Source organism: Castor canadensis, chromosome 2, assembly GCF_047511655.1.
Source record: "Castor canadensis chromosome 2, mCasCan1.hap1v2, whole genome shotgun sequence".
NCBI classification, from domain to species: domain Eukaryota; kingdom Metazoa; phylum Chordata; class Mammalia; order Rodentia; family Castoridae; genus Castor; species Castor canadensis.
Window position 1 is genome coordinate 58444525 of NC_133387.1, and position 72089 is coordinate 58516613.

At 35.0% G+C, this 72089-nt stretch overlaps 1 pseudogene; it reads right to left on the bottom strand.

Moving 5' to 3' along the window:
* Window positions 1–8085: 8085 nt before the first annotated feature.
* Window positions 8086–36183, bottom strand: LOC109677193 (large ribosomal subunit protein eL31-like; annotated as a pseudogene).
* Window positions 36184–72089: the final 35906 nt, after the last annotated feature.

Here is a 72089-nt window from a genome sequence, read left to right on the forward strand (position 1 = left end):
CCTTCACATGCACAGTCTCCCCTCAGTGTGACCTGTGTCCAATAATATTACTACATTCATTTTAGGCCTATAATTCACATATGAGGGAGAATGTGTGAATTTTGGCCTTCTGAGACTGACTGACTTTGTTTAAGTTGATGTTCACCAGTTCCATCCATTTTCCTGTGAATGACAAAATTTCATTCTTCTTTGTGACCGAATAAAATTCCATTGTGTATAAATACCACATTTTTTCATGCATTTGTTAGTAGAAGGGCATCTTGTCTATATCCATAACTTGGCTATTGTGAATAGTGCTGCAATAAACATAGGTGTGCAGGTGCCTTTGTAGAAATCTGAGTCACATTCCTTTAGGTCTATCCCTAGGAGTGGTATTGTGGGATCATATGGCAGGTCTATTTTTAGTTTTTTAAGAAGCCTCCATAATGTTTTCCATAGTAGTTGTCAAGCTTACATTCCCACCAGCAGTGAAAGGGGGTTCCTTTTTCCCCTGCATCCTTGCCACATTTGTTGTCATTGGTATTATTGATGGTAGTTCTAACAGGAGTGAGGTGGAATATTACTGTAGTTTTGATTTGCATTTCTTTATGGCCAAGAATGGTGAGCATTTTTTCATGTGTTTTTTAGCCATTTGAATTTCTTCCTTTGAAAAAGTTCTGTTTAGTTCAGTTGCCCATTCCTTTATAGGGCCTTTGATATGGGGGAATTTAGTTTTTTGAGTTCCCTATACATTTTGGTTATCAATACCATGTCTATTATATAGCTAGCAAAGATTTTTCTCCCATTCTATGGGTGGCCTCTACAATTTAGAGGCTATTTCTTTTGTTGTGAAGAAGCTTTTTAATTTCATGTAGTCCTATTTATCAATCCTTTCTTTTAGTTGCTGAGCTGCTTGAGTTCTACTGAGGAAGTCCTTTCCTATGCCAACTACATTCAGTGTATTCCCTGCTCTTTCGTGTGCTTCAGGGTTTCACATCTCATATTAAGGTCCTTAATCCACTTTGAGTTGCTACAACAACAGGGTGAAGGCATGGATCTTGTTTCAGTTTTCCACAGGCAGATAATCAGTTTTCTCAACAATATTTGTTGAAGAGGCTGTCTTATCTCCATCGTTTGTTATTGGTACCTTTGTCAAAACTTAGGTGAGTGTGGCTGTGTGGATTCATATCCAGGAATGAATATCCAGGAAGCTGAACAACACATTGCTCAATGATCAGTGGGTCATTGATGAAATAAAAGAGGAAATTAAAAGGTTCCTGGAAGTTAATGAAAATGAAAACACAACCTACCAGAACCTATGGGACACAGCAAAGGCAGTCTTAACAGGAAAGTTTATAGCCATGACTGCATATATTAAAAGGACAGAAAGGTCTGAAATCAATGAACTAATACTACATTTCCAACTCCTAGAAAAACAAGAACAAGCAAAACCCAAAACAAGCAGAAGGAGAGAAATAATAAAACTAAGGCCAGAAATTAATGAAATAGAAACAAAAAAAATGACAAAGAGTCAATGAATCAAAAAGCTGGTTCTTTGAAAAAATAAACAAGATTGAAAGGCCCTAGCAAATCTGACTAAAATGTGGGCAGAAAAAACCCAAATCAGTAAAATCAAAAATGCAAAAAAGAGCAATAGCAACAAACACCAATGGAAATCCAGGAAATCATCAGAGACTACTTTGAAAATCTATATTCCATTAAATTTGAAAATCTTGAAGAAATGGATAAAAATCTAGATACTTATCACCATACAAAATTGAACCAAGAGGATATCAATCACCTGAATAGAACTATAATGTAAAATGCAATTGAAGCAGCACTACAGAGTCTCATAAAAAAGAAAAGTCTAGGACCTGATGGATTCTCTGCTGAATTCTATCAGACTTTTAAAGAAGAATTAATATTCACCCTCTTTAAACTTTTCCATGAAAACTCATTTAAAATTTTCTACGAAATAGAAAGGGAAGGAACACTGTCTAACTTATTTTGAACAAGATAAGTATTACACTTATCCCAAAAGCAGACAAAGACACCGCCAAAAAGGAGAACTATAGTCAATCTTCCTAATGAACATCAGTGCAAAAATCCTCAGTAAAATAATGGCAAACTGAATCCAACAATATATCAGAAGGATCATTCACCACAACCAAGTCAGCTTCATCTCAAGGATGCAGGGGTGGTTGAACAAATGCAAATCTATAAATGTAATACAGTACATTAATATAAGCAAGACAAAAACCACTTGATCATTTCAATAGATGTAGAAAAAGCCTTCAATAAGATCCAACAAAACTTCATGATAAAACCTCTAAGAAAACTAGGAATAGAAGGAAAGTACCTCAACATTGTAAAAGCTATATATGACAAACCTATAACCAACATCACACTTCATGGAGAAAAACTGAAACCATTCTCCCTAAAATCAGGAATGAGACAAGTGTGCCCACTATCACCACTCCTATTCAACATAGTCCTGGAATTCCTAGCCAGAGCAATTAGGCAAGAAGAAGAAATAAAAGGAATACAAATAGGTAACAAAACTGTCAAAATATCCCTATTTACAGATGACATGACCTTACATCTTATAGACCCAAAAAACTCTGCCAAAAATCTCCTAGACACCATAAACAGCTGCAGCAAGGTGGCAGGATACAAACATCAACTTTAAAAAATCATTAGCTTTTCTATACGACAACAATGAACAAACTGAGAAAGAATATATGGAAACAAGTCCATTTACAATAGCCTCAAAAAAATCAAATACCTAGGAATAAACTTTACAAAGGGTGAGAAAAATCTCTACAAGGAGAATGACAAACCCTTGAAGAAAGAAACTGAGGAAGACTACAGAAGGTGGAAAGATCTCCCATGATCATGGATTGGCAGGCTCAACATAGTAAAAATGGCTACACTACTGAAAGCAATCTACATGTTCAATGCAATTCCCATCAAAATTCCAATGACAATTCATCACAGAGAATGAAAAATTTACCCTAAAGTTCATTTGGATGCACAAGAGACCATGAATATCAAGGCAATACTCAGCAAAAAGAGCAATGTTGGAGGTTTCACAATACCTGACTTCAAACTATATTACAAGGCAAAAGCAATAAAAACAGTATGATACTGGCACAAAACAGACATGGAGACCAGTGGAACAGAATTAAGGCCCTGGATATGAATCCACAAAAGCTATCCCCACCTTATTTTAACAAAGGTGCCAAAAACATATGATGGAGAAAAGACAGCCTCTTCAACAAATATTGCTGGGAAAAGTGGTTATCTGCCTGGAAAAAAGTGAAACTAGATCCATGTTTATCACCCTGTACTAGTGTCAACTGAAAGTGGATCAAGGCCCTTAATATCAGACCTAAACTCTGAAGTTAGTACAGGAGAGAGCAGGAAATACTGCAAGGACTTCCTCAATAGAACCCCAGAAGCTTAGGAACTAAGAGAAAGGATAGACGAATGGGACTACATAAAATGTGAAACTTCTGCATAACAAAGGAAATGGTCTCTAAACTTAAGAGACCACTCACAGAGTGGGAGAATATATTTGTCAACTATACATCAGACAAAGGACTGATAACCAGAACATACAGGGAGCTCAAAAAACTAAAATCTCCCAAAATTAATGGACCAATAAAGAAATGGGCAACTGAATTAAACAGAACTTTTTCAAAAGAAGAAATTCAAATGGCCAAAAAACACATGAAAAAATGCTCACCATCTCTGGCCATAAAGGAAATGCAAATCAAAACTACACTAAGATTCCACCTCACCCCTGTTAGAATAGCCATCATCAAAAACACCAACAACAACAGGTGCTGGCAAAGATGTGGGAAAAACAGAACCTTGTACACTGCTGTTGGGAATGCAAGCTGGTGCAACCATTCTGGAAAAAATATGGAGGTTTCTTAAAAAACTAAACATAGACCTGCCATAAGATACAGCAATTCCACTCCTGGGGATATACCCAAAGGAATGCTACTTAGGTTACTCTGGAGGCACCTACACACCCATGTTTATTGCACCACATTCACAATAGCCAAGCTATGGAAACAGCCAAGATGCCCCACTACAGACTGCCCGTGACCTGCTTGGGTATGCTGCATGAACCTAAGAGCTGTGGGGAATGAGAAATAAGACACACACAGACATATAGACATAAAACATAATACAGAAAGCTGGGATTGGGAGGACTGCATGTCCGTGATGGGAAATGTGAGCGCCTACCTGAGCCAGTGTGTTTATTTTATAGGTCAGTACAAGGAAAAGACTTAGGTAAAAATCAAGCTTTAACAATTCTTGGTGCAAGGTAAAAAGGATGAGGTTTGGTGGGCTAATTTTCCTAAGCCTAATGAAGCTTAGTCACAACACATCAGTTCTGGAATCAAGGCTAGCAGGACACCTTATCTAAGGTATTGATTAATCTGGCATCAGGGAGTCTCCTAACAGTTCTGGTACTTTATCTAGTTTTGCATCAGGGGGCTGGTATGTGGACACAGCAAGTTGTATTCTTCAAGGAGATACAAGAACAAAGGTCAAGACACCAGGTACTGGGAAAAAGATGGTAGAAGAGTCTGTGCAAACTTCTACCATGGAGAGGCTGTGCAAACTCCATTATATCCCAGTCCAGGGTTCATGCCTAGTCCCAAACAATTGACAAATGGATTAAGAAAATGTGGTATTTATACACAGTGGAATTTTACTCAGCCATGAAGAAGAATAAAACCTTATTATTTGCAAGTAAATGGATGGAACTAGAGAACATCATCCTGAACGAGGTTAGTCAGGCTCAGAAGACCAAAAATCGTAAGTTCTCTCTCATATGCGGACTTTAGATCTAGGGCAAATGCAGTAATGTTGTAGGATTTGGGTCACACACTAAGGGGAGAGCACATACCGGAGGTATGTGGATAGGTAGGAAACCCAAAACATGAAAGGTTTGATGTCCCCACAGCAGAGGAGCTAATATAGTAACCTTAAAACAACAGAGGCCAATATGGGAAGGTGACTGGGAAGTAGTGAAGAGGTCAGGTAGAGATGAATCAATTCGGGTTGTAATACACTTGTAAATGGAAGCAATGCTAGGATTCTCTCTGTATAGCTATCCTTATCTCAACTAGCAAAAACTCTAGGTCTTTCTTATTATTGCTCATGTCTTCTCCAGGTTCTGCCTGGAAGTGAGGGCTGTTGTGGGGAGAGGAAGGGGGAAGGAGGCAGGTGGGAGAAATGGCCCAAAAAATGTATGCATATATGAATAAATGAATAAAGAAAAAAAGTCTTCCACTACCACTGTGTTGGAGTTTATATGTGGTCTTAAATCCTTTAGTGTATATTTAATGAAGTTGGGTGCTTATAGGTTTATAATTGCTATTTCCTTTTGATGTATTGCTCCTTTTATTAGCATGAAGTGACCTTCTTTGTCTCACTTGAATAATATAAGTTTGAAGTCTACTTTGTCTGATATAAGTATTGCTACTCCTGCTTGTTTTGGGGGGCCATTAGCTTGATAAATCTTCTTCCAGCCTTTCACCCTAAGCCAGTGTTTATTTCTGTCAATAAGATGGGTCTCTTGTAAATAATAGATTGTCAGATCTTCCATTTTAATCCATTTTTTGCCAAATGGTGCCTTTTGATGGGGGAGTTGAGTTCATTGACATTCAGTGTTAAAACTGATGTTTTTGTATTGAATCCTGCCATTTAGTTGTTTAAGAATTTGAATGTGTGCAGCCAAATCAATGTTCTGCTGTGATTACTTGTCTTTTCTTCTGAAGTTTAATACTTTCCATCCTCTCATGATTTTGTTTGTTTTCATCTTCTGTGTGTAGAATTCCTTGCAGAATCTTCTGTAGTGGTGGCTTGGTGGTCATATATTGCTTTAGAATCTATTTATCATGGAAGACTCTTATTCCTTCATCAGTTTTGAATGATAGTTTTGCTGAGTAGAGTATCCTAGGACTGAAATTGTATGCCTCATTCCATGCTCTTCTTCTTTTTAAGGTTTCTGTTGAGAAATCTTCATTTTGATGGGTTTACTTTTATATATTATTAATTTTTCTTTCTTTCTGTTTTCAATATTCTTTCTCTGTCCTCTGTGCTAGCTGCTTTAACAATAATATGCTGTGGAGTGGTTCTATCTTGGACATCTGTTTGGTGTCCTGGAGGCTTCCTATACCTGAATGGGCACTCTTTCTCAAGATTTGGGAAATTTTCTGCTCTAATTTTGTTGATTATATTACATATCCGTTTGGCTTGCACCTCTCCTCCTTCTTCAATGCCCATGATTCTCAAGTTAGGTCTTTTGGTAGTGTCACAGCTCTTCTGTTGTTTTGACTATGAGTTTTTATGCTTTTTTTCCTTAATATCTATTTTGTATTTGAGCTCTGAGATTCTGTCTTCCACTTGTTCTAGTCTGCTGTAGTGAACTTCTACTGTATTTTTTATTTGACTAAAGGGAATTTTTATTTCCAGGATTTCTGTTTGATTCTTTTTTCTGAGTTTTCCCATATGTTTGTTCAACTCTTCTTTCATATCTTGTGTTGTCTTCTTTATTTCATATTTCTCTTTTTTTGTAGTCTCCTTCGGTTGACTTTGGAGTTTGTTGAAGTCCTCTGAGTTCAGTAAGTTGTTTCTGTATCTTCTCAAGTTTTTTATTTGTGGTGTCTTGATATTTTTTGAGTGTATCTTGTACATTCTAGTTAACCATATCTTAAAGCTTTCCCATGAGTTTCTCATTGATCTCGTCCATGATTTCCACTTTCCAGATTTTTTTGTGGGCATCACTGAGCTCATTAATGATATTTATCATTGTTTTGTTGGAGTGAGGAACTGGGTATCATTTTCTTCATTTCCCACTAAATCCTCTATTAAATTGTTTTTTTGAGGAGTGCATTTTCCTTGCCTTCTTCTCCCCATTGTTCTAAGTGGGGCTGTGCAACTGTTCTTTCCCTTGATTTAATTTTTGTGTTGTGAATGGCTTAGTTATTACCTAGGTTGATGTGTTATTTCTGTCCCTGGCCTTGAAGTGTAAATTAGCAATAACAAATTCACAGGTCATACCAGCTCTTTACATATTGTACAGCAAACACCTTTGTTATAATATCTATAGACAATGGGAGTTGGGGAAAAAATGGTTGTTTGGCTAGAGAGAAAAACTTGGGTAATTGGTAAAGGTGGTGCTTATATGGGGGACAGAAAGGGATGGTAAGTGGGGAAAGAGGATAGGGGAGTGCTGGGTTTGGGGCCCATGTGTTTGGGTGTATTTCCACTGTTGTAGTGGAGGATGCTTGCATCAGGGATTGCAGAGGACTGGGCTTGTGTAGGTTTCTACAATAGGCTAGTCAGTGGATGATAAATGTGTAAGAGGGAGGGGTCATGTGGTGACAGTTTGGGGAGGCTGAGGAGGGTTAGGCAAAGACAGAGGAGGAGAATGGATGAGATAGGGCAGAAATAATAGTTTGGGGGAAGAACAATGATTGTAGCACAAGAAATGGAGTAAATATGAACAGGGTAAGAATAGGAATAAGAAACTAGCAGTGGTAAAATTAATAATGCTAAAAAAAATTAAATAAAAGCCAGCTACAACAGCAACAAAAAGTTCAGTCAGTTCAGCAAGTGTTCTGGACTTGTTTCTTTGGCATCCAATCCTGGTATTGGAGCTTGATATTCTGGGCTATGTGGGGAAGGGTGCTGCCCCTCTTATTGGACAGCTTCAGGGGGAGTCAGCTGTAGGTTTTTTCCCCCCCCACTTTCCTTGGTCTTATGAGCCATCTGTTATAAGCAGGAGCTCTGAAATAGTCTCAGCAGATGGCTGGCTGATGAGCAATATTTGGTTCCTTCTGTCCACAGTGCAGTTTGCAATTGGGACCTGTGGTAGCTCACTATGTGTTTGTGCAAGGTGGTCCTATCTTCTGTTGTTTTCACCAGGTGGCAGCTGTATTGCACTACCACTGAAACTGTCTGGTCAGCTCCTTCCCCAGCATGATGGGGCAATTCAGTTTTTTTGTTTTTTTTAGGTTTTTGGGTTTTTTTTTTTTTGTAGTTTTATAACTTTATTTCCACTCAGCTGTTAGTTCTCATTCACATTGACTGCAAATTTTTGAATGTGGTAACAGGAACATAGGTCACCAAAGTATAGAGCTTGTTTGGTGAGTCTTCATCCTCATTACCTTTTTCTGGATAACCACATACAGATAGGATATGGGACATTACTTATTCCTTTGGCCCAGACAGTTTTGTTGAGCCTGGTATCAATGTGCACATCTGGAGTCCCCATCTCCTTCACAGCAAATTTCCAGATCTCTTTGAGTGCCCAAGGGGCACGCTTCTTTTTTTTTTTTTTTCATTTTTCTTTTATTATTTATATGTGCATACAAGGCTTGGTTCATTTCTCCCCCCTGCCCCCACCCCCTCCCTTACCACCCACTCTGCCCCCTCCCTCTCCCCCCCCTCAATACCCAGCAGAAACTATTTTGCCCTTATCTCTAATTTTGTTGTAGAGAGAGTATAAGCAATAATAGGAAGGAACAAGGGGTTTTGCTGGTTGAGATAAGGATAGCTATACAGGGCATTGACTCACATTGATTTCCTGTGCGTGGGTGTTACCTTCTAGGTTAATTCTTTTTGATCTAACCTTTTCTCTAGTACCTGTTCCCCTTTTCCTATTGGCCTCAGTTGCTTTAAGGTATCTGCTTTAGTTTCTCTGCGTTAAGGGCAACAAATGCTAGCTAGTTTTTTAGGTGTCTTACCTATCCTCACCCCTCCCTTGTGTGCTCTCACTTTTATCATGTGCTCATAGTCCAATCCCCTTGTTGTGTTTGCCTTTGATCTAATGTCCACATATGAGGGAGAACATACGATTTTTGGTCTTTTGGGCCAGGCTAACCTCACTCAGAATGATGTTCTCCAATTCCATCCATTTACCAGAGAATGATAACATTTCGTTCTTCTTCATGGCTGCATAAAATTCCATTGTGTATAGATACCACATTTTCTTAATCCATTCGTCAGTGCTGGGGCATCTTGGCTGTTTCCATAACTTGGCTATTGTGAATAGTGAGGGGCACGCTTCTTAAAGCCCACTCCATGGATCCGCTTGCATTCTTGGGTCACCACTTCCTTGATGGCAGAACGGCCCTTCTTCTTCTCTCCACCTTTCTTTGCAGGAGCCAGTCTGCAGGTCCCAAGATGGAAAGGACAATTCAGTTTTGAGTACCACCCTCAGTTGGCATGAAACTAGCTCAGGGATCCTCCATGCTCCCACTTTGGGAGGTTGGCTTGTCTTTCCACCCCCACTCTCAGTGGTTGTTCTTGCCCCATCTCCACTTGCTGAGAATGTGGCTCATTGCCCCACCCTTGATCTCCAAGGTTGGTTCAGAGCTGCACCCCAACCCCCCACTGTCAGTGGTAGATTACAATTCACTGCTTTTGTTTCTCAGTTTTGTTTGGAGGGGGGGTTCGATCTGCCCAGGGTTTGCAGTGGATTATGTTCCCCGAGAGTGTGGTTCTCACCTGTTGGGTCTTTAGATTTATTCAGGCAGCTTTTAAACCAACTGGTGGAAGAAATGGTGTGGCACTTTTCTCAAGACACTTACTGGGACTGGGTTCAACCCAGTGGGATCTAAGTAGGCTTCCATGCGTTAGGGGTCCTGTATATCACAGGGTTCTGTTCTGTTTGATGCTCTATCGTCTGCTTTTTAAAAAAAAAGAAAGAAAGAAAGAAAAGGGAGAAATGGCCAGGGGAATTTTTCCCAGGCAGACATACTCTATTAACTGTTCCATGATGGGATTTTTCTGGCTGTTAGGTGTAATTAAAAGTTTTAAGAATTATTCCTTAAATTTTATATGCACCTAATGTGTTGGCAGTTGTTATTTTGGTGAGAAACAATTAGAATTACCCAAGTGTAGTTCCCACATTTTGAGGTGGTTTCTGAAATCACAGAGCTCAAGAATTCTGATTCCTTATCCTATCTGACATTTTGGATACCCACATGATTTTTATAAAGACCTAATCTTTTAAAATAAGTGAAGACATAACAATAGATCTATAAATTATAATGCTGAAAATACTGATGAATAACAAGTAGAAGTATTTTTATTCAGCATTCACATATAGTAATACTTTCCTAGATTTGATTAAAATACATTATAAAGTTAGCAAAAAGGGGATTGAATTATTTTAATAATTCTGCCTTTCAGTGTTAATACATATTTTATCCAGTTACATTTAAAATATTTAGTGAATAATAATTTACATGTAATAACTGAGAGTTAACACCCTTATACATAAGTTCCCAACATGCATCATCAAGAACTAAATGAGTTTGCGTGGCTGGTATGTGGGGGGAGTGGGGAGAAGAGTGGAAAAGAGAACTTAAAGATGAAGATAAACAAAAGTCATTTTAATAGGAAAATTTCATCTCATTTCCCTTGCAAAGTTCATTATGTTACCCAAGAAAATATCAAGAAAAGAAATTGAGATTGCATAAGAAGAATGAGTAGGAAATCTGTGCATTTGCCAGAAATGGCAATGAACTGCATTACATTTTAGGCACAACCTATTCCTATGTATCTTGTGACATTTCTTCTGGGGGATTCTTTGATTTTTGTCAAAAGCTGTTCCATCATAGTTTTTCCTCTAGTTAAACTCCTAAATCTCTAACATTGGTCATTTAATTTTCCTTCTATTTAGAGCATGTCATATATTCTTTCAACTACTAATTTCATTACATATTAAATTCTGAAAATTTACTGCAGATGAGACATTGGGGATACAATGATGAACAAGAACTTTTGATGTGTGGCTTTACAGTTTGAGTTGGGAGGAAAAGAATATAGTCCTAAGAGACATAATACCAAATGTAATAAAGTCTTCATAGAATTTACTACATTTTTACTGCCTAGCATAGAAGTTCTGGTAGTTTTTAACCAAGCAGTCTGACTTAGTCTGATGCATCAAGACTTCCTCAGCATGGATCATTATGCTGAATCCTGACTAAGAAGAATATGTTAATCAAAAGTAACTCATGATGAGCATGAAGAGGGGAGAATGTATCGAGAACTTGGGAGGAGAAAAAATCAGTATGCTCAACAAAATGAAACTCTTAATGGCCAGAGCAAAGAAGAGGAAGAAAGTGGATATTGTGAAATAAGTAAGGACAGATATAGAGGCAGAACTTGAAAAAATGAGGAACATTGCAAGTTTTGCTAAGAATCCAGCTAAAAGACATCAGCAAGCAATCATACCAAGTTTTTAAGTAAGAAACTACTATGATCAGGTATACATATTTAACAAATAATTCTCAACACAATGAGAGAACTGAATGGACTGGATAGAAGAGGCAGATTCAGGGAGACCAGTTAAGTGGCTGCTAGTAGTTTAAGAAGAGTTTTGTGGCTTGAACAAGGTCTGTGGTAATGAAGACACAAGGAAGAGAATAGATATGTGATACATTTACAAGCCAAATAGATGAAATTAAAAGAAAGAGTCCAGGAATGTTCAGATGCAGCAATGCTGAGTTTTATATACTTGTGAAACTGAGTATGTTTTATGGACATTTGAATGTGTATTCTGAAGCTCAGGAAATAGAATTGGGGAAAAGACAGATTAATTTGAGATAAATGTTCCAGAGATGTTAATGGAAGTATCTGAAGTGAGTAAGAACTTCTAGAATAAGAAGAGAAAAAGCATAAGAGCCATGATGGACTTTGCTATATAAGGGTTGGCTATAAGAAGAAAAGCTAAGAAAAGAGTGCAAAAAGGGAGAAGTAAGAGAAAAGTCAAGCTTGTACTATCATGCAAGAGGCAACTTAGAAGGGCTTGTGGAATGGTTCAATTGGTAGAACACCTGCCTGAGAAGCATGAGGCCCTGAGTTCAAACCCCCAAACTACCAAAAAAAAACAAAAACAAAAAGAGGTAACTTAGAGAAGAAAACAATAGCAAACAGCATTATAAAATTGACAAATAATAACACTTTTAAATATTCCACACTGTATTCTGTGCTGCCCCAAGTATTCATGTCATGTCACACATTGCAGGGGATAATATTTGTGTGGCACACTTCACCAAAAAAAATCAGACTAGGCACAGCAAGGTTTGAGTGAGAAGGCAAAGGAACTTTTGATTCCTGCATATCACCGAGGAATTCAGTGTTCCACCACACTTTGCCACCAAGTGAGATTTGTTCTTCATTGGTGCTAACTGAAAACAGGGCAAAAATCTGTATTCCTGTTTGATCTTCAGAAAAATCTAATACAGCACCCTGTTTCAATTGCCTCCTTGTGGAGGCAATCTTTATGTGATAGACAAATTTCCATCTTTGGGTTATGGGGTAGATGAACACATGACACACACCCCAGGATAAATGAGGGTGACAATAGTTTATCAGTCCTGCATGCTCATCTGCTGGAGAAAGTAGATCCACGTACTATTCAGGGACACATGTGAATTTTACCAGGAGCTGCAGGAGAGAGGCTTTATAGTATCAAGAGTGAGGTGACACTTGATTCCCACAGGAGAATGTTCTTGGCTTGTTTGAAGAGTTTGGTGATCTGGCAGGGAAACTAAAGACCATACTCAGAGATAAACAGGAGCTGACCTTGGTCCTTGTGATCAGGAGGGTTATTTAGGTAGACCCAATCCACAGCAGCAGTGTAAGGAAGGGAATATATGGTCAGGCCACTCAAGTGCCTCCCAGTTTTTCCCATATACCAAGGAATACATAACAACAGGCCCAATTTGTAGGCCTTTTATTACACTCCTAGTAAAACTCCAAGAAGAAAACTTTAACAACAAGGATTTGATCTCTGAATATTCTCTCTGATTTATTGCTCAATCAATCACCAATTCCTGTGACCGTAAGAGTCCCTTCAAGCACCTCACAGCCACTTACCAATGAGAAAAAAAAGTCTTAGGATTAATTGTATATTTTCCATAATACGGAAGGATGTTTTGAGCTGGACCTTATAGGCTTGATTCTTAACATGCTGAAAGAGAAGATAGATTTAGAAAATCCTCTCTGGAGATGGACATCTGTCTTAATGGTTTTTGATCTAGATGAAGAGGTCAAGTGCCCATCAGCCCTTGCTCTGGGAATGCAAGCACCTCAATTTATACTGGAATGAGGACTTGGCAGAACAGACTTTGGTGAGGATTAGAGTACATTTATTTAATATTTGTCAGTTTATCATCTCATATATCTTATCTTAAGAGTCTCTAATCTATCCATAAGGTTTGAATACTCTACATACAAAAACAATATGCACTTTTATATAGCAAAACAATGGCTTTTAAAAAAGATTTCTGTAGTCTTGGACTTTTTTTCCCTTTGATTTATTTTCAAGATTTGTACTTAACTGACTGTGATAATAGCTGTGCTACCTTCAGAATTAAATAGTGTAAGAAAGGTAGAAAAGTGAATGCTGGGGAGTGGTAGGATGTCAGGCGAGATGCAGATGTGGAGAAAAGGAATTCAGATTGGGGCATAGCCATAGTGAAGTGCTATGAGACAGTAAAGAAATGGCCCTGTCTGTAGTTCAGAGAAGGGAAAAGGTTTCAAAGCCAACAGTAGTGGATAGTAGTAAAACTCACATGAACAAACAAGATTTCTCTTGAGAACACACACAAGAAGAAAGTCCAAAGCCTTAAGAACATGAGAGTTGATTCCTTTAGCCTGTGCAAATACTTTAATATTAACATTGAGATTTTCCAGGGAAAATCTGAGAAGGTAATCTTCTTGGTCTCTGGAGTCATGTGGTTTGTCCATGTGTCCTTGCTGTGATGTTAGATCTCTGTCACCATCAGTCTGGAGCTTACTGGAGAAAACTTTGTATTTTATTGTATGTCTCCAACCTAGTATGTTAACAACCTTCCCATAGGGTTCTTCTCTGGCTACACAATCCATTGCCTCTCACCCAAATCATATCTCTACTTTGAGATTGAATTGTGGGTGAAAGTAGGGATATATTTCCAGGATATTCATTTTAAAAGTTTTACTTAGTACTGATATCTATAGTCTCAAGAATCTGTCTATCTCCCAGACACATATGAAGAGTATCTGGGATAGTTTTGCTTCCAAGTTGAGTATTTTATGCCTCCATGGTCTACAGGAAAGTCTAACTGTTAATTATACGTTTAAAATCACAAGGGAGAGAAATATGTTCTTTCTCAGTGTCTTAAAAAATGTGCACTGCCAACTGGAGTATTAAAATGACATTTTCCAATTTTGTTCTCTACTTCATATTTGTAATATTTGCACAGAACTTCAAACATTCTGTAGTTCTAAGATCCAATTTATAATGGCACTGCAGAAATTCATGGGTAGTCCCATGTGACTCATAAAGGAAAGGGAACAAGCAATAGTTTCACTATGTGCTTTGTTTTGAACATGTTAACTAAACATTACAAGAGCAGATTAGAAAAGCAATCACTCTATTTAGTTGAGTAATTACGTATTTGAATCCCTAAAGATCAGTTATTGTAACATGAACCAAATTTCCACTGAGAGCCTTAAATGAGTCAATAAAAGGTCATGTTTATATATGTTAGAAACACTTGAAAGAATAATATTAACACTGACTCCTGGGCTGTGCCCACATTTACCCAGTGGAAGGTATTTCCCTAGGGAATATGCTGCTTTCGACATTGGTGTTCTCCTAAACATAGAGCAGATTTGGCTATTGAAAATCTCTTTCGATATATTTGGATTACATAGTATTAAAGAGAAACCAGTGTTAAATTCATGATGCAGAAGGAGGTGTGTTTGGTGTCATGCTGTTGATATTGACTATTAAACTCCTAATGCCTCCAAAGCCTGTTATTGCTGACATACGTTTCCTGATTTTTTTACTTTTTTTTTTTAATCTGGCAAAGTAGAGATTAACAAGAGAGAAGATTACTCACAATTCTTTTCAGTCCATTCTTAGCTGATAATTGATTCATGAAGTTATGCAAAATTACTATGCACTTTGAGATTATTAAAGAATAAGGAGATTAATTTCTTAGGAATATTCTAGATCACTATGTAAATTATGATCTATATTAAGACTAGATTCAAAAGTTTTCATAATCTCAGAATACGTCTAAGTTAATAATGAAAAGGTATGTCACATGAGTTAAGCATTTTAAAAGTCAAAAGTGAAAATAGAAAAGAAAAATAAAGCCCTCCACTTAAAAATATGATATAAAACCTGTACCTTTTCATTTTTAATAAGCATCTGATAACATATCCAAAAAATTAATGTGTCTGTTGTGGAACTCTCAGGATTATTAAAACTTTTCCCATCATTGTTTTTTTAAGAAGCACTAAAGACTTTACTTATTTGAAATTATTTATTTCAGAGTTATGTTTTATCATTAAAAAAATTAAGTCACAGAGCTCTTTGCTTTGTACCTATCAGATTTGGGGAGTGATTTCTAGGATTTAGGACGTAAGATTAAATGACCATTTTTAAATCTAAGATGACAATACACTTTTACTATGATTTCCAACATTTGAAAAAATGTTTTGGATATATTTGTGTATGCAAAACATATAATATATACATATATATTCATAAATATAGGTCAAAATAATGTCATCACACTCTAGAAATAACTTTAAAAAGCCAAAGAAAACCTTTTTTGATTAACACTAAAGTCGAAGTTGCCAGATTGGTGAAAAATATTATGTTTGAGACCAGATTATGCCAACTAGGAAGGAAAAAAATACAAATTATGACTCCATAGATTAAAGATTTCTAAAATACAGTCTTGTAAAACCAAACTGCAAATTATCTTTCAAGCCAATCTGCAATAATTCGGCTATATATTCAGACCCCTTTGGGAAAGAGAAGCACCATTGTACTAGTTCAAATTCTCTGACTTATTTCAGCAGTAGAAATCTGATTCCCTGGGTACATGACTAAAATCTTGCAAGTAGGCAGGCTTTGGCACTTCTGGCACAGAGGAATTGATACCAGCATATTTGAAAAATTATTGGGACATCATTCCAGAGCCAAAATTGACAAATCTGAGTATTGTTGAAAATACACAACAAAAACTAGACAGCTTGAAAAGGTTTAGGGCCAGAATGATGCCCTATTTCTATGCACAGCTTGAAGGTTCTGCACATGTGACCTTTGCTATCCTATGGAGTTGAACAGGATTCATCTCTCATAGTCATAATTATGATTTATCAGTAGCTCATTGCCTGTCATTTCCCAGACCTCAGAGCTGAATGGGAGTGAGGAAAATCCCAAACACCATCCTTAAATGATACTCCCGTATTCCTCCAAACTTCAGTGTCTCTATGTTGTCTAGCACTTGCTTTGGTTTTGGCAAATTGATATAATCTGTAATTGCTGTTATTGCTATTATAAAATTACTAATTTCCTATAATAAAGAAAAAAAGACCAAGAGGTTAAAGAATCTACTCTTGGACAGGAATGTTTTCTCTGTAGGAATTTTTCTACTTGCAAAATGCAAAAGAATTATTTAGGCAATAAGGCCAAGTAAACATACAGAATGATATGCTGAATGAGAGGAGTAAAAAGAAATGAAAACTGATGCCTCTGGGAAAAATGTAAGTTTCTTTTTTAGGAAATCGGAAAAGAATGATATTACTTTGATAAAAAAATATATGAGGCATAAGGAGGACTTATTTTAAAAACTGACTAGATAATCTGCAATAAAAGTATCAATGTATTTTTATTGAAAAATAAGAATAGGAAATATGTTCTGCATGCTGTCTAAATGCTCATCAAATTCTCTTTCTGAAAACACAGAATGACTCCACATTCTTGAAGCTGGATTGAATTCATGTTTCTTGCTTCTAGCTAATGGAAATGGTTAAAAATAAAATATATACTTTCTAGCCTTGTCCCCTCCCTCTTTGATCCACTTTAGGAACCTTAAGTTTAATGTTAGTATTGCAAGGTGAACCAAGACTGCATTTCTGAGCGCTTGCTTGAAAGTAAACTGTCATAATCAGTTCAAGCTGATCTAACAAAATGCCATACTGAGTCTAAATAACAGTCTATAAACAGTCTAATGCCATAGACTGTTTGTAAGCAACATAGACTGAGTTGCTTATAAACAGAAATTTATTTTTCATAGTTTTTGATACTGGAAGTCTGAGATTAAGATATCAGCATCATAGTTTTAGGAAGTCTTCTTTCAGTTGGAGACTACCAATACCTCTTTTGTATCCTTACATGGTAGAGAAGGAGCATGATCTCTGATCTCTTAAGGGCACTGATCTCATGCCTGAGGTCTCCACTGACATGACCCAATTACCACCCAATGGCCTCACTTCCAGACACCATCACAGTAGTTGATTTATAATAAATTAGTATACTTTGCATTGACTACATTTACCAAGGTATTGTCATCAAAGAAAGGCGCTCAGGGGGAAAAAAGGCCATTTTGAAACCAGAAATAAAATGTAAATTAAGAGTACTGAAGTTCTGCTTTCCCGACTTGGAAGAAAAACAATTACAACTTAGTACAGGTATCTCCTACCTCTCATGCATATGATTGGAGACCTTCATAGTGTCTTCCAAGTGGGATTTAAGAATGGCAGTTGTCATGTATTCACTGGATATCTTCTATTCTCTTTCTGAATAGGAATTTTTATCATTTCTTTTCCACCATTGGGCATAGCGTGTGTGTGAGTGTGTGTGTGTGTGTTGTATGTATTGCAAGTGTGTTTGTGTTAAAGAATAAATAGCAGTTACATCCTCCTTCCCCTCTGACACAACTAGAGCACATTGTAGATTTATGATAATTGTTAGTAGAGAACTGAATTGTTAGTCTAAACTGCATTCACAGTCAAATCACATCATTAAATTTTATAGAAAACATTGGGCTTGGAATTATGGACCCATATCTATTTTTGTCTTATTCTCCAGGAAAATTAAAAATTGACATTTCATTAGGTTTTTAAGTGTTTTGAATTAAACTGTAAAAATTAACTTCTTCCTCCTCATTAAAGCACTGAGATGAGATCAAAACATTTATAAAAGCCTGCTTTCCCAGCAAATAAGGTCTCTTGCAAGAAAGAAATTTAGAACAAACTCATTTTCTGACTTAGAACTGAATTTTATAACAAGGTATCACTCTTCAAAAACCAGAAATGATTTTATGCTAACACTATATTTATTTCTTTGGCAATGTCAGAGACTTTCCTTGAGCATATTACAATATGACTCAGTATTCATAGCAATGACAGTTGAAGTCAAAGTTTTCCTTCACATTTTCTCTAATTTTTTCAAGTTCTAAGATATTTGCCACCAAACACATTTAAAGGTTTTCTAGGATGAATCAACAAACACAAACTGTGAACCTACAATATAAGGCACTATGCTAAAAGCTCACAGGAAACAAAGAGCTGTAAGTCAGCAAATTCACAAACCAGCTACCACTGTAGAATTTTTTAGTTTAATTAAAGATAAAATAACAAAACAAGCTAATGCACTGGAAGTGTAAATGAGAGCTAATAATAAAAAAACTGAGCTTGCATCATTTTTAAAGTTTCTTTACTTGCATATATATTTTAGCATCTTCATTAAAACTATACAACGTAGACTTACTACTCGGTCCTCCTCTTTTTACAGATTTATCTCTATTTTAATTCTATATAGGAGTGTTTACTTATTGTCTTGGTTCAGGGAGAAAAATTAAACTGACTTTATTTGTTAATTACTTGAGTGAAAAGTTTGGAGACAGACTTTCCTTTCCATACACTTAGGGAGTTCAAAGTTCACTTTCTGATTTTCTGAGAATTACAGCTGCATTGAAACAGTACATGGATTAGCTACATGAAGATAAATCTTGTGGAAGACTGAGCAAAGTCAGAAAAGATACCATGCTGAGAAGCAATCACTTGTGCTGAAGCGTCATCAAGGAATGTGCTATGCAGGTGATAGGGGATGCTCTTTCAACACCAGGGGAAAAGCACAGTGTGGACTTCAGCCCAAGGGAAGCACAGTGCTCACTAGTTCACAACCTTCAAAAGACTCCCTGCTGCTACCTATGTGAACATCCCCTTAAATGGAGCCGGATGCCCTCCATCCTCTTCTATAACTGGCCCCTTGTGTCATCCAAGAACTCATCAAGTGCTCTCTATGACTCACTCCCCTTCCAGGTACTTCTCAACTTTGCATGGCATATTCCCAACCCCACTTGTAATGCCAGATTGACCAGCTGAACTCTGTCATACTGCATTAACAGTCCTCTGGTTGGTTTCTCTCCACTGCATCCCTTCACTCCACAAATCCCACATTACCACAAATCTGATGTCAACTTTATCAAATAACAGGCTTCTGAGCTCAGAATTCTACCTATCTGACAATCTTTATGTCTCTCCTCCCCACTAGCCCCCATATTTATTCATCTATTCTTCTGTAGTGCTGTATATATCATCAAGAACCCAGAATATTGCTATTTGTCTGAGGAACTACAATGGTAGTAGATAAGAATAGTAGCTCTGGGGACAGATAAGTTAGAGTAAAAAATTATGATCCAACCATGCACTGATTTTGAACATGGGAGAATTAGAAACTTTATTAAGATTTAGTTTCCTGGAAAAACTAATCATATTAGTGTTTAAATTCAGAGATTGTTTTGTATGTTGTATATATTAAATTTTATATTATAAAATATTCAACAAAGTTGAAGGGACTAACAAATGTTCAATAAGTGATGTAATTAGTATATGATTTCCACCAATTTCCAGTAAGAATATTGGGGAATCCAGTAAGAATATTGGGGAATATTCCCAATCCTTAGTAATCCTGGCATTTCCAAGGTTTCCTGTGGGGACATGGCTACACTGAGTCTGTTGTATTTGACAAGGCTATAGAAATGATAATTATAGTTGAAAATCACTATACTAGATTTAAAACATCTTAAAATCAAGGACTCTACACTAAATATATCACAGCTTTATAGATAAGAATTTCTGTGTTAGGTACAATGACTCACACTTGTAATTCCACCTACTTGGGAGGTAGAGTTAGGAAGAATTTTGGTTCAAGGCAAGCCTTTGCAAAAAGTTAGTGAACCCCAACTCAACAAATAAGCTGAACATGGTGATTAATAACTAATTCCAGTTATGAGTTGAGTCATAGGTAATCGCATCATTTGTCCCAGGCCAGACCTGGGTCAAAACATGAGACTACATGAAGAATAACTAAAGCAAAAAGGGCTGAGGGCATGGCTCAAGTGGCAGAGCACCTGCATTAACAAGCATGAGGCCCTGAGTTCAAACTAGAGTACCATGAAAACAAAATTAAAGTAAATAAATAATAAATAATGTTTTGCTTTTTAATTCAAACAGTAAATGTCTCATGTGGACCTGAGTTGGAAATTTGAACTTGTAAATTATTCTAGTTTTCATTTGAAACTAGATTATAGGGTAATTCCAATAACTTCCAAAAAATTGTTTTTTAAAAAAAAATTGGCTAATAATGAAAGAGTTTCAATTGACACTGTGAAATAATAACCCAATCTTTTAAGAGTAAAATGAATAATAAATGGAATCTGAACTTTTGATCGTGGAGAGCAATATTTGGGGAAGAATATTTGTTCTGCAGGGTTGGTAGGATTTGGGAGCATTTCATCATAATAAAATGAGTCATAAATCAAGTCAATCAGACTGGTACTTAGAAACAATATCTATGAAAATAACTCAGTATAATTTTTCTCCCCTTGACTACTCAAGGAATATAACATACCCTTCAACCAAAACTAAGTCTAAAGACCATCATTTTGATAATCATGAAGTAGAAGGAAAAAAATAAAGAAAAACCACAGTTTTTAATGATAATCTGATCTCCAAAACATGGATTGGAAAAAAACTGAGCATTTTAAAATAATTTTAAACTAAAATTGATATGAAAATGCTCGTCTCTTTGGGGGTAAAATGGTAATTTTTTTTCTGTTTCAGGGAAAAAAATTATGTCATAGGATTCTTAGACATTTCTTTTTCTGGAAAAAAATTGATGGAAAACAAATTGAACTGATAGAAAATGTATAGATTTAATTTTAAAGAAAATGATCATCTTAAATTCACAGTTTTTTAATTTTAAGTATCTGGGTTTTTTGTTTTTGTTTTTTTTTTTACTTTTAGTGTTTGATTTGGCTCAGTTCATCATTGATTATCCTAGAGTCAAACCTTCATTTTTATTTAACTATTAAGTTGTTTCATACAAAATGAATTGGTAGGATGGTATTTATATAATTTTAGGGTTTCATTTTCATAATGGCCATAAATGTAATTTATATTTGCCTTTCAATATTTTGACAAAATTGGTGATTTGTGCTTACAAAGTAGATACCAAATAATATACATGGACTACATTTCCAATATGTGATTCCAGTATTTTTGTGGGCCAGAACATGAATTATATTTCCAGTATCACCTCATAAATTTGTAAACTAGAACTTGTTCTTTTATGAGACTCTCTCTTTCTACATGAAGAAATTTACTAACGATATGCTTCTTTTAGTGTGCATCTTTAAAATTTTGGTACTGTAGTCTTTCTCAAAATATTCTGAATGTAATTGACTAATGATATAAGCATTTTTAATATAAAAGCCAGCACCCTTTAAAAATATTTCTGGAAAAAACCTAACTAAAATTGGAAATAAGCATTCATTCTCCAAAGTAAACTCTAAATATCAACAACCAAAATTTAACATACTCTCATTCAAAAATTTAAAAATTAGTAGAATCTCTGCCATGTAAAAGTAATTTAGCCCAATCAATTGTTTAATATGTCCCTATTTAATCTTCTCCTCAACTACTAAAATACTGATACATGTATTTTATGTTTCAAATGTTCATATTCATACATATATCTCTCTAAATATATCAATTTTCCCAGAGAAAAACATGATATTTAGTGAAATAAATATTAACATTTGAGGTTAAAAACTACTCTTAAAAATTTGAGAAATTCATGACAGATTGCCTTGCAGAACTATCACCCAATTAAAATATCTTGAACTGTATCTAAGAGGAGCTATTTTTAGTGTATCTTCAGTCAATTAGAACAGCATAAAATTTTAAATCATTTCAATCTAAAAAATATTCATTGTGTCATTAATTTACAATTACTTTATTATTACTACATATTAATAGTTGTTTCTCCTATTCATATACGTTTTTTCTTTTTTGTCTTCTGTCTTTTGGTATATACATTTAATGACATTCCTTTAGTATCCAGCATCCAGTTCACTTTCAAGAGCAGGCCAAAGACACAATGAGTAATAGAAGACAGACTATACAGCTGTAAGACAGCAACAATTCCCTTATATAGTAGTGTAGAACCCAGGGTGCTGATATGCCTCTTTCATCAAGCTAAAGGTATAATTTTGGCAATGGACATGAAATTCACAGTCCCTCTAACTGGAAGATTGCCACACATGAAACATCATGTACAAAACTTCAAGTATGCCTCTAAAAGGAACGAAGGAGGCATGAGGTAGCTCCTTTCATTCTTTGAATGAAGATTTCTTCCCTCATTTTGTTATAGATGAAAGTGAAGAAAATTTCTACTAAGTTGTCAGATGTGTCCACATTCATTTGTTGTCTGGACTAGCACTCATTTTTCTGTGAATAAAACTTCTGTTTTCTTTGAGAAATTAGCAGTCTTCCTGCTATATTCAGTGCACTTGACTAAGGTGAACTGATGTCACACAAAAGAGTTATGTGATCAAGTTTTAATCACTGAGAGAACCCACCTTCTGCAGATGGTCCAGGATGAGTACATGGCCCAGTCCGAACAAATTAAAGCTTATCTCTGATTTTGCTAGTGAGAATCCCTGCTTCTTTTGGGATAGTTGGGAAGGTAGAAAGCATCACTGAAAGTGCCTGCAGTTCCTGTGCCACCATGAGAAAAGGCTTGCCAGAAGGTGAAATCTACTTATGGGGAAGCAGAAGTAAGAGATAAAGAGTTCAGATATTATAGTTTTTTTAAATTATTATTGGGGTATATTCATTGTACAAGGTAAGGAGTTTAATTGTGATAATTCCATACATTCATATAATGTTCATATCCACTGTTACATCTCTTATCCCTCTCTTAGTTTTAGAATCTTAGTAGGTTCCATTGATTTTTATCTGTGTACACAATGTACTTTGAATATGCCATAGTTGAAAAAGTTAAATCCAGCTATACATAACTTTTCCAGTTAAATGAACAAATACATCTCCTTTTCTATTCAAGCTAATTTGTTTTGAGTTTTTTAATATTAATACTGATTGTCTGCTAATGTAATCATTCACATTACTTCTTTTTCTTTCTGAGTGCATTTTTTTTCATTTATTTCATTTATAAATACTCTCCTTTGAAAATCTGAATATTTTTTAAACACTTTTTTCATACTAATGCTTTTCTTTTAATTAAGTCTATAGTATTTTTGTCATACATTATGTTTATGGAGTTTTTGTCATACAGTTTTGATGATTTTCCATTTTTATGTAGTTGAGTCTGTCCTTTATGGTTTCTTCCTTGGGAAGCTATGGGTTTATAGAAGTCATACTATACTTCTCATTTCACCCATTGTTAAAAAAAAAAACAAAAAAAAAACTTTCCTATTTTTATGGTTCTTTCTTCTTTATTTCATTGCTTTCTCTACTTTGTCTTTTAATATGATGCCAAACTTAATTTATTTTCATCTTTGACATATTTTGATGTCATTTTTTTTCTTTTTTCCGGTTTCCCCTCCAACCCTGATTGTGGAGAGCCAAGTATGAGAAGCCTATGAGAACTTGACATGAGCACAGCCATGTCAAATAATCTTCCGGCTAGGATCGGCACAGCCCCCAGCTGCAGAACGAAGCCAGAGCAAAATGCAGCACAGCTGCTTTGAATAACAACAAGGATGTTTACACCACGCCCTTCAGACAGGAGCTGCACCAGTGCATGCAGAAAGTATCGATCCAGGTTCCCTGTTCTGGTAACTACAATGTCACGCCCCCAAGAACTGTTGCTCTACTTCCTTGTTTGCCTCTGTATATAAATTCATTGGAGGTGGACGAGGCTGTGGTGTGTCTCCACCAGAACACCAAGCCCACCTGATCCCAGCTTTTTGCATGTTTGTCTTTTGTCCTTTCTCAATCTCCCGTTGCTCCCAGTTAGGTTGGTAGGGTGAGCTGGTGCAGGCCAGGAGTCTTGATGTCATTGTTTTGTGTCTCTTCATAATTTTCCTTGCTGTTCTTTCATCTTTATTATCTCAATAGTTTGAATCATTTTATCATGTTCCCTAAAATAATAGTTGTATTTCATTGAAATTTATTAAATATGAAAATCAATGATGATTTCTATTTTATAATGAATTTTGCCACTTAAGAATAAATCATATCTCATCCATTATTTCCGTATTCCCAAGTGATATTTAGAATATTTCACAAAGAGGCTATGCATGTTTTTTTTTTTGCCTCAGGCAACTCTACATAGTATTTTCTTTTTAAAATTCTTATTACTTTAAATTAATACATAATAAGTGTGAATATTTATAGGATGCAGTATGATGCTTAGTACACATGTGTAATATGTAATGATCTGATCAGGGTGATTGGTATATCCATCACCTCAAGCATTTTGTGTTTCTTCCTATTAGAAAAATTCAAAGTCCTCTCCCTTAGCTCTATGAACTATTTGATTAATCATTGTCAACCACACTTACCTTCTGTGCTATAGAACATTAGAAGCTATTCATCTTATCCGACTGAACTCTAGAACCCATTAACCATTTTGTCTCCATTCCCCTTCTTCCCTACCTTTTCTAGCATATTTTCTTTTATAAAATTAGTTTATTTCTTGTTCATTCTATGTGGCTATCATAGGTTGCCTGAGACTCTGCTCCTTGTCTGCTACGTGTCATTGTCATTCCAACCCAATTGCATTGCAGTAGGGAGGAAAGAAAAATGTAGCAAATCTCAAATAGTTCTTAAAGCCAAAATAAGTCAATAACATTTTACATTCCAAAGCAGTCCTAGTGCTAAGACTAATGTCTCTGAAGAAGGGACCCATAACATTTTCACAGGATAGGGTAGAAAATGGCAGCTAACTGAAATTATAGTGACTGATTTGTAAGGTATATGAGTACAAGGGGACAAAAAAACTTGATAGCAGAAGGATTTGGCTTGTGGATCACCATGTTAAAAACTTTATTCCATGCTCTGTAGTTCTAAATTTAAATTCTAAAATCATATGCTTCATGGTCTCCAGTGGCTGAACCGAAAAAATACAGTTGATTATAGCTATAAACCTTCTAATATCCTTTGGGAAACAAGAGAAGCAGAACTCCACAACAGCCATTGGTGGCCTTCTGGCAGACTCATTGAACCATAAATCTTAAGTGATAATTTGGAAAAAACTAGAATTAAAATTCTTTCTGAATGTCGACAAGCACACACTCTTATCTTTTTATACTACAACATTTCTAAATTTGTTTAAAAATCCACATCACTAGGCATATGGGATATATTTATTTCTAGCAGTTATATAGAACAGATACATTAATTTCAAAAGCTGTTTCCCTAATCAAATGATGGCCTTTAAAACAACAAGCACATTTTAAGAAAAAAAAGTCTATTAATTTATCACCTGTCAGCATTTCTTGTTAAATCTTATCCTACCTTGCATCTGAAAGTGTTTCTTGAAACAGTATACTTTAAAAAAAAAAAGATTAAATAAGCCATCACAATGGACAGAGAAGTTCCACTTATTTTAATTGATCCATAAAGCACAAAATTTTACGTTAATGTGTTATCATGTAATGTTTTTATATATGACTGTATTAAATCAAGTTAACCATAATTATATACTCAAGCATTCACCATTTCTTAATGGTGAAATTTTTCAAAACCTTTTCTACTAGGTTTTGGAAAGGTATACTACATCGTAATCTGTAGTTACCCTACTGTGCAATAGCACACCAGAACTTCTTGTTCCTGTGTAACTGTAACTCAGTGTCCACTGATTAGTACTCATACTCTCCCCAGCTTTTGCTAATGGCTATTCTATTTTCAACATTTATGGGATCAACCTTCTTAGATTACACCAATGAATGAAATTATGTGGTAGTTATCTTTCTTTGCCTCGCTTATTTCACTTAACAGAATGATTTCCATTTCCATTCATATTGTTGCAAATGACAAGATTTCATTCTTTTTATGGCCGTATAATACTTCCTTGTGCATGTGTACCACATTCTTTTATCTGTCCATCAGCTGATAGACATGTAAGATGTTTCAATTTCTTGCTATTGTGACTAGTGCTGCAATGGACATGAGAGTGCAAATATCTCTTTTATATACTGACTTCATTTCTTGTGGATATATACCTAGTAGTAAAATTGCTGGGTCATATGATAGTTCATGTTCTTAAATTTTGTGCAACCTCAACATGGATTTCCATAATGACTACACTAATTTATACTCCTACAAACAATATGCAAGTGTTCCCTTTTTTATCTTCACCAGTGCTTCTTTATCTTTAGTCTTTTTTTCTATTTTTAAAATTTTTCTTTCAGCTTCCATAAAATTGCTATTTTTGTCTATTTTCTTTTGTAGCAATTGGTGTGATTCTTCATGAATTTCCAAACTAAAATTAATGGATTTTTTTTCAAATTAATTACACTCTTTCTATTAATATACCATTATCCACAAAATATATACAAGAGTTTTAATGCCAAAGACACAAAAAAGGGATAATATGCTGTGTGATAATGCTGCCAATTTGGATAGAAAATACATGGTAGAATCCTGTCAGACTAATTTAAAAGATACAGTTTTTGTTTTAAAATTATAAGGTACAAATAATTAAAAGAAAATATTACTGAATATTTTTGTCAGTGTTCCCTCAGCTCATTATAAAAAGTCAGAATTTTTACCTTCCATAATTTCCATTTGGTTTCTAAAATAGTCAATCTGAAATATTTATGAGAATTTCATGGGAATGGAACTAGAAATTGGCTTCATTGCATACTCTGTTTTTTGTTCTTTGCACTGCTTAAAATTAAACCATTATTTAAAATTTTATAATTCAGTCACAAATCATCCTGCCTTAGCAATATGTGTGTGTGTAGATAGAAAAATAGATATTCAGATTTACATATATATATGTATATATGTGATAGGTATAAGAATATATTATTCAAATTATATATAGGTTTATTTTTCCAAATCATTTTAATTCTATTAATTTTATATTGCCTGCAAACTATTATTGTTTAACACTTATTAAGAGTAGTAGTGACATTACATCATAATGTTTTTCACCAAATATTTAATGGTCAGACACATTTTCTAAAATATAATTAAATCATTTATAAATTGAGGAGAAATGAAGTTGATTCCTTTAATAATTCCACAGCAAATTACTTTTAGGAATTGAGAAGTTAATTCATCTAGAAATAAACTTACTAATTCTGAGAAAGTTATTAAATCCCATTATCCATGAAACAATGGAATAGGGAAGAAAGACACACAGGAAAGAAAATAAGCTTTGGAAACAGCCACAGCAGGATTTTTTTCCATTAATTTTTTTACTAGGATGTATTCATTGTACAGGAGGGATTTATTGCAAGTATTCCAAATAGGCTTATGTTGTACATTGGTTAGATCACTCCCACCATTTTTCCCCATCTATCCCCTCCCCGCCCCACATAAAACTATTCCAAGAGGTTTCTTTGTACTATTTTATATAAGTATATGAAGTCCAGCAACCATATTCCCTCATCTTAATCTCCTTTGTTCACCCTCCCCCCTTCCACAAGTACCCCTACACATGCACAATAAATAGGTACATTACTAATATCTAAGTCAGTGTTCAAAGGGGTTTTTCAATGTGTCCCTGCACAGCAGGAATTGAATGTTACGAGCTTTTAAACCTTGTGAAGTTTTCTATTTCTTAGCTGCCATTCTTGTATTAGGAAAATGGGGATTAATACAAAACCAACCAGAAAGCCGTTCAGTTTCCTAACACATCCTCTTGGACATTTGTTGGTTTGTCTGCCTTTCCTTCCTTTCACATTTGTTTAGGCAGGTGCTCTACCACCACCAGCCCTAATAAATAAACAAATAAAGCCAAAAAGGGCAGGGAGTGACTCAAGTGGTAAAGTACCTTGAGGTCCCTAAGGTACTGAGTTCAAACCCCAGTACTACCAAAAATTAGTAAAAGGAATTCTGTGTTAGAATATTTTAATTCAAATGTAGTTCTGATACTTAACAGCTATAATAACTAGCAAAACATCTTCTACCTCTCTGTGTGTCAGTTTCCTCATGTGCAAATAGGGTAAAAATATTAACCTTACTTCAGAGGATTTTCCAAACTAAAAATGAGCTAAAACATTAATGAGTAATGCTTAATACATAAAAAGGGTCCTAAATTTTAGATATTCTTAATGCCTACAAACAGACGGTGGTATTTCCCAATAATATTTTCCAAAGCATCTATTTTCTATACCTGTCGTGGGTTGGCTAGTCCTCATCCCTAATTCATGTCAACTAAGGGTCTGAAAATATTATCTTGGTTGAATATAGGATAATTGTTGATGCAATCAAGGCAAGAATGGAAATCAGTTCATACTTGATTGAAGTAGATCCTAAATCCAATCGATGTGTTCTTATATAAGACCTAAAAGGTCTATGGGGACACCGAGAAGAAAGCAATGAAAACATGGTGGCAGGGACTGGAATGATGGCTCTGCAAGCCAGGGAATACTAAGGACAGCAGGCAATGATCACAAGGCAGAAGAGAGGCAAGGTGCAGTTTCTCCCTGGAGCCTTCAAACAAAATCCATGTGGCTAGCACCTTAGTTTTGGCCTTACAGTCTCCTGAATTACGAAAGAATACATTTCCATTTTTCCAAGGTACCTAGTTTGTGGTAATTTGTTCAATGGCTGTAGGAAATTAATATAATATTGTATCTTGTTTGCTACATAGAATAAACCTAGGATGTGTGTATTACTTGAGAATTTATATTCATTCAGTGTAAGAAGATCAAGCTCTTGGAACATCTATTTGCTTATTTCCTTAAAAACTGAAAAGCAGTGTTAAAAAAGGATCAGCTTCAAAGCAGTAATCAGGTTCTGTTGTAAGGAATTATAAATATTGCTGTTCAATGCATTGACCAGGATGACCATTTCATTTAGGAGTCAGAAATCTGGGCACACACCCACTTAGAAGAGTTGGAATGAATGTACTAAAAGGAAAAAGCTGACCACTTTGTTCACAGTATTATAAATAATTGGAACCTCTTAAAAAGATACTTTCTTGAATCATATGTGATTCAAGACACGAGTCAACACATTAATTTTGTATAATATTACTTTATGTGTGCAATTAAAGCACCAATGTTATTTTTATATATCCTTTAGTGTCATGGAAAGGTCTTCATTTAAATTAATACCTGGGTACAGACTAGGTATCACATTTTTACCAATAAATACATGCAAATTAGACTAGAAAGTTTGCTGGATCACATATATGAATAAATCATGAATCTAAAGCTGAATATGAAATTTATTATTCATTTCAGTGTCTCCATCTTTCACAAAGGTGAAGGTTGGTATTTATTTGCCTGCTTTATGCACCAAGTACCTAAATCCTAAAACAGATTAAACAATATTTTTTAAATACATTTTATTTATTTTTTTCTTGATGAGCACTCTTTACTTAAACTTGGCTTTTTTTTTCTTTATTCATTTATTCACATATGCATACATTATTTTGGCCATTTCTCTCCCTGGTACAGAAAGATTCCTACACTGCTTCCATGCACAAGTGTATTACAATCCAAATTGATTCATCTGTACCTGACCTCTTCACTACTTCCCAGTTACCTTCCCATATTGACCTCTGTTGTTTTAAGGTTACTGTTTTAGCTCCTCTGCAATGGGGGCATCAAACGCTTTCAAGTTTTGGGTTTCCTACCATTGCTTATTCCTTCTGTATGTGTTCTCCCCTTAGCATGTTAAATACATTTTAAAAATACTTTTTCATGTCCATTATAGAAATAAAGTACTGTTAAGAAATTTTTGCTTTAAAAGAAAATGACATAAAGGAAATTATAATCTTCAAAATATTTTAAAATGATCAAAAAAGAGCTATATTTTAATATCATGGAACATAACTAATTTCAAAATGAAATTTATGATTTTCAAAAGTTTATAGCAAAAAACCCAGAAAAGTCAAAGAAACAAATTAACCAAAGGCCTTTTGGAAAAGGAGTCATACAAATAAGAAAACAGGAAATGGTAGTAAACAAATAAGCAAAGATTAAGACCAAGGTGGGAGTAATAATGAAGCAGGAAGATTATGAGCTCCAGGCTACCCTGGAGCTCCCTAAGTTCAAGGCCATCCTGGCACAGCAAGAATGTCTAAAAAAAGAGAGAGAAAGAAGGAGCAAAAGACATACAGAAAACAAGTCTTTTGAAAAAATAAATAAAATATATAAACATAAAATATAAGACAATGACAGTAAAATTCAGATATTATCTAAAGCTAGACATAGCATGACAAATGGGGAATATAGCAATAAAATTCAGAGTATAGAGCTATTATATGCTAATAAATTCAAGAATGTGTATAATATAAATAAAATTGAAGAAAATATGAAGTTTCAGTATTGGCACATTAAGAAGCAGGAAACTTAAGTAGAAAAATACCCTTTTAAAAAAATGAAAGTGAACTCAACCTCAACCTAAAGATATTTCCCCAAAAGCCCTTGTTTTACAAGAGTTTTATCAAATATTTAACAAGCAAATTATCTCTAGCACATTAATTATTTTATGAAAAAAATAGAAAAAAGAAAGCTACTTAACTTTTTTTTTTTAATTTTTTATTCACTTATTCACATGTGCATACATTGTTTGGGTCATTTCTCTCCCCCTGCCCCCATCCTCTCCCTCTCCCCCCAAACCCCCCTTCCTTCCAAGCAGAACCTGTTCTACCCTTATCTCTAATTATATTGAAGAAAAGACATAAGCAATAATAAGAAAGACAAAGTGGTTTTGCTAGTTGAGATAAGGATTGCTATACAGAGAGAGTCCTAGCATTGCTTCCATGCACAAGTGTATTACAGCCCAAATTGATTCATCTCTACATGACCTCTTCACTACTTCCTACTCACCTTCCCATAGTGACCTCTGTCACTTTAAGTTTACTGTATTAACTCCTGTGCAGTGGGGACATCAAACACTTTCATGTTTTGGGTTTCCTACCTATCCCCATTCCTCCTATATGTGCTCTCCCCTTAGCGTGTGACCCAAGTCCAACAACATTGCTGCATTTGCCCTAGATCTAAAGTCCACATATGAGGGAGAACATATGATTTTTGGTCTTCTGAGCCTGGCTAACATTGCTCAGAATAATGTTCTCCAGTACCGCCCATTTACTTGAGAATAATAAGATTTCATTCTTTTTCATGACTGAGTAAAACTCCCTTGTGTATAAGTACCACATTGTCTTAATCCATTCATCTGTAGTGGGGCATCTTGGCTGTTTACATAACTTGGCTATTGTGAATAGTGCTGCAATAAACATGGGTGTGCAGGTGTCTCTGGAGTAACCTGTGTCGCATTCCTTTGGGTATATCCCCAGGGGTGGGGATATGGATCATATAGCAGATTTATGTATAGATTTTTAAGAAGCCTCCAGATTATATTCCAGAGTGGTTGCACTAGCTTGTATTCCCACCAGCAATATACAAGGGTTCCTTTTTCCCCACATCCTTGCCAACACCAGTTGTAGGTAGTGTTTTTGATGATAACTATTCTAACAGGGGTGAGGTAGAATCTTAATGTAGTTTTGATTTGCATTTCCTTTATGGCTAGAGATGGTGAGCATTTTTTCATGTGTTTTCTGGCCATTTGAATTCCTTCTTTTGAGAAAGTTCTGTTTAGCTCAGTTGCCCATTTCTTTATTGGTTCATGGATTTGTGGAGAATTTTGTTTTTTAAGTTCCCTGTATATTCTGGATGTCAGTCCTTTGTCTGATATATAGCTGGCAAATATTTTCTCCCACTCTGTAAGTGGTCTCTTCAGTTTAGAGACCATTTCTTTTGTTCTGCAGAAGCTTTTTAATTTTATGAAGTCCCATTTGTCCATCTTTTCTCTTAGTTGCTGAGCTGCTGGGGTTCTATTGAGGAAGTCCTTGCCTATACCTATTACTTCCAGAGTGTTTCCTGCTACTTCCTGTACTAACTTCAGAGTTTCAAGTCTGATATTAAGGTTCTTGATCCATTTTGAGTTGATACTAGTACAGGGTGATAGACATGGATCTAGTTTCATTTTTTCTCAGATGAATAATCACTTTTCCCAGCAACATTTGTTGAAGAGGCTGTCTTTTCACCATCATATATTTTTGGCACCTTTGTCAAAAATAAGGTAGGCATAGCTGTGTGGATTCATATCCCAATCCTCTTATTCTGTTCCACTTGTCTTCATGTCTGTTTTTGTGCCAGTACCATGCTGTTTTTATTCTATTGCTTTGTAATATAGTTTGAAGTTGGGTATTTAATACCTCCAGCATTGCTCTTTTTGCTGAGTATTGTCTTAGCTATTCATGGTCTCCTGTATTTCTAAATGAACTTAAGGGTAGATTTTTCAATCTCTGTGATGAAAGTCATTGGGATTTTGATGGGAATTGCATTAAACATGTAGATTGCTTTTGGTAGTATAGCCATTTTTACTATGTTGATTCTACCAATCCATGAGCATGGGAGATCTTTCCATCTTCTGTAGTCTTCCTCCATCTCTTTCTTTGGGGGTTTGTAATTCTCCTTATAGAGGTCATTCACATCCTTTAAGTTTACTCCTAGGTATTTGATTTTTTTGGAGGCTGTTGTAAATGGAATTGTTTCAATATATTCTTTCTCAGTTTGTTCATTATTGGTGTACAGAAAAGCTAATGATTTTTATAAGTTGATTTTGTATCCTGCCACCTTGCTATACCTGTTTATGGTGTCTAAGAGTTTTTGGGTAGAGTTTTTGGGTCTTTAAGGTATAGGATCATATCATCTGCAAATAGGAACATTTTGATAGTTTCTTTACCTATTTGTATTCCTTTTATTCCTTCTTCATGCCTAATTGCTCTGGCTAGGAATTCCAGTACTTTGATGAATAGGAGTGGAGATAGTGGGCACTCTTGTCTCGTTCCTGATTTTAGGGGAAATGGTTTCAGTTTTTCGCAGTTAAGTATGATGTTGGCTGTAGGTTTGTCAGATAGAGACTTTATTATGTTGAGGTACATTCCTTCTATTCCTAGTTTTCTTAGAGCTTTTATCATGAAGTGGTGTTGGATCTTGTCGAAGGCTTTTCTTCCATCTATTGAGATGATCAAGTGATTTTTGTCTCTGCTTCTGTTAATGTGGTGTATTACATTTATAGATTTGAGTATGTTGAACCACCCCTGCATCCCTGGGATGAAGCTGATGTGGTCATGGTGAATGATCTTTCTGATATGTTGTTGGATTCAGTTTGTCATTATTTTATTGAGGATTTTTGCATCAATGTTCATTAAGGAGATTGGCCTACAGTTCTCCTTTTTGGAGGTGTCTTTGTCTAGTTTTTGGAGAGAGTAATATTGGCTTCATAAAATGAGTTAGGCAGTGTTCTTTCCCTTTCTCTTTCATGGAAGTGTTTAAGGAGGGTTGGTATTAGTTCTTTTTTAAAGGTCTGATAGAATTCAGCAGAGAATCCATCAGGTCCTGGACTTTTCATTTTTGGGAAACTCTTTATTGCTGCTTCAAATTCATTTTGTGTTATTGATCTATTCGGGTGATTAATGTCCTCTTGGTTCAATTTTGTCATAACTACCTAGAAATCTGTCCATTTCTTCAAGATTTTCAAATATATTAGAATATAGGCTCTCAAAGTAGTCTCTGATGATTTTCTAGATTTCCGTGGTGTTTGTTGTTATCTCCCCTCTTGCATTTCTGATTTTATGGTTTGGGTTTTTTCTCTCCTCATTTTAGTCAGGTTTGCCAGGGGTCTGTCAATTTATTTATTTTTTCAAAGAACCAGGTTTATGTTTCATTGATTCTTTGCATGGTTTTTTTTGTTTGTTTGTTTGTTTGTTTCTATTTCATTGATTTTGGCCCTTATCCTTATTATTTCTGTCCTTCTGCTTGCTTTGGGATTTGCTTATTCTTGTTTTTCTAGGAGTTTGAGATGTAGCATTAGGTCATTGATTTGAGAGCTTTCTGTCCTTTTAGTCATGAATCTGCACTCATGACTATCAACTTTCCTCTTAGGACTGCCTTTGCTGTGTCCCATAGGTTCTGGTAGGTAGTATTTTCATTTTCATGTTTCATGTTGAAGAAAATATGAGGTTTCAGTGTTGGCACATTAAGAAGCAGGAAATTTAAGTAGAAAAATACCCTTCTAAAAAATTGAAAGTGAAATCAATCTCAACCTAAAAATACTTCCCCAAATGCCCTTGTTTTACAAGAGTTTTATCAAATATTTAATGAGTGCACTATCTCTAGCATATTCATTATTTTATGAAAAAATAGAAAAAAGAAAGCTACTTAACATATTTTTGAGCCTAATTTAACTCTGATTCAAAAATATAAAAGAAGGTAAAAGATGATGGGTCCCTTTCATTTATGACTACAGGTACAAAGTTCTTTTGGCAGGGAAGTCTAAAATTGCTCAGGTACATACTTTCTATATTAAGTACTAGCTAACTGAGTTGAATGAGTTTCCTAAGAAACAATGCACAATCTTCAAGTGGGTGGGGCTTTTTCTATAAGTGCAAATATTTTCAACACCAGTTAAAATCCTTTTGATGTACTTTATCACATTAATAACTAAGTGGGTAGAAGCAGTTGATAAACCTCAACACCTAATTTTACCTTAAAAAAAATCCTATGGAAATATAAGGCAACTAATTTAACTTATAACAGTCATTATATTTAGTGGAACAAGCTTTGAATCATTCATATTAAATTCAGGAACTGAGTAACTGTGCTACTTTTTAACATGCTATTAGAGTTTTATATTTATGTCTCAGCACAAGAAAACAGCAGGTACATGGATTGGAAGGGAGAAATAATAATGTCAATATTATGGTAAATTTCACCTACATGGAAATGATTCTCTTTATAAATAATTAATGAGTGTCAACAAATGTTGACCAATACCAGACCAACTTACTAAAATTTTCCTCTATTCTAGCAATATAAAATATATGATTATAATATCAAAAGTAGATTCAAAAATTTTTAGCTATCAATAATTTAGGAACCAGCCTAAGAACAAATAGAGAAAGTCTTTATATTGTCACAAAAAGAATACCAATATTTAGAGATATAATAATACTGATAGCAAGAATTTATGGGGTATTTAACAAAATTAGGTGTGGATACTCAATAAACAAATGCTCCCTGCCTTAGATAGATGGTAGATAGATAGATAGATAGATAGATAGATACATAGATAGATAGATAGATGATAGGTAGACAGATAGATGAAATATATATAAACACATATGTATATACCTCACATAGGTATGAGATTTCAGCTAGGTTGTGCTCTGGTAAGAAAAGTCTTCAAAATTTCAGTATCTTGGTGACATAACAGACTTATTTTTATTCACACTGCATTTCTATCATGGGTTTTGTGGAGGGCTTTCTGAATATTTTCCTCACATATGCACACAGATTATCAAATATGATCTGTAATATTATTGGTAACTGTGGCAGATGCAAAGAGTGTCCTGAGGTTCTCACATTAACAATCTGATAGCTGAGCCAGAAGTGACAGATGTTATCTTTGTCACATAGTCCCATGCCATCATTTTCCCAAAATGTAGAGAGCTAGAGATGTATGGTGAGAGGTAGTAATGATAACCACAGTTTACCTCTCTGGTCATTTGGCTCACTCATTCTCCTGTAGGCAGGCTACACTCTGTCCAAATATCTCACTGCTCAGTGTAACAAGCTCAAAGCCTAGTATTTCTGTATGATACATGGTATTCACTGTATCAGGTTCAGATGTGTTTCCTTTCAAATCAGAAACATAAAAACAACATAACTGTGATCTGTCCCCCACACTGTCAATATACCCTAGTGGAACAAAGCCAGAAGAATCACAATTGGTATCCTCTTCACAAAGGTTCCCACCTTTGTGAATGAGAAATACAGAGCAGTGATTGGCCCATTGGAGTTCTGCAATATACATGGTGAGTAAATTATCACATGGTTTCCCATAGGGACTTATGGAGGTTGTTGTGACAATGCTTAGGACTATGGAAGTTGTAAGCACCTACAGGAAATTACTGGGGAAATATAAAAGTAAAACATGGCAGATGAATGTTATAAAATACAATGATGTATAAGGAGCTAAATACATGGCAGGAACACAAGTATATCTCAAAAACTCTTCAGTGAATAAGGAAGGAAAACATTTATGTAAATTATTTATTTTTTAAAATTATTCATTTATTCACATGTGCATACATTGTTTGGGTCATTTCTCCCCCCATCCCCCTCCCCCCTTCTCCCCCCTCATTTCCAGGCAGAACCTGTTCTGCCCTTATCTTTAATTTTGTTGAAGAGAAGATATAAACATAATAAGGAAGACAAAGTGTTTTTACTAATTGAGTTAAGCATAGCTATACAGAAATATTCCTAGCATTGCTTTCATGTACACATGTGTTACAACCCATGTTGATTCATTGCTAACTGATCTTTACACTGGTTCTTGATCCCCTTATCACGTTAACCTCTGTTACTTTAAGGTTTCTGTATTAGTTCCACTGGAGGGGGACATCAAATGCTTTCATGTTTCGGGTTTTCGACCTATTCCTATATCTCCCGTATGTGCTCTCCCTTTGTCATGTGATCCAAGTTCAACCACATTGCTGCATTTGCCCTAGATCTAAAGTCCGCATATGAGGGAGAACATATGTTTTTTGTCTTCTGAGCCTGGCTAACATCACTCAGAATGATGTTCTCCAGTTCTGCCCATTTACCTGCACGTGATAAGATTTCATTCTTCTTCATTGCTGAGTAAAATTCCATTGTGTACAAGTACCACATTTTCTTGATCCATCGATAGTGGGGCATCTTGGTTGTTTCCATAACTTGGCTATTGTGAATAGTGCTGCAATAAACATGGGTGTGCAGTTACCTCTGGAGTAACCTGTGTTGCATTCTTTTGGGTATATCCCCAGGAGTGGGATTGCTGGATCATACGGCAGGTCTATGTTTAGATTACTAAGGTGCCTCCAAATTTTTTGCAGAGTGGTTGCACCAGCTTGTATTCCCAACAGCAGTGTATCAGGGTGCCTTTTTCCCCACATCTTCATCAACACCTGTTGTTTGTGGTGTTTTTGATGATAGTTATTCTAACAGGGGTGAGGTGAAATCTTAGTGTGGTTTTGATTTGCATTTCCTTTATGGCCAGAGATGGTGAGCATTTTTTTCTTGTGTTTTTTGGTCATTTGTATTCCTTCTTTTGAGAAAGTTCTGTTTAGTTCAGTTGCCCATTCCTTAAGTGGTACATTGATTTTAGGAGAGTTAATTTCTTAAGTTCCCTGTATATTCTAGTTATCAGTTGCTTGTCTAATGTATAGCTGGTGAATATTTTCTCCCACTCTGTGGGTGGTCTCTTCAGTTTAAAGACCATCTCTTTTATTGTGCAGAACCTTTTCAATTTTATGAAGTCCATTTGTCCATCCTTTCTCTTAGTTGCTGAGCTGCTGGGGTTCTATTGAGGAACTCCTTGCCTATTCCTATTTGTTCCAGAGTGTTTCCTGCTCCTTCCTATAGTATCCTCAGAGTTTCAGGTCTGATATTTAGGTCCTTGATCCATTTTGAGTTGATACTAGTACAAGGTGATAGACATGGATTTAACTTCAGTTTCTTACAGATGGGTAATCACTTTTCCAAGCAGCATTTGTTGAAGAGGCTGTCTTTTCTCCATCGTATATTTTTGGCACCTTTGTCAAAAATGAGGTGGGTATAATTGTGTGGATTCATATCAAGTTCTATTCTGTTCCATTGGTCTTCATGTCTGTTTTTGTGCCAGTACCATGCTTTTTGTATTGCTATTGCTTTGTAATGTAGTTTGAAGTCAGGTATTGTGATACCTCCAGCATTGCACTTTTTGCTGAGTATTGCCTTGCCTATTCATGGTCTCTTGTGTTTTCAAATGAACTTTAGGGTAGATTTTTCAATCTCTGTGATGAAAGTCTTTGGGATTTTGATGGGAATTGGATTAAACATGTAGATTGCTCTTGGTAGCATAGCCATTTTTACTATGCTGATTCTACCAATCCATGAGCACAGGAGAACTTTCCATCTTCTGTAATCTTCCTTGATCTCTTTCTTCAGGATTTGTAATTCTCCTTGTAGAGGTCATTCACATCCTTTGTTAAGTTTAATCCTAGGTATTTGATTTTTTTTCAGGCTATTGTGAATGGAATTGTTTCCATATATTCCTTCTCAGTTTGTTCATTGTTGTTGTATAGAAAAGCTAATGATTTTTGTTTGTTGATTTTGTATCCTGCCACCTTGCTATACCTTTTTATGGTGTCTAAGACTTTTTGGGTAGAGTTTTTTGGGTCTTTTAGGTATAGGATCTTATCATCTGCAAATAAGGATATGTTGACAGTTTCTTTACCTATTTGTATTCCTTTTATTTCTTCTTCTTGCCTAATTGCTCTGGCTAGAAATTCCAGTACTATGTTGAATAGGAGTGGGGATAGTGGACACCCTTGTCTCATTCCTGATTTTAGGGGAAATGATTTCAGTTTTTCACTGTTAAGTATGAGGTTGACTGTAGGTTTTTCATATATAGCTTTTATAATGTTGAAGTACATTACTTCTATTCCTGGTTTTCTTAGAGCTTTTATCATGAAGTGGTGTTGGATCTTGCGAAGGCTTTTTCTGCATCTATTCAGATGATCAAGTGGTTTTTGTCTTTGCTTTTATTGCTGTGCTGTAGTACATTTACAGATTTGCATATGTTGAACCACCCCTGCATCCCTGGGATGAAGCCAACTTGGTCGTGGTAAATGATCTTTCTGATGTGTTTTTGCATTTGGTTTGCCATTATTTTATTAAGGATTTTTGCATTTATATTCATTAAGGAAATTGGCCTGTAGTTCTCCTTTTTGGAGGTGTCTTTGTCTGGTTTTTGGATGAAAGTAATATTGGCTTCATGAAATGAGTTAGGCAGTGTTCCTTCCATTTCTATTTCATGGAACAGTTTAAGGAGGGTTGGTAATAGTTCTTCTTTAAAGGTCTGATAGAATTCAGCAGAGAATCCATCAGGTCCTGTACTTTTCTTTTTTGGGAGTGTCTTGACTGCTGCTTCAATTTCTTTTTGTGTTATAGATCTTTTCAGGTGGTTAATATCCTCTTGTTTCAGTTTTGGGTGATTGTAAGTTTCTACAAATCTGTCCTTTTCTTCAAAACTTTCAAATTTAGTAGAGTATAGGCTCTCAAAGTAGTCTCTGATGATTGCCTAGATATCTGTGGTGTTTGATGTTATCTCCCCTTTTGCATTTCTGATTTTATGGTTTGGGTTTTTTCTCTCCTCATTTTAGTCAGGTTTGCCAGGGGTCTGTCAATTGTCTTTATTTTTTCAAAGAACCAGCTTTTTGTTTTATTGATTCTTTGTATATTTTTTTTTTATTTCTATATCATTGATTTAAGCTCTTATTTTAATTATTTATCTCATTCTACTTGTTTTGGGATTTGAGCTGTAGTATTAGGTCAATGATTTGAGATCTTTCTGTCCTTTTAATACATGCACTCATGACTATAAACTTTCTTCTTATAACTGCCTTTGCTGTGTCCCATAGGTTCTGGTAGGTCGTGTTTTCATTTCATTAACTTCCAGGAAACATTGATCATTGAGCAATGTGTTCTTCAGATTCCAATTGTTTGCATGTTTTTTAATGCTTTTTTGTTGTTGATTTTTAGTTTTTATGCATTATGGTCAGATAGAATGCATGTGATTATTTCTGTTTTCTTGTATTTGCTGAGGCTTGCTTTGTGCCCTACAGTATGATCAATTTTGGAAAAGGTCCCATGGGCTGCTGAGAAGAATGTGTATTGTGCAGAAGTTGGATGAAATATTCTGTAGTTATCAGCTAGGTCCATTCGATCTAAGGTGTGATTTAGATATAGGATTTCTTTATTGATTTTTTGTTTGGATGGCCTATCTATTGGTGATAGGGGGGTATTAAAGTCTCCCACTACCACTATGTTGGAGTTTATGTATGTTTTTATGTCCTTCAGAGTATGTTTGATGAAATTGGATGCAATGAAGTTTGGTGCATATAGGTTGATAATTGTTATTTCCTTTTGGTGTATTTCCCCTTTTACTAGTATGTAGTACCCTTCTTTATCTCATTTGATCAATGTAAGTTTGAAGTCTACTTTGTCTGAGATAAGTATTGCTACCCCTGCCTGTTTTCAGGGACCATTGGCTTGGTAAGTCTTCTTCCAGCCTTTCACTCTCTGCCAGTGTTTATTTCTGTCAATGAGGTGGGTCTCCTGTAGGCAGGAAATTGTTGGATCTTACTTTTTAATCCAGTTTGCCAACTGGTGTCTGTTGATGGGGGAATTTAGTCCATTAACATTCAGTGTTAGTATTGATAGGTACATGTTGATCCCTGTCAAGTAGTTGTCTTTGTTGATTAAGGGTTTGATTGTATATAGCTGCATCAGTGTTACTCTGTACTTTTTGCCTTTTCTTCTCCTGTGGTTTGGTATTGCCTGTCCTTTCATGGTTTTCTTTGCTTTCATTTTCTGTGTGCAGAATTCCTTGGAGAATCTTTTGTAATAGTGGCTTGGTGGTCATATATTATTTTAGTTTCTGCTTATCATGGAAGACTTTTATTGTTCCATCTATTTTGAATGATAGTTTTGCTGGATAGAGTATCCTAGGATTGAAGTTGTTTTCATTCAGTATTTGGAAAACCTCACTCCATGCTCTTCTTACTTTTAAGGTTTCCATTGAGAAATCTGCTGTGTTTTTAATCGGTTTACCTTTGTATGTTATTTGTTTTTTCTCTCTTACAGGCTTCAATATTCTTTCTCTAGTCTCTGTATTTGTTGTTTTAATGATAATATGTTGTCAGGTAGTTCTGTTTTAGTCAGGACTGTTCAGTGTTCTGGAGGTTTCCTGTATCTGAATGGGCATAGTTTTCTCTAGATTTGGGAATTTTTCTGTTATTATTTTGTTGAATATATTTACACATTCCTTTTGCTTTCACCTCTTCTCCTTCTTCAATGCCAATGATTCTCAGGTTTGTTCTTTTGATGGAGTCAGTGAGTTCTTGCATTTTCTTTTCACAGGTTTTGAGTTGTTTAACTAATAGTTCTTCAGTTTTTCCTTTAATTGCCATTTCATTTTCAAGTTCTGAGATTCTGTGTTCTGTTTGTTGTATTCTCCTGGAACGGCCTTCCACTTTGTTTTGTATTTCTGTTTCATTCTTTGTTCTGAGGGTTTCCATATCATGGGCTACTTCCTCTTTAATATTGTCAATTTTCACCCTTAATTCATTTATCTCTCTGTTTATGGTGATCTCTGTTTCAGTTTGGTGTTTCTTTAGGGCTCCTATGATTTCATTTATTTGCTGTTGTGTTTTCTCATATTGTTTATTTTTGGTGTCTTAGAATTTCTTGAGTGCCTCCTGTACATTTTGATTGACCATGTCTAGTAACACCTCTATGAAATTCTCATTAATTACTTGTAGGATTTCTTCTTTCATGGTGTTGTTGTGGGCTTCATTGGGTACCTTGGTATAGTTTATCTTCGTTTTGTTGGAGTCCAGATCTGGGTACATATTTTCTTCATTTTTTTAAATCCAGTACTACTTTATTTTGGGGGGAAGAATGTTTTCTGTCCCTTTTCTTCTTCCCATATTTTCACTAGGTACACTTTCTATCCCTGGACTATGTAATTTAATATTAGGTGGGTTACAATATTAATACTAACAAAACCAAGAAAGAAGGAGAAAAAAAGAGAAAGAGAAAGAAAGATAAAAGAAAGAAGAGAAAAAAAAGTGAAAAAAATGGGAGAGATGGTGGGTGATCAAACAGCAAACCAGATGGTCAAACCCTTAAAGAAGGGGAAATATAAAAAAAAAAAACCAGTTCTGGCACAATAGAATTGCAGACTTAGTTGTTCTAATATTACTCCTTTAGCATCCAGTCCTGTCTGTCTGTGTCTCTTAGGCAGGTTTGGAGCCCTCCTGCATTGGCCTGAGTGGGAGCCTGGTGGAACAGTTATCTGGCAAGCCTGTAGAGCTCAGGCTAGCGCAGCCTGAGGGGTGGGCGTCCCAGTGTGGCAGAAGATGTGGCTGTCTCATGTGGAGCTGGTGCCTGGGCCTGAGGGGTGGGTATCCTGGTGGGTGGGGATCCAGCAGGGCCCGAGGGATGGGAATCCCGGCAGGGTGTGGCTCCAGTCATCCCACATAGAGCTGGGGCCCTCAGAGCCTGAGGAGAGGGGGGCCCGAGGGGCAGGGATCCCCACAGAGCATGGACTTGATGCAGAGCTGGGACCCAGCACAGCCCAAGGAGAGAGAGCCCGGCAGAGCCAAGCAGCAGCTCCACAGACCTATGGGGTGGGGACTTGGCAGAATGGCTGTTTTTTTAGTAGGTTGTCACTTGGAGAAGCCTTCCACAATCTATGGGTTTAGAGTGCATACTTTCAGCTCTCCCTGGTGCTTTACCTCAGCCAAGTGTATCTCCAGCATCTCAGCAAAGTCCGTGGTTCATGGTGCTCGCGCTGTCTGCAACTCTGTCCCAGTTGCCATCTTGGATCTCCAGGAAAGCAACATTTATGTAAATTGAAGTGAGAAAATGACTATATTTTTCTAATTTATTCATTTTTCAATAATATATAGCAAACACGTAAAAGAAAATGCTTATGTGTAAAGAGGAACAGCAGAGGATTAGAGAGAGATAAAAATAATAATAAAATGAGGTAAACTAAACAGGAAAGCACTCTTGTACCAATTGATAATGACAATGCCTAGCAAGCCAAAGTGCTGGTTTAACTCATCTTTGGTAACAAAATGTTGTGATAAGTACAGATTCACAATGAATACGGGAGCAACATAAAAGGATGTAGCAGAAAGTGAAATTGGTGTCCAGCCAAGAGTAAAACATATTTTAAATACATGTAGTGAATAACATTTATCAATTATTTACATAACACACTGAGATGAAACAGTATGCAAGGATTTTCCTTACATTTCTATGAGAAATTTATGTAAAACTACAGAATTTATTGGACAAGGACAATGTTTTACAGCATTTCCATTCCTGAGAATGTGTCCTTAAACTTTCAGCACACTAACTTTAGAAATGAGGCCACATTAGTTGTTATTGTTTGTCAAGTTTTTGTATTGTTTTATTTCTTAGTCTTAATGAAAAAGAAAGAGAAAGAAACAGAGAAAGAAGGAAGGTAGGAAGACATGAAAGAGAGAAGGAAGCAAGGAAGGAAGGAAGAAAAGAAAGAAAGAAAAAGAAAGAAAGAAAGAAAGAGAGAAAGAGAAAGAAAGAAAAAGAAAGGAAAGAAAGAGAAAGAATGGCAATGAAGTCTGCATAATTGAACCAGACTGACTGCTGGATGTTTTCAGAAAACAGATACACCTCTGGAATGAAAGTCTGATGGCATCAAGCAGGTCAAGACCTACAACCCAAGAGGTATTTAAAGTAGATAGAATTTAATTATACACATAAGAACTGGGTTTTGGTGCTATGCTTAGAAATGTCTGGTGGAAAGTCTGAGACTGCTATGTAAGAAGATAGAAATACCCACCTTCCATTTGCATTTCAGTGATATGTTTGAGTTCTACTCCTTATTTTTAGCTTCATTCAATATTCTGAAGTTTATTCTTATTCACTCTATCTTTTTAATCGAAGTTTTTTTTTTCTTTTTTTAAATTTAGCCCAGGGGTCCTAACAAGTACAGATTTTTCTTTTCTTTTTTTTCTTGTTGTGCCAGGTGAGGGTACATTGTGGCATTAACGATAGGTTTATTTTGTCTTTTAGAATGACTTGAAAGCAATATTAAAAGCATCAAAATTCATTAAGCTTAAATAGAAAAAAATTTGATGTATGTTCTCTAATAATAAACATATCTTTTAACTGTTCTCTTCTTTCACTAAAAATCATAAAAACACAGTGGTAAAAATAACACATTAAACACTGAATATAAAATGTACAATTCTTTAAAAACTGAAAACTATGCTTTAAATGAGCACTTTTATAAGGGGGGAGTTTGATTTCCTCTGACTTAGTCCATTTTATGCTACTAAAACAGGATATCAGAGACTTGGTAATTTATAAAAATCAAATGTATTTCTCATACTTATGAGTGATGGGAACTCCACAATCAAGGAGCAATATTCACAATCAGTCTTTGGTTTCAGAATGGCACCATATTGATTCATCTTTCACAAAGGAGGTGCACTGTGTCCTCCTATGGCAGAAGAGATAGAACCCATTCTTGAGCCCTTTTCATAGTGGTATTAATCCATTCATGAGGACCCTTCATCATCCAAGCATTTCCATTAGCCCCCTCCTTCCAACACTGTTGCATTGGAAATTAACTTTCCAATACATGAATGTGAGGGACACATTCAGACTCCCATTTTTATTTTCAGTTTTCTAGTGATTAGCATTCTGTGTGACAAACTGTACAAACCTTTACCATTTATCTTGCTTTATATGAAATAATATGCTTAAAATAACAGACATATTACCTGTTTGTTAAGCTTGACTTACAATAAAATTAAAATAATATTTAAAGATTAATATGTTAGAGTTTAACTATTATGATGAAATTATAGATCAGTGAAAAATCTACTAATATATTACCTGTTGTTGAATCAAAGGTAATATATAAGTTTATTTCCCAGGGGTAATAACTTTAGAACCACTTCTATGTATGGCTCAATAATTATTCCCTGCATGAAAGTGCTCTACAGGTAAGTTTGTCATAGAAAGCATAGTAGAATCAACACCTATCAGGACATTTCTGAAACCAATATCTGATGCTTGGTGTGCTTCACAAGCTGTATGTGAAGCTATATTGTTGTGTGAGCTGTGCTTTTCACATTGCAAGGTGGTCAGAAATCAAACCTGTGAAGCCTGAAAGGATGGAAAAGCCCCATCAGACCTCTACCAAAGCCCATGTTAGGTACTCTAAGTCCTGTAGGATTGAAGAAAAACTATTCTCTTAAAAAAAATTAAGAAGGAAATGATACTTTACAAAACCAATATGCATACATATTAAATTTTGTATAAAACAGGAGGAGCTAAATGTAACTGTGAATGTTTATTTGTATATTTTTTCACATAAAGAGCTAAGAAATATTCATAAAAATTAAAAATAATGTATAGGAGTAAGGAAAATGTTTAGATGGAACATAGGATTTTCTGTGCATCTTTTTCAGTTTATTATTTTTGAATCTTATGCATATATATATATTTCCTAGCAAAATTTATTCTTATTTTTAATAAACTGTAATTCTAAATCTTTCCTTTTCAAAGGCAAACTGTTTACCAGACAATGCAATTACATAAAGATCATCCTTAAATAAAAATATACAATTACATAGGAAAACATCCATTAAACCTTATATATTGATCTTTCTATGCTATAAAATATTCTGGATGATAACACTTTATTTTATTCACTTCATGATTAATATGCTGTATGCAACTGCATCTTCCATGTGGCATTCATTTGTAAACTTATAGAATGCACAGGAAAACCAAAACACAGATCTTACAAACTGCTGTCATTCTCTAAGCAAGTGAGACCAGGTGTGGCATGCTCTAAAAACAGAGAGACAGAATTTAAACAAAATGAGTCATGCTTTGCTGTTTTATCCTGTTGAGTAATTTGGGTGACCCATGAAATGGGATCAAAGTTAGATTCTGAAGGCTTACCACACAGCATTGTCAGTTTACTATACAGGAATTATACAGTCCAAAATACAAGTGGAAGATCTCCTCTCCTCTCCTCTCCTCTTCTCTCCTCTCCTCTCCTCTCCTCTCCTCCCCACCCCACCCTTCTCCTCTCCTCTTCTTTTTCCTGTCCTCTCCTCTCTTCTCTCTTCTCTTCTTTCTCATCTCTCTTTCTCTCTCTTTTCTTTCTCCCCTTCTCACCACATAATGATTATACTTATTTATACACACTTACCTTCAACTGAAAAAAGGTACTGAAGTTATTTGGGGGGCAAGGAAACTAAGTAAGCCAGCAGTTATTGCTGTATCAAGCTACACCAATATGGATGTAAGACTAGAATGAATTTAGGTTATCTGTCTGTGACTAAACTACATAGCGATTTAAGCAAAACAAAAACAAAGCAAAATGATAGCACAATTTAGACATTTCTAGACATCAGTCATGAAACTCAGAAAATTAATCAAAATTTTTGTTATCCAACTTTTAATAACTATAGATAGGATTAAAGACAATGTTGAAAAGTTGTGGGTGGATTAACTTGACTATATATCCCAATTCTGAAAATTTTAAAGTTATGTAATAAAATATAAACTCTTTTTCAAATTTTAAAGATTTATATACACATGCACTTCAAATTTTCAAAAACAGAAAGGATCAATGGAAATTTAGATATTTACCCAAATCCTTCAAAGTCAAGAATCCCTATGCTAGAAAATAGCATTTTATTTCTCAAATGTATTTCTTACTGGTAAAATATGTTTTACATACCCTAGGCTGGAAATTGTAAGATGGAAGAAAAGTATTGCTGGAAATGGTGACTTTGTTACTATAAAGAAGAGTTTCCTATTTATTTCCTAGATTTTCTTGTGACACATCTAGAGAATTTCTGAAATCAATAAATTTCAAATTTAAAACATGGCTTCTAAATAAAATAGCTACATACATTTATCTACCATAAATTAATAAAATAATTAAAAGTAATTCTTTTTTAAACTAAAATACCCAAATTAGCTACAAACAACCAAGAAAGAGGTTTTCCAAAATTTTACTCTTTAAATACAAACACAAAAATTGAATGATGCTTAAGTATAAGCCGAGTTAGAATCATGTTTAGATAGTTACTATTAACTGATGTTGTGTTAAAGAACTTATTTCAGCATGAAGGAAAACTAAATTCTACCAAAGCTAATATATATGTTTCCCAAGAACACACAGAACTGAATTTCCAAGCCTTTCTTGTGCATAAAATATAAAGCAAAGGATTTTCATCCTTACTTAGAATAATCAGATTTCTCTTTTCTTGAAAACACAAAAAAAAATCCCTAAACAAATTACTTAATAGTGTCTGAAAATAATAATATATAAAATTTATAGTTTATGTGATTCTCCATTCCTTTTCCCTCCCTTCCATATGCAAAGTTCTGTACTTCAAAACCAAATAATTAGTAATACCCTTTTAATTGCTCTTTGCTATAATTATCAGAACCTCAGTCTTTTTTTTTATTTTTTAAATTTTTATTGTTTTATTATTCGTATGTGCATACAATGCTTGGGTCATTTCTCCCCCCTGCCCCCACCCCCTCCCTTACCACCCACTCCATCCCCTCCCCCTCCTACCCACCCCCTCAATACCTGGCAGAAACTATTTTGCCCTTATCTCTAATTTTGTTGAAGAGAGAGTATAAGCAATAATAAGAAGGAACAAGAGTTTTTGCTAGTTGAGATAAGGATAGTTATACAGGGAGTTGACTCATTATTTTCCTGTGCATGTGTGTTACCTTCTAGGTTAATTCTTTTTGATCTAATCTTTTCTCTAGTTCCTGGTCCCCTTCTCCTATTGGCCTCAGTTGCTTTTAAGGTATCTGCTTTAGTTTCTCTGCATTAAGGGCAACAAATGCTAGCTAATGTTTTAGGTGTCTTACCTATCCTCAACCCTCCTTTGTGTGCTCTCGCTTTTATCATGTGCTCAAAGTCCAATCCCCTTGCTGTGTTTGCCCTTATCTAATGTCCGCATATGAGGGAGAACATACGATTTTTGGTCTTTTGGGCCAGGCTAAACTCACTCAGAATGATGTTCTCCAATTCCATCCATTTACCAGCAAATGATAACATTTCGTTCTTCTTCATGGCTGCATAAAATTCCATTGTGTATAGATACCACGTTTTCTTGATCCATTCATCAGTGGTGGGGCATCTTGGCTGTTTCCATAACTTGGCTATTGTGTACAGTGCTGCAATAAACATGGGTGTGCAGGTGCCTCTGGAGTAACCTGTGTCACAGTCTTTTGGGTATATCCCCAAGAGTGGTATTGCTGGATCATATGGTAAATCAATGTTTAGATTTTTAAGTAGCCTCCAAATTTTTTTCCAGAGTGGTTTGACTAGTTTACATTCCCACCAGCAGTGTAAGAGGGTTCCTTTTCCCCCACATCCTCGCCAACACCTGTTGTTGGTGGTGTTGCTAATGATAGCTATTCTAACAGGGATGAGGTGGAATCTTAGTGTGGTTTTAATTTGCATTTCCTTTATAAAAATAGGAATGAAAAAATGATAGGAGCATTTTTTCATGTGTTTTTTGGCCATTTGAATTTCTTCTTTTGAGAAAGTCATGTTTAGTTCACTTGTTCATTTCTTTACTGAGAACCTCAGTCTTGATTGTGGCAGCTCTGGGCCCAACTAAAAAGGACCACTTCTTCAAATTCCTTTCTACCTAGCAGTGAACATGTGATATAGTTGTGCCCAATGAGATGTAGGAAGTCTACTGAATGGGGCATTTGGAAGACATGTGTAAATTTATGATTTAAAAAAAAGATAAAGGAGGCCAACTGTGGCGGTGCATGCCCAGCTACTAGGGAGACTGAGATAGGGTATCATGGTTTGAAGTCAACCCCATCTTCACCTCTGAAAAATAAACTTATTATGACCCTACCAGAAAAATAAACTAAAGGAAATAAGAATGAGGGTATGGCTCAAGTGGTAGAGGTCTTGTTTAAAAAGTGCAAAGCCCTGAATTCAAACCCCAGTACTAACAAAAAAATAAAGTAATATAAAAGCATACTTCATTTTGTTTGTTTTTTCTTTTTGCCCGGAACTTGAAGGTAGATTACCACCATCTTGGAGCAAAAGAATAAAAGTCATCTTTGAAGAATGGTAGAGAAGAAAATAGTTTACTTCAGGAGTAAAAACACCAACTCTGGCCGGGTGCTGATAATTCACAGCTGTAATCCTAGCTACTCAGGAGGCAGAAATCAGGAGGATCATGGTTCAAGCCAGCCTGGGCAAACAGTTCAAAAACACCCATCACAAAAAGGGGCTGGTGGATTGGCTCAAGGTGTAGGCCCTGAGTTCAAGCCCCAGTACTGCAGAAAAAAAGGCATCAACTCTGGAAGATCCACCCTTATTTTTTTTTCTCATGTAAGAAAATCAGATCCCTATTTCACTAAGCCAGTTAAGAGTCTGGAACTTCCAGCCATATGGAGTCTAAGCAGACATGGGAAGAAAGGTGTGTGGACCTAGGTTACCTGAAATATGTTTTCTTTAGCAAGCCTTTTACTTCACAAATTTACCCTCATTTTCCTTTCAGAAGAAAATAGGAGCATGATAGGACAATTCATTCAAAATTTCCTCCCCAAAATGACATATTTTGTCCTATGATTTTTCCCTTCCTTCCTACTAAAATAAAAGAAATATCCCTCTTTCTGACTCAAGCTCATCCCTCCACCTTTACTTTGGATTTCATCCCCTTCCACTTCTCTAGAAATATTGTTCCATTTGTTATTTCTCTCCTGTAATTTCAATCTCTTTCTGTAGTGGCTCTACTAAATCTCTTTCTTAGTTCCTTGCCCTTGACATTTTCATTCCATATTATGTTTTGGCTTTACCTTTGACAGTACTCCCGGAAAGACTTTCCTATACAAACTCTCCACGCTTCCATATATTTTAACTTCACATAGACTCACTGTAATCAGAATTTTATCACAACACTCTACTGAAACTGCTCTTGCCAAATGAGCACAAGTTGCTTGGTAAGGTCAATAGACAATGTGAATCTATTTCTTTTTGCCAACAAAGTAAAAGCTGTGGATCAGTTTCTTTCCTTTGACAATTGCTTCTTTTTCAGCTACATTTTAGTCTCCTAGTCTTCTTCTTAAAGAGAAAATAATTATTTTTTATTACCTATCAGGCTAATTCCTATTTGTCACAAATTTTTATTTCTCTTTTATTGATGTTTCTCCAAATTCTGTTCTGGTGTTTATTCTCTTTCTACTTTTCGTATATTACCATCTACTCTAGCATATTAACTATCATCTAGATGAGATAAAATTAAAAATACAACTGTCACACAGATATCTATCCTGAGCCCCAGATACAACATACACTGGCCTAGTAGACATATTCATTTGGCTATCTATCAACTGTCTAAAATTAAATGTGTCCAAAATGAAATGAATTTTCCTACAGTTCTATTTATATTTCTTCAGACAGTAGTGCCATTATTCATCCTGTTATCTACGAAAATAGGATGTTCTCTTTCAGTAGTCTCTCTTATTCACTATATCTACTCATGTACTATATGCTAAGGCAATTGTCCTAATATCTGGATTTCACCCACATCAAGGTAGACCCATTGTCATTGCTCTCTACAAGACCCCCTTAAAGTTCATTTGAATTACTGCAACAGCCTGATGCATGTTTCTCTGAGTTCAGTCTTACTCATTTCAGTCCAGTCAATCTCCATAAAGCAGCCAAAATAATTCCTCTAATTCATAAATGGATCAGAAGACACACTTGCTTCAAACCTTTAATGAATACTTTATACCATAAAACAGTTCCGAAATTCTTGACTTGTTATACCAAACAATCTGTCATTTACACAATTTATCCTTCACCCTCTTTCATTCCTAATTCTTTTACAAGGATACTTTATTATGATTTCATCTTGAGGGTGTTAGGTCCTAGCTAAATTCTTCCTGGAACACTTTTTTTTCCACTTCATTCCCAATAACTGAAGATAACTTTCTTCAGCTTTTATAGACAGCACCCCCTTAGGACACTTTCTCTCACTCTCCATAATTGGGTCAATGATAAGGCAGAGACTAAGAGTGTTTCTCATTATCTACTCTATCCTACATATTAATAAATGTTCTTTTTTTTTTCAGTCACACACTCAGCTACCTAGGTAAAAGAGTGTAATTTTCAACTTGCCTTGTAGTTGCTTAGGACTACAAACCTATTGGTATAATAATTTCAGAAAAATCTTTTTAAAAGGATGAGTCATGCCCTTCTTCAATTCCCACTCCTACTGCCTATAATTTGAATGAAAGATTAGAGTTCAACAACTCTTTTGTTTGGTACTAAGTTATTTTCTGCCCAAATTGCCTACATCTGATACACTTAAGCTCTTCCACAATGCTGTACCTCAATTACTACACATTTTTCAGTATTATAATTCCCAACATCAAACCTAATGTTAACATTTCATAAATGAAATCAATGAAAAAAATGAAATAAATGAGATTTTAACACCTAAAAAGTCAGGATAACACAATATTTTTAAAAGAATTTAGCTTTATATTTTATCTATCTAATTTTATTTTGGGCAGTACTAAGGTTTGAACTTGGGGCTTTGTGGTTGCTAGGCAGGTGCTCTACCCTTAAGCGATGTCACCAATCCTTTTTGCTTTAGGTAGTTTCAGCCTCTATAGGCATGAAACAAGATCCTCCTATTAAGCTTCCTGCCTAGCTGGGATGACAGACGTGCACCACTAAGCTCAGCTTTATTGGTTGGGATGGGGGAGTCTCTTAAACTTTTTCACCTGGGATGGCTTCAAACTGTGATTCTCCTGATCTCTGCTTCCCAAGTAGCTAAGATTACAGATGTGAGCCCCATGGCCAACTAAGCATTTAGATTTATAAAATATTTGCAGCATTGGCTTTTCAGACTTATTAAAACTTTTTCTTAGAGAAAATCCACTATATTTTTCTCTTTAATACAACATCTGACATAGTACTCAAGATATATTTACTGAATGATTGGATTACTCAAACAAATTTTTACATTCAAAGAGAAGGAAGTAAATTATCTTTTTTCCTTTAATACGACTATGTGAAAATAGGTAAAAGGTTCTGTAGCCAGAAAGTTGTGGTGCAGGCCTATAATCCCAGCTATTAGGGAGACAGAAATAGGAGGATTGTGGTCCAAGGCTAGACTAGGCAAAGCTAGCAAGCCACTCTGTCCAACAAACAAACTAAAAGCAAAAGGGCTGGAGGCAAGGCTCAAGTAATAGAGCATTTGAGTAGCAAGCATGACACCCCGAGTTCAATCCCTAGAACCACAATAAAAATAAACAAACAAATAAAATGTTCTGTGCTGATTAGGGCAGAAATTAAATTACATATCTATTAGGTTGTTTGTAAAATCTTAGCACTCTCAGAAGTAAAGTCCATCCTCTCTATTGGCAACCCATCCTCAAATCTAGCTACCTCATCTGACTATAGGTGGAATTCCTTAAGCAATGTCCACAGGTTCTCCTTCCACCATCTACAATGGCAACTTTCTTTGTGGGCTTTGTTTTCTCCTTTCTGAAAGAAAAGGCTACACTAGATGATTTTATGGCCTTTTCTACTTCAGCTCTCCCAGGATTATATATCCAAAATAATCCTCTTAGTCTGTGGTTTAAAGCTCTTCTTTCCTTTTCTAGCCTCAGCGGAGATGGAAATCACAGTCTCTGTGCACTTAAAAATCATTATAAATTTGCCTTTCAATATTCCAAGGCTATCTGAGTAACTGCTTTTCCTCCATTTTATCTCACCCTCTTTTCACTGTAGAACCTAAATTGAGCATAGTGACTTAAAAAGTTATGATCTAAAGTTGACAATGTGTAGGAGTGAATTCTGGGTCCTACATGTAGGGGTGCTCTGATCACACAGGACATGGTTCAGTATTCACTAAGAAAACTGATTTCATACATAGAAAAGTTTTCTGGAAATATTGCTATCAAAATGAATTTTAAGTGTTAACTTTTATGTTCTCCACTAAGATTTAAAATACTTCATTAGCAGATAAGTGTTTATTTCCATTGTTTATGTTGAAAATAGTGAAAAATGCCATGTGGAGATGACTGCAATGTTATCCCATAATTCTGCCTTAGAAAAATTAATTATTTTAAAAGCATTAGGGAATAATATCCATGGAAGTTGTGATTAATAAGAGAAGGAGGGGCAGAAGGGGGGAGAAACAGAGAAAAAAAATTTAAGAATAGTTTAATTTTACAATTCCCTAAGAATATTTCCACCTTTCTAGTGCAATAATTAAAGTATCATTACTTATTTGTTCATTCATGTTTAAGCTTATGAACAAAGATTCTCAGAACCCAACAATGAGGTCTGAAAGCAGGAAGATAATTAATCCAACTAAAACTCATTTAGAAATATCTGCAGCATCAGAGAACAATAGTGACCTAGCTGGAATGAAGAAATGCTGTGCAGTTGAACAGCTCCAGGCCCTGTCGTATCTCTAATCTGCGGAGGTAGAATAAACATTCATAGTAATGAATCCAACATACATCAAATAGTCCTTAGAATACGTCATTCTCTAGGGCTGTTTTCCTTGGTTGAAGGTGTATCTTACTTGTATTTGTTTGCACAAACACAGCCACCAAAGGTGCAGAATTCCTCCCCTATGTCCCTTTCCCTCAGGCTCCCTGACTAGATCAAAGAGAAATACAATGTTTTAAAAGAGAACGAAATTTTTTCCAAAGCAGAGTAAAGGGTAGTGCTGGTAGACGTGTGTAAAATTGTAGCTCAAACAGTTTAAGACCTTCCTTCATTTCTTCACTCCTGACACATTAAAACTCTCTCAAGAAACATTGATCTTGTATTCCCAGCCCACTTGGTTCTTTCATTTATTTGATTTGAAATTTCTAGAATATGTGTATACATATGTGTGTGTGTATGTTATATTTAATCAGAACACTGGAAGAGATTCTAAAACCATTAATTAAAAAAGTTATCATTCCATTTTTATAAAGTGGGACTATTAACCTACATCTTTTGTAACTGCTGAAAGAAATACCTGAGTCTTTGTACAGCAATATAGTATCTTCTTCATAGGTCTTCATAAGACTCTTAATGATTTTGATGAGATCTACTTGTAAAGTGCTCATAGTATATACTACATAAGATTTTTCCAAAACAAAATGTTAGTAAGAATTCAACAAGTATTACTTAATATTCTTGTGAAGATGTTACCATTTTAGGGTGCTTTGTTTAATACAGAATACAAATACTTACCTAGACCATTTTGAAAGCATGACATAGTACTCAGAATTGGAATGTACGTGAAGTCGTATGAAAGCCCCACATCGTTGTACAGATACTTTTGCCTTATGCCAGATTTATTTTAAAAAAGAAGTCAATGAAGAATCCATTTCTCAGCCATGTAAATCATTGCCCTCTGTTGCATCTTTCTGTTTTTTTGTCCTAAGGAGCCCAAGTTGATAAAGTGTGTGAGTTTACAAGGGGAGCACAATTTTACCTGTGACCTAAATAAGCCTGAAGGGCAATGATAGTAGTGAAGCTGTCAAGAGATTGTGTCCTTGTGGGACAAAGTGCTTTGGTAACAGAAGTTCATGCAGGTGTATTGCCTTAGGCAAAGGAAAAAGACATCTCTACTCCTCTGGAACATAGAAGAAAAACTATTTTTTATAAGCTCAGGCTGTGTCATCTTTGATGTTCCATACTTTCAAGCTTTACTTGCTTTTCAGGTATTCTTCTTATTCTATGGCTGGGGAGACATAGAGCCACTAGAATCAGCAAATGTGAGTATTTTACAAGGCATCTGTGATTGGAAAACAATAATGTGAGCCGTTGGTGTAGGTGAAGTTGTCCTTGAAACATTCGCCATTTTCCCTGAGGTCTTCTACAATTCCCAAGCTTCCTCTGCAGGCAGTCAGTCCCCAATGTATCCAAGCAACACTGGAATTAAAAATGGCATTCTGGATCTTTCCTGAGATATAGTGTCTGAGAATAAATATGATCCAGAAATCTACACTTTTGACAAGTTCTCACAGGTAATTTTGATGCTTTGCAAATTGTACCCGTGGTGCCAGATTCGTAATGTGTACTTACTGCCTCTCTAATAAGTAAAAAAAAGACCTAAACGTGAAGGATAGAGAAGTCACAAGAACTTCTTAACCTAAAACTTTACAATAGACAAAAAAAAATTATCAAACAATATTACTTTGTAATCTCAAAACACCTCTAGTTAGAAAGGAAACAGTAGGTGTACAGGTCTGTTCAACTTCATGATGGAGAGTTTCAGGCATGAAAATGATACGAAGAAAATAAAAATTCACATGAATGACTTCTTATAACAAATTATTACTTAGTGGTGGAGCATCATTTAACACCGAAAGCCCATTAAGCAATGTCAGATGTAAGAGAATCTCTCTGGACCACATGAACCTTAATGGATTTTGATGGAAAGCCATAGAGCAATTCTCATTCATATTTAATCCCAAAGAACACAGATAGCTCACAGAGTTATTTAGTTAAATGGAAATAACCCCGAAATTATTTTAACATTTGAAACAAATATGATATTGAAATTTGAATCTCAGTAGTAAAACCTACATAAATTGCTTATCAAATGTCCATTTGCTGTTAGTTTTTGAAATATCAAATGTTTAACTTTGAATAATAAATTTCTAAATAATAAATACCTAAATACATATACTTATCTGTTTATGTTTATGTGTGTGTTTAAGTAAACACACATATATGTATACAGATATAGGTTAAGCTGTACATCAAAATGACTTTTTTGTGGTACTTAGCTTTCAATCACTATAAAGGAAGATTCATTTTGACTCACAGTTTCAGAGGTTTTAGTCTGCTTTGGGTTATGGCAAAGCAGAACATTATGGTACAGAGACCATCATGCAGGAAAGTTACTTATTTCATGGCACTCAGCAAACAGACAGGTGGGAAAAAGTAGCCAGGGACAAGTTACATCCTCCAAAGGCATAGCTCTTCCATAGGTGATGATAGTGCTCTCATGATCCAGTCAGTCACCTCTCTGAATATTCCTACATCGAGGACCAAGCTTTCAATACATGAGTCTTTGGTAGATGGTTCAAAGAGAAACCAAAACACTTTTGGTATTCAAAATATGTACCATTTTAGAAAATGACCACATAGTTTTATATCTTCACTAAGAAAATTGTTAAGAGTTGTACCATAAAAATACATTAATTATTAAGTGTTACTTCAGAAACCATATTCATACATTCTGACTTCAGTTCATTCCTGTAAAAGGCCCTTATAATATAACCCATAAAGCAGTTCTTTAAGTGTGGTCCTGAGACCAGAAGCACCAGCAAAGAACTTGTCAGAGATGTACATTCTTGAGCTCCTTTCACACTTATTTAATCAGAAACTCTGTGTTCCAGCAATCTATTTTAGCCTGTGCAATTGTTTTTGATGCACACTGAAATCTGAAAACAGGTACGCATTCATCTTAGGTAAGAAATTTAAAAACCACTTCCAACCTTAAAAGTTCTTATTTTAATTATGAAGCATTTCAAAGTCAAAGTCAAGAAGTACAAAGAATAATATGAAATATCCATGTTTTTCATCCTTCCATCTTAACATGCATTAATAGTTTGGGCATATTTGATTCAAATAATTATACAAAAATAAATGTTTCAAAGTAATTTGAAGCCAGGGGCGCTGGTGGCTCACACCTGTAATCCTAGCTACTCAGGAGGCAGAGATCAGAAGGATCTTGGTTTGAAGAAGACAGTCCTGGCAAAATAGTTCACCAGACCCTATCTTGAAGATACGCAACCCAAAAAAGGGCTGGTGGAGTGGCTCAAGGTGTGGGCCCTGAGTTCAAGCCCCAATACCACGAAAAACAAAAAATATAGTTGAAAGTATTCTTTTTGTTCAATTCCTTTTCTTCATTTTGTGATGAAATCACTATCTCAAATGTATGCACATCATTTTAACTTATGTTTTCATATCTTTAATGCATGTGTGTATGTCCATTTTAGTGAGTTTTAAATATTTTTACAAAAAAAATAAATTTTTACAATTTGCTTTCTTCACTCAAAATTATGTTTTGGAGATCTACCTATGAATATATGTTGAGATTTAGTTCATTCTTTTATAATGTCATATGGTATTTAAAATTATAAATAATTAACCAATTTGCTATCAGTTTTTCACTGATAGGAATTAATTTTTTCTAATAAAAACGCTGCTATAGTCTTGGTACTTGTCTCTTTATACACAAGATATTTTCTTCAAAAAAAATTATGTATGTGTGTTAGCTTTCCATCACTGTAACAAAATACCCAAGAAAATCAAGTTAAGGGAAAAAGATTTGAGTCACAGTTTCAGAAGTTTCATTCTTTGTCACTGGGCCTGGTTCCTTTTAGGCCTAAGGTAAGACAGTGCATCATGCAGAAGAGCATAATGGAAGAAAACTGCTCACCTCAGGATGACCAGGAAGCAGAGCGGGTAGCGGGTAAGGCTGGGACAACATATGCCATTCAAAGACAAGGGCCCCATGACCAGCTTCCTTCAACCAGACCCCAACTCCTAAAATTTCCACTACCTCCCAATAGCCCATTCATCTATGGATCAACCAATGGATTAATCCATTGATGAGATCAGAGCTCTCATGATTCAATTACCTCCCAAAAGCTCCATTGAACACTGTTGCATTGGGGACTAAGCCTTCAATACATGAAATTTCAAGGGACATTTGAGTTCCAAAGCATAACAATGTGTATAACTTTGATATCTTTTTATTTCAGATTTATATGCAGAATTGCCACAGTATGACTACAAGAGGTATAGTTTACATTTTAATCTACATAAGCACTGGCCCTTAGAGCTGTGTATTATACATCCTATGTAGCTATAGCAACTTCAGTACACATTTCTAAATAGTCACAATAATGGCTGTTACCTCAATAGCAGTTCATCCTTATCCTCAACTAATAATTGATGTTAAATACTGTAATTTTTACCTCAGTATGATAAATGTGAAATGGAACTACTTTACTGTTCCATTGTTACTGAAGGTAAATATCTTCTCATAGATTTATTGGCAAGTCAATAGTTTGCCAGGGGTACATTTTGTTTTGTACTTTTTATTTCTTGTATTTCTTTGATGTGGTTTCAAGCTTTTATTAATTACATGTGTGGAATGTACCTTCTTGACGGGTGTGGCTTTCCTTTGAACTTTTAAAATTATGTGTCTCGTTATACTGAATTTAAAAAACAATCCTTTTATCTAAAGCTTATGCAAAGAATGAGTATACAAATCTTAAGTGCAAATAAATTATCTCTAGGTGAACATGACCATGTAAAAATCATAAGTTCCAGATATCAAAAATTGTGTTCAATAGAAGTTTTTATACATTTAATGCAAAATTTTTAAGTGGTTTTTGCTTTTGAATCTTATTTAAGAAATTATTTCCTGAATTATCATAATAATGTTTCTGTTTTTTTCAAAATGTTATAAAGTTTTACTTTTATATGTAATTTTATATGAATTTGTGTATGGTACTGAGGTAATAATCTTTATTTCCTACTTGAATAACCAATTATTTTAACACTAATCACTTGGAATGTTATCTTTGTCATATTCAATTTCCCAAACCTGTGGGTCTATTTCTAAATTCCCTCTTTCACATATCTATAACATTTTACTTCTTATCTGTATGGTGTCCTTCCACCATTATTCCTCTTGTTAAAAATATCTTCATTTTGGACCTTTCCTATTACTGTGAAAAATACACTCAGATATGGATTTGAGGCAGGCTAAAAATAGGGAAAATTCAGGACTCAAAGAAAAATATTATATCTCAGATTAACCATGCTTTGGCTCATGGACCACCGTCACCTGGCCAGGAACCACCCATGCCCCTCCCCACTCATTGATTATTGGATGGAAATCACCTGGTTCCTCCCTTCCCATAGATTAGCATAAATTTTTAAGGCACCTGGAGAAGAGAAGCATGCTCTCTGCCTGCAGATTCCACCTGCGCCAACCATGCTCCCTTTTGTATTTCCCTTCCCTAACTTCTAATAAACTCCATTTACACCCACTTGTCCTGGAATACATTTTCCCCTGCAGAACACAAAGAATTTGGAAAATTTCTGTTCACAGACTCCACCTACCAGCAACAGATTGGCATTCAATTCTATACTTATAGATTAGAGTATGGATTATCAACATGCTTATTACATTACTATCCAAGCTTGAATACAGCCATCATCATTTCATTTGTTTAGGTCTTAATTGGTGCTTTTTGAAAAAAGGCACTCTCCCCCAAGCCTACATTTTATTAACTGAATGCTAGAGTAGGATTTCCTGTTTGTATTGGGTCTGCAGGTGACAGAACCAGCTTTTTGCAAAATAGGTGTAAGCCAAGAAAGCCAGGCAAAATGACAGTTCCTACAACTTTTTCTGCATTTGTTTTTCTTTTGCTTTTTGTTTCTGTGGTTTTTTTTTCTAATATCTGTCAGTATCAGGTCTGATATTACCAGAAATACTATAAAGAAATTTTATCAGGGCATTTATAAGCATGAAGAACATTCTTTGCTTCACATATTTCTTCCATAAATCACCTCTTTGCCTTACCACTAAGGTAGACTTACTTCAGGATTTGGAGGAATAGCTGGGCAGAATTTGGAGGGAGTTAGATAAACGGTATGACCGCATATAGCTCAATTTCTATTAAGCACAGAATAAGAAAGCTTGTAGCTCAGAGCTGAAGAAGCAAATCTACCTTTCTACATATTAGAAGCAAGAAGAAACACCCCCCTCCTTGACACCTAGCAATTCTCTCTCTCTCTCTCTCTCTCTCAGCCATGATATAAAAAATTAAAGGTGAGGGCTGGCTGGGAACGAGGCTGTGGCAGAGCACCTACCTAGCAAGCCTGAGGACCCAAGTTCAAGTCCCAGTGCTGTCACTAACTGAATAAATAAATAAAAGAGTGAGATTAAATACATTAAAAAAATTAAAGGTGAGAGACTAGTGGAGACAGGATGGTTGAGTTTTTGAGTTTTAGTTTTAGTTCCATCCAGCAGCTACTGGCATGAGGTATGAGCAGTAATATTCTCACAGCAAGTTCAAGACAGAGTAAGAACAAATCATGAGATCTTTAGTTTTTGGAAGGCTTCACTTACACTACCGCCTGTCTGCCTCAGAAAAGGTAGGGTTCAGAGAAACAAACAGGTCTCTTGCTGCCAGCTGCTTATCTCACACAGAGTTCCTGTGGAGCTCTGAACCCTGAATGCCAGACCACAAACACCTCAAAACAGTTGGTTTTGTGGCCAGCGGGAAAAAGATAAACTCTCCACAAAACACTGAGGAATGTATTGAATCTTTGACTGCAGAGTCAAGAAGCTCTCCACAGCTAAGAATGCAAACATCCAGTGGAATTTTACTGAGACTGACACCAGAGAATAGCTAGTTAAAGGCTACATACCTAAACTCAGGGAAACCTGGCTTGGGAACTTCCAGACATGAGAGGCACAGCTGAAGGGTTGAAAGGTCAGTTCAAGAAGTTCTGCTTTTAGGAATTTCTTAGGTGAGCAATGGAGAGGAACACTTTTCTGTAAAGCAGTGCTGAGATCCACAGCCTCAGAGAGTGTTGTAGGGATTGAGTAATTCCTAGGGGCTTTTCCACTAGACTATATGCCCCAGCCTGCCCTTTAGCTGGGGGGATAAACCTCCAGAGGGACAGCATCCATGAGGAAAATCCAGAATTAGGGCAGCAGGACAGATACCCTAGAAGTGCAGCCCTGGCTGATGCAGAATAATGGAAGCTGAGTTTCTTCCCAGAGACCAGCTCATTTTCCCCAGCTTCCTTCATTTTATCTTGAGCAGAGATACTGGGGAACGAGGATCTCTCATTGCCAGTGAAACACTTTTTAAGACTCATCCAGGGTGAATAAATCCATCTTTGAAAGCGATGTTTCTCTTTCCTTCACTGGACGTCATACTGACTCTAGGCCCCTGACCTCCATTTTCTTTTTTTTTTAGTGCCTTTGCTTTAGAAAACTTACTGTAAATTCTTTCTCTCTCTCTTTGACATGTAAATTTTTAAAGCCTTTTCCCAGTTTTACAACCCAAGATGCTCTTTCTTAGAACCTAAAAGTCAAGCCTTTGAAATGTAATCATCAGGCAAGAGAAGGAATTTCTCTCCCAGTCTCCACAGGAAACTCCAGCCAATGCTTTGCTCTAAGCGCTACCTTCTGTCATGAAGAGAGAAGAGTGGAAGAGGATTTCCTTAACCAGCTTTTTCTATAATTCTTCTTTCTCTCCCACCCTACTTCATTTCCTTCCTTCCTTCCTTCCTGCCTTCTTCCATTCCCTCCCAACCTCCTTCTTTCCTTCTTTCCCTTCTACTCATGGTTTTTATTCATTCTAGTTTATGATATAATTGTGTTTATATAGTACATTAGAAGATGTTTCCTGCTTTTCCTTTAGTGTTAAAACTATCTGAGAAATAGCAATCTTTTAAGTAAAACCTATTTATTGACTATTCCAGGCACAGCACTAGGAAATGAACTTATGCAGTAAGCAGAACAAACATGGCCTTTGCAATCATGAAGTTTATAATCTTACATTAATCAACTACACACAAGTAAGTAAGTACAACTTATGGTAAGTGCAAAGATAGAAAATACAGACTAATACTTGACTACAGCATGTGGTATTTAGTATATAATTTAGCATTCAGAGGTTAGTGATTATTGAGGGCAGCAAGACACAGACAGAAGATCCAGAATATAAGATGAAGACCTCAATTCAGGAGACTGCTGGTGAATGAACATAGGTCTAAACTGAGTAAGTCTGCCCGTCAATGCAGAGACTGCATTGTGAGGATTAGGGCTACTTCATATGTGACTAATATATCAGACTCTTGCTTAAGGATTTAGAAAATAAAAAATTATTTTTGTTATTATCCACCACTTTCTTTTCTCATTCTAGTTATTAACACAAATGCAGTGTTTATATTAAGGAAAGTTAGAATAATTATTTGCTTATCCGTTAACTAAAGAAAAATGCTTACTTATAAAATATTTGCTTAGCTTCCAAATTTTGGTTATGTTAGTGAGTATAGGAATAAACAACAGAAGAAAGACGTGTTATTATTTCTCAACCTAGTTTCTTGGTGTCTGACTGGTCTAAATATAAGCTTAAGATGAAATTGAATACAACTCCATGTTTTGGTAAAATCTTATTCTGCTTATAAATTCTTTATTAGATGAATCACAAATTATTTGCTAAATTTCAGAAAAGGAAAGCAGTGCCAGCAAAAGATGATAAAACTGTATTAGATCAAAGTAATTCTTCAGAAAAGCTTGGAAATCACTGATCTAATTAATCATTGTAGCTAAATACTTAAGAAAATAGCTGCATTTTCATTTTCACATTTGATGAGCTTTTAATTCACTTTATTCAACACAAAGGATAAGATTTTGTTCTGTGAATGAAATATAGTCTATCCATTTTCTTTTTACTGGGATGACGAGTTAATTTTTCCCTTGACTCTTAGTTATTACTACATTTGTAAGGGAAAATATCTCAGCTTAACATTTTTCAAAGTAACCTTCCAATGATTTCATACATTTGGAAAGTAAAACAAATTATTTTTGCAAATGTTCCTGAAAACACTGACATACATAAACTAAGGGGCCATTCCACAAAGGTATGCTAAGTAACTTTTAAATAGTCACAGAAGAAAAAAAAGTACACATACTACTAAATAAAAAAAAATGTAATTAACCCTTGATCTTCAATTTATATAACCAGCTGTTTGCAGAATATGTCTGTGATTTGTATATTGTCAGTGAGAGTAGCAGAGGGAAAGCTATGTAAATACAAAGATAAATAGAAAAATAAATATACAGTGGCATTAAAATATACCCCCAAATTCTTTGACAGTTCATTCCGTCAAAAATGGAGCTTACCTTTCCTCCCCTTGAAACTATGTGGGGTTGTGTAAATGTCTTGACAAGCAGAATGCAATATGAGAAAACTGTAGTGCTATGAGACTTGTAAGGCCAGGTTATAAAAGGCCCTGTAACTTCTGCAGGATTTTCTGGGTCCACGTGCTCTGAGAGCATTAAACTGCGATGTGGAGAAACCATGTACACACAGAGGAGAGACAGTTGCTTACAGAAGTCTCACTCTTTGGGTCTTCCTTACTCAGTTACCAGAAATATAAATGAAGATTCCATGCAATGATCCCAGCCACTGCCTGATCCTATTCAGTCGGAGACCCTGAGCGGGAACTATCCACTCAAGACCAGCCAAAGCCAAATTTAGTGTGAGCAAACTAAATGGTTGCTATTCTTTCAAGCTATTGTTTGGGGGTAATTAAAAGAATGGTATATGATAAAAACAAGCATAAAATTGTACAGGAACATAAAAAATAATACTTTTTGAAACTTCTCAGTAGAATTTCCCTCATAACCTCATATAAATTAGATGCAAGCCTAATAATAAAAAACATATTGGAGGTTGATATTGACACAATTTATAACAGTGGAAAAATTATATTTTATTCTCCTTATGTTACTACTGTCAAGTACAGTGATTTCAAGGTTACCACTTCTCTATTATGACATTTTATTAGAATAGCTATACTACTTAAGTAGTAAGAATAAGGTTTATTCAGAAAGCAACAATATGGTTTATTTTCTTTCTTTCTTATAAATCCCTCCTTATTAGTCTGTCAAAACTGTTTCCTAAGAAACTTGTATATTTTCTCTTGTTACAATTTCCATTAACTTATTTCATTAATGTATTACATTTATCAACTTACTTTTACTACTCTGTAGGATTACAGCTTTAAGATGTCTCTATCTACAAGATTCACTGTTAACCTTCTTTAATTTTATGTATAGTCAGGCTTTACTTGTAATTCCAATAAAATGAAGAATAAAAAAGTGCTGTGTTATGATTTTTTGTTATTATACTTTTTCCTTTCCTTTGCTCCTTTTCAAAGTTTGATTTTTAGCTAGTAAAAGTTGTATGTGTTTATGACATACAGTGTGATATTTTGTTACATATATGCATTGAACAATGATCTAATCAGCTAATTAGCAAATCACCACCTCAAACATTTATTTCATTGTGTGAGAACTTTAAAATCCTCTCTCTTAGTTATTTTGAAATATAAAATACATTATTTTAAATCATATCACTGTGCTATGCAACACACACCAGAAATCATTCCGCCTATCTAACTTGAACTTATCTGTACAGATAAGCTATTGTGACAGTTTTACTTCCTTCCAGGCATTGAGAGGCTTAGATCTGAAATTGAACAGGTAGGTTTAGGTCTGATAGCAGTGAGTGTTTAATGTGCAAAAATCCGCTCCACATATTAGTAACTTAAAACAACAGCCATTTATTTATCTTATATGCAGTTGGGCAGTTTAGATTGCCCAATTTCTTTTGGCTTGGGTTGGTTTCTTTAACAGGCATACCTGTAGAATTGCGTGTTTTATATAAAGTTGTTATTTTACTAAATACCTAATTCCTCATTTGACAGCATTTAATTTTCAATTAGTTGCTTGAAGAAGGCAAGGATATCCTGATAAGTGATTGTGAGCTATATCTTCAATCATCTGAATGAACAGAATGACCTATTCAAAGACACTGTGGTTGCAAAGGAGGGAGTTACTCATTGAAGAATCATCTCTCCTTTGAAATTTCTTCACTTGCTGCTAATAAAAAGCAATATTAAGCAGAAATAAGAAAAGAAAATTGTTGCCTAAGAATCATAAAATTAATGAATTTTTGACTAGTGAATTGCTTTTTTTTTTTTAAGGCTTTTCATCATCCTCTAAAACTTTTCATCTAATGTCTTTTTCTGTGTGACATGTTGCTTGTTTATGTTTTACAGAAAAATTCCACTGTGATTTGGCTATAGAGAGAAAACTCCTCATTAGCCCAGATCACTCTGCCCTAAAGAATTTATTTCATTACTTTCCTGAGTTTCTGAGGCAGGAAAACTCATGAGAAAGGAATCTGTGTATAAAGTTCACTAGATTCAAAACAATGTACCTCTTTAAAAAATTAACATTCCATTCAAACCTTTACTGCCTTGAAGGAAAAGATAACACACATTGATAGTCATTTCCCTGTCACATGTGGACTGTAATTAAAAGCAGAGATCCATTTTGACAAACATCACATACTTGAGACTCAACTGCACTAACATTTAATATACTCCTACAAGTTGACTCAATTCTGTGATACCATCCTACACAATGCTCATAAAATGAAAAAGTAGGATATGTTAGCTAGTGCTTTCTAATATACATGAAAACTAAGACATGATTATTAACAGAAAATAATTATTTTATAAATCCTCTAAAATCACATTATATAACATCATTAGTAGGCACATATCTTTGAAAACACAAATTGAAGTGTTCACAGCTGTTTCAGAATGAATAACAAAAGGAGGTATTTTCCTTTCCCTGATATATTCAATAAGAGAAATGGTGGTGACAATGGGAGGTCTGAATAACAATTCATAATAATGTAAGGGGTGTGGAGTAATGTGTCTAGTTCTAGGCATCATGTGTTAAAGCATCTTGGATACACTAGAACATGATTTTACTCGAATAAAATTTAGGCCAGAACAGGAGTCACAGATTGTCACAAATTGAAAAGTACTCAAACAAAAACAACATGAATACTTTCCAAAGAAGTGTGCATAGAATTCTAGCATCCATACTTAAGTTCAAGGATTCCTTGTGAGATTCATAATGTAATATCCTATTATTGCTTTCAGTCACTGTAAAACATTTGCAATTTTTTTTTAGTGTTGTGCTAGGTGGGGGTACATTGTGGCATTTACAAAAGTTCTTACAATGTATCAAATATATTATATTTGAATTCACCCCTCCTTCACTCTCCTTTATCCCCTCTTCTCCCCATTCCTTAAATAGTTTCAACAGATACCATTGTTGTATTTACATACATACTTACACAGTATTTGCACATTATTCACCCTCCCACTCTATTTCCCCCAAATCTCCCCTTTCCTACTGATACTGGGAAAAAACCCTCTCCCCACAAGACCTGTTCTGTCCTTCTGTTCTCTGATTTTGAAGAAGAAAAAAGAAAAGAAATGACATTTTTCGCTTGTGCAAAATAAAGATAACCATGCAGGGAGTTTCCTTGTGACATTTCAATGTTTATATGTACTATAAACCCAGTTGGTTCCTTTCCTCTATTTTTCTTCATTCTATCTTAATCTCTTTCTTACTGTGGTTTCGACCAGTTTAAAAATTCTATATTGATTCTTGTATAGTGAGTGTATCAACCATATTCACCTTCTTAGTTTCCTTCTTTTACCTCCTCCTCTTGTATAGACCCCTTAGAATGACCTGTTTTTCATAATATTGCTGTAATGAGAGAAAACATGATTTTTGGCCTTCTGAGTCTGGCTAACTTCATTTTTCCAGTTCCACCCATTAACCTGCAAATGACAAAATTTCAATTCTTTGTGGCTGAAAAGAATTTCATTATATATAAATACATTTTCTTGATCCATTCATCAGTAGTGGGGCATCTTGTCTGTTAACATAGTTTAGCTATTGTGAACAACACTGCAATAAACGTGGGTGTGCAAGTAACTGTGTTGTAACCTGACTCATATTCCTTTGGGTATATCCCTAAGAGTGGTATTGCTAGATCATATGGCAGTTTTATTTTTAGTTTTTTTGAGGAGCCTTCATATTGTTTTCCGTAGTGGTTATACTAATTTACATTCCCAACAGCAGTGTATGAGGGCTCCCTTTTCCCCAGATCCTTGCAAACATTTGTTGTCTTCTTGATTCTTCACTCCATTCTAACAGGAGTGAGATGGAATCTTAATATCAGCAATTTTTAATATAGGGGTTGTTAATATAAATTGTTAAATTTCATGGAAAAGAAGTTTTCAGGAATTTATTGTGATCCTTTAAAAATTGTTTTAATCGTAATGTTTCTAAATTACAGTTTTTGATACACAAATGTTTGTTTTTCATGTTTCTAGATGTCAATTTTTGAGTAAGCTGCTTTCAATGAACACATTTTATTTGTACTACACACGTGTGTTAATTAATCCAGTCTTACTGACACACAGGCTACTAGACAATAGGAGGTTTATAAAAATCTAGTTTTGAGAGTCCTGGTAAAATTATGTGTCATTTGGTGAATCATTTGATATCTATGCAAATAAATGATATCTGAATTTTGTCATCCAATAAAATTATTTAAATAATGTGATACATTATACGAGTGATAAATTAAAAAATAATTTAATCTCAAAAATTTGTTTTCAATTTTACATTATTTATGAATAATGTGCCTCTCTTAATTGGAGCAGAATTCAGTTTGTCTTCAAATTTCCTCTCTACTTTCACTCTACTCTCTATTCATTAATCAGTAGAGTTTGATAGACTCCACGTCAAATTTGTGTTGGAATACAGAAGTGAAATCTATGCACAAAAGACTTACAGAACTTAGTTTTTACATCAGTTCAAATAAATACTGGCTAATTCAAACATATTAATTGATATATTGTGTATATGTGTGTGAGTTGAGACATACATTTCAAACTAGTAAAATTTTAAAATTACAGATGCTTAACAATATGTGATAATTTTAATCAATAGATGACTTTTTGGTTATTAAGTAAGGTGTGCTCTTATATTTAAAATGATTTCATTGTCATTGTACATTCTCTAATAAATAATTCATCTTTCTTCTAAACTGAAGCACATATGTAGTTCTGTAAAATATTTATTTTATTTTAATTTTTGTTGCCTCAGTTTATTCCAGTTTCATCTGTCCCAAGCACTTATGGTTCATTACCAATCGAGTGCGGGTAAGCAGTACTCAGGAGATTCTTACTTCAGAGAACGGGATTTTATTCAAACCAATCCACATGGCACTCTCACACGGATCCCTATGTCCTGTCCTTTGTTACCCTAGCCAGCCAGGAATTTACTCAGGCCTGCCAAGCTTCGCTCACCATGTGACCTCTTCTTAGCCAATAAGGGGAGTCCAGCCAAGCTCTGGGGAATCCTTATGGCCAATCTTAGTTGCAGGTCCAATCTCGCAGTTCACCATGACACCCGGTTGTTGGGAGAAGGGGCAGTGCTCTCAAGCAGTGGCTGCCCCTGTGTCAGAGCTTCGGGATGGGCTCCGACAGCGTGGTCTCCAGCGTTCAGGAGGCAAGTGATGAGTGGTAGCAAGGTTTGGGTTTTTATGCTTAGTGGTGACCTCATAGTTGGTGTTATTGGTCTAACCACCTAGGGTTGGCTTATTTGCATATCGGCCTGTCATTCTCTGGCTTGGTTTCTTAGTCCTTCTTATCTAAATTATTCTAATTTAGATATCTAAATTTTTCTAATTTAGATATCTAAATTTAGATTTAAATTCTAATTTAGATATCTAAATTATTGTTATTACAACAATTTTCCATACTGTAACACAATACAATCAATCAATACAACAGCAATCTTATATGTGTTCACCACACATCATATTGGAAAACTTTCTTTTAAATCAGTTTATCTCACAAGCATTAATATAAAGAGAGTAACTTTCAAGTTCTACCTCATTTGGAACTGTCTTTGAAATATTTCAAGTAATCCATAACTGAGCTGTTAGGCAGTTAGTTCAACATGTGATTCAAACATTTCTTCTGTACTGAAAATTAATCGAGTTTCAAATATTTATGTGTTGTAATGTTTTTTAAATATATTTCTTTTAATGTCCTAAAATTGAATTGAGGTGATGGCTGTAAAACTCTGTTATGTTTTAAAAAAACATTAAACTGTGTGCTTGAAATAAATGAATTATAGGGAATGTGAGTTATAACCCAATAAAATGGCTTAACATTTTTCCTTATATCTGATCCATCATACCAAGCTGCCTTAGCACCCTTGCTCTTTCTTACACCTGTCTTTTATTATCTTTCACTTAGATCCCTCCTACTTTGTACATCTCATATCTTTATTATAAATGGCCACATAAACTTTTTATAATTATCTGTTTAATATCTGTCTTCCCTACTAAAGTGAGAATTTGACAGTAGAGCTCATAGTTTATTTTTAAATTCTTAATGCTTAGCATGATGAATTATAACATTGAGTTAAATGCTTGTTTTGACCAAATTAAGCCATATAATAGGGAGAGAAAACATCAATTTTTATAGCTTTAAAAATGGAAATGTAAATTTATTGGACTATTCAAGGAAATTAATTTGACCTGAAAAAGTCTCTATAGGTCCTCACACAAGGAGCTGCAACCTGTAGATAAACAAAATGAAAACCTAACTTGGGAATTTGCCTTTGTAACAAATAGGTGCCCACCCAGCCAATGACAGCAGTGGTTTCAGCCAATCACAAGCAGCCAACTGTTGGAACCACATTCAATTAAGGCAAATGCCTGGGTATAACTAATCCAGCTGTCACTATGCCTCACAAACATTTTCTCCATGTGACTTCCTTTCCTCTGACTAGTAATATGACCTGCACATGTGGTGGGGTGGAATATTTTGAACCATTTTTGGTGTAGACTGCTAAACAATTCTGGAATTGCAAATAAAAGCCAATTAAAATCCATACAACTAGACACTTTTATCTTTCAATATCCTATGCCACCAAAAAGATAGAAGACAAATATTGAATTTATAAATAGGTTTCAAGTTGTATGGATCTGAATGGATGCATTTCACATTTTAGGTTGGCAAAGTTTCAAAACACTTTTGGCTCCAAGCTTAATGGAAGCGTGCTAGATAAATGTTCAGTGTGATGTCTCTTCTTGCTGCAATGAAAATCCGGGAAAAGCAACTGGAGTAACCAAAATCACTTTTTTGGGTTTTTTGTTTTTTGGTTTTTTTTTTTTTTGGCATTTCTGGGATTTCAACTCAGGGCCTTCTAAATAGGTGCTCTACCACTTGGTACACTCTGCCAGCTCCAAAATCACTTTTTTAACCCTGCCAACTTCCATTTCTTTTCCTCTCATGAGAAATCATTCATTTTTATATTGTTAATTATATATTGTTACTCAAAGATAACTGTTAGACAGAATGTAACATATATCTGAAAGTCCGAATCAAAAATTGTGAAGCTATAAAGAGAAGCAAGTGGAATAACATCTTGTTAATAGGGTAACAACTGAATAAAAATTTACTTTGTTTTCTGTATTGTGAAATATTACATATTTAATATGTGAAATATAGGATATTTGATATGATGTTGAGAAGTGATTGTGTTTATAGTATTATGTTTCACTGAATCATACCAATGCAATTGGTAAAATTAAGTTCTTCTGGAAGAAAATGCATTTCATTTTAAAATTAGTTCCGTTTTGAACCAATAGTTTAAATTACCACAATTTCAGAAATTTCTGAAATTTATTGATTCCATCTGGTAAATTTATGTCTCTAAAAATCGCCTAGATGTTAGGCTCTTTTCCAATTGAAAGCTAACTATCTCTTAAATAAAATATGGCAACTGAAACTTGGTCCAAAATTGTCTGTGAAACCCAGTAACACAATTCATTATTAAATTGATTCAATTATTCTATTACTAAAAATAGTATAAAAAACATGGTTATATGAATTAAACCTGCTCTTCCATGATTATAATTTTCTATTATATAACATTATTATTCTCTTGCTGTAAACTTATGCATACTGCCTACAATATATTATGATCATAATAAATAACTCAGCTCCTATACATAAAAAGACTTCAACTGAAATGAAAAAAAATTTTTCAGAGATCAATTATAAAATTTTAAAAAGACCCAGACAGAGGGAGAGGAAAGGAAGAGTACACTGAGGGGTGAAGAGATCAAAAGATGCATATATGAAGACAGAATACCCACCAAAAGAGGAAGTAGGGAGAGGAGACTGGGAATATAATGGAGGGGGTGAATTTGTTCAATGTACACCATAAAAATGCACATATGAAATTATCACAATGAAACCCACTTATATTATTAATGTATGCAAATTCAAAAATATAATAAAATATTAAAAAGGTAAAAAATGAAATTCTACCTTGCAGACCTTCAGTTGCAATACTAATTGCTTGACATTGATGTGGTAATTAAGTAGACTTTAACATGCTGCTGTTGCATTTGTGAGATGCCAGCACATAAAATCAATGCATTCATATGGATTTTTTGTTAAAAATAAACCATGTCTCTAAAATGTGTACAAGTATGTTTTTAAAATTCATGAGAGAAAGATTAAAATTCAGTTCTTTTTGATCAATATGTATTCCATATTAAGTATTATTACTTAAAATGCCACATTGGATATTTTCAATAACAATACAAAATCCATGTAACCTTTTTCCATTTCATCAGCAAGCAAGAAATTCTCAGTAAACAGTTTGCTTGGCAGGGGTCTTTGACTCAGAATCACTAGCAGCTGCTAACTGGAAAAAGAGATGGCAGTTTGCAGTAAACACCTTTCTCCATATAGAAAGTGTTGGGTTGCAAAAATCAAGCTCTTTGAACTTTATTGGCTGTTCAACAAATAGGCTTTTCATGGAAACAATTTCTTAACTTTATCTCAGCATTCAAAAATATTATTTGTAACTGTGTATGTGGTAACTTTCACTGATTTAGTTTCATAATTAGTTTTATTACTCAGAAAAAATCTAAACAGTTCAATATTTTACACAATTAAAATTTTTGTTTAGACAATTGATATGTCTTCAGGAAAGAAATACGACCCAAGTTATAGGTACAGTTTGATATTTATTACAAAATGAAGACATACACCCTGTGTAGAATTACAAGGTTCTAATTTCATTGAAAGTTTCCGTGATGTCATAAACCAAGAAGTTGAAAAATAAATCTTTAAACCCTAATATGAAAAACTAAAGACTCATTACTTCAATATGCTAGCTAATCTAATCTGTGCATTATTTATTTTTTAAAAGATCAATTTCCTATCTCATATCAGAAAATGAAAATTATAAGATAGACATCAAATGTTTAAAATATTTCATTTAATAATCTATAATAACCAACTTAAAACATATTCCAGTAGGAAATTAACTATTCTTTTGCACTAGAAATAAG